Below are 72,089 nucleotides of genomic sequence, written 5' to 3'. Positions count from 1 at the left end.
TCAGACTCTAGACATTATATGCATTCCATCCATTTCAGAATTTTCCATTTTACATGTTAGTATTGTGTTCTCTTCTTCTTTGTTTTCTTTTGTTTATATTTTATTTGTTTTCTGTTTTGTGAGTCCGTCTCTGAAGTAGAAACTAAGCTCACAATTCAGTATGAGGCCAGGCTACCCCTAAACTCTTGATCCTCTTGTTTTGTTTTAGCCTCATGAGTGTTAGGATCACAGACATGACCACCTTGGCAGCCTCATGCAGTGTTCTCCTAATTATGTATGTATGCATGCATGAATATATGTGTACATGTATGTATGTATGCATGCATGCATGTGTATATGTGTTCCTGTGTGTGTGTTTGTGTGTATGTGTGTGTGTGTGTATTTGTATTTGATAGGGTTAGGTTTTCCTAACCATTTCTTAATCAGTTTCTCTTTCTTTTGTTGTTTGTTTATTTTTTAAGCAAATCCTATAATTTTTCAAGGTTTGGAAAAATAACTTACTACTGCTTATACATTAAACTTATGAATTAACTTAGAAATAATTGACATCCTCATGAGATTGGTCTTTTCTGTGAAAATAAAAGAAATCCTCTGACTCCATTATTCTCCCCCTCCTTCTCTTTCTTCAATAGTGTCTTGCGTTTGTTGTTTGTTTGTTGTTGGTTTGTTTGTCATGGCTTGTGTTTCTCGGCTCTCATTTGCTGAGTCTCTCACGCCTCTGCCTTGATTTTTCCAACAGTTTAGAAAACTCTCTCTTCTCTCTCTCTCTCCTGCTCTCTCTCCTGCTCTCTCTCCTGCTCTCTCTCCTGCTCTCTCTCCTGCTCCGCGCTGAAATTCCAACTCCATAAATACCCGATGTTTTTCCATGCTAGGACTCAATGTTAGATCCTTCTGCATGACAACTGCTCTACCACTAGGCTGGGTCTCCAGTTCTATATTTTAAAAATAATGGCCAATATTATAAGCAAGTGTTTTTATTTTCACTCTTTTTCTCTCGCGGTTCAGTTGAGATGTATTTTGTTGACTCTCCATTCTTCTACCATGTATAAGTTGTTAACAAACCCATGCATTGAGTTTACGATGTTAGGTTTTTCATATTTTTTATTTTTTAGTTCAAAAACGTTTCCTTTCAGTGAGACTTGAATTCTCTATGCAATTCTTAATTAGGAAGAAAATCTCTTTCCATCATGCTAAGTTCTTTAAATCATATGAATCATAGCTGTGAAGCACTAATTCTAGTGTCTGGATCAACAGCCCCCAATCGGTTCTCCCGAGTTTTCCATCATGTGGTCTGTCTCATGACTTATTTTATATGGGACACCGCCAGCGAAACCTCCAGATGATTTGCTTTCGCCTCTACTTGGCAGCTCCTGTTTTAGCCCAGCTTTGTGTTGAGATCATTAGGACTTGAGTTGTAGTTTTAGGGAGTCTGTTTATCTCTGGCTTAGTCTCTGCTTCGCAAGTAGGCTTATATTAGCTCTCTATTCCAAACAAATTACCACCAACTTTGAGACTCGAAGCGTCTTGGGTTGACCAACTCGCAGTTTTGTGTGTCAACAGTCTGGACTGGCTTCGTCTGGGCGGAGCTCACAAAGAGGCCTCCTCTTGGGGAGGAGCTACGTCCTTGAACAAGCCTTTGGCGAGAGAGAATTTTCTTGGCTTAGTCTTCGTCCATTTTCAGGACCAGCTGGGTTCTGTCCCCAGTCTCTCTCTGTGTCTGTGATAAAACTGCCCTTTTCAACCTGAGCCTTCCCTGTTCTGCCTATAAATAACTTGTGATGATGCTGGGCTAACACAGATAGTCTATTCTCATCCCTCATTGTATATAACATATATACAGTCTGTGAATAGCTTTGGAAGTCCCTGTTTCGATCATCACATACTCACCCAGTAGGGTGACCAGTTTAACAAATCAGAATACAAAGTTTGAGCTGTGTCTGCTCCCAGAGGATCCTGCTTGGCCTCTCAGAATCCCAGATGCAGGTAAATCTCTTGAAGAAAAACGCACTCATATGCTAAGCTTGGTTCTCCATCTCTGACCCCATTCTCAGCAGGATTTCAGGCCCAACTGTATCTTCTTTTTGGATTTTCAGCCCATGTAACTTCCGTTTTCTTTGGTGGCTCCTCTTTTCTCCCTCTCTGTCAGAGATCCACTCTCAGCTCACTTTTCACTGCCCCTCCTTTTCAGAGGTCAGCGTGCTTCTGAGGCACTTCAATGGAGTTTTACTAAGTTGCTGCCTAGGAGGCCCTTGCGGCTACAAACTGCTTTATCAGTCCTTCCCATGGCTTGGCCCAGGGTTCTCTCTGCAGCAGCAGCAGCTGGCAATCCTCATGGAAAAAGTAGAGGTAATGTCAGGACCTCAAGGTGAAGACAGTGTGGCTGGCATGCCAGGATTTGATTGGACCTTGGCAAGATGATTATTCAGCCTGTGCTTAAGCCAAGCGGGCCCCTTTGAGCACTGGCAAGCTGTAAACAGTCATTTCCTGAACACGCAGCTTGCCTGGGCCAGGTCTCCATCTTGCTCCTGGCCTTCAGTCAGGGTGCTATGGTTTGGATCTTTAAAATTTTTATTTACTTATTATTTACTTGTTTTCTGTGGGGTATTAATAGATGAATATTCAAAAAAGTCATTGGTTTGATATTGTAGCTTAGAGATAAAAGTGTTCATTTACAAGGAAAAGCCCATCAGGCCTCAGCCTTTCACAAAGAGCTACAGAAGACTGAGGAAAGCTGGGAGTGGGAGAGGTGGTCCTTTCTGGGAGAAGAGGTGATCCTCCCTGGGGAGGAGGGGTGGTCCTCCCTGGGGAGGAGCACATCAATTTGTTGCCCAGTGCCAAGCAGTCAGTCCTGAAAACATTGTACAGACTCAACAGGTCATACTTAGGACTATATATGTACATGTAAATACATATAAGTGTGCAATAACAATGAAAACAAGAGGCCAGGAGTTTGAAGGACAGTGGGGAAGGATATATGGAGCAGTTTGGAACATAATTAAATATAATCTCAAAAATATTTTTCATTAAAAAAATTATTTCACACATGATCATCTGCAAAGTTTTTGTTCAGCCTCCACAGAACTACAGAACTGGTCTTGACTTAGGGGTAGTAAGGAAATGAAAAAAAACCAAAAACCAATAGACAGACAGATAGTCAGACAGATACAAAGCTGGGATCAGGTAGACTGCTCTCAGCAGGAGAAAAGTCTCAGAGAGTTGAACAGGGAGGTGGGGTTATTCGTAGATAAGCAAAGACACTGGGTTAATGACGGACAGCTGGAGCAAGGGAACAGGTTCAACTAACCTCAGCAGGAATCGGTGTCTTCAGGGGCACAGTCTTCACTCTGTAGGAAGCAATGGCGGGCATTTTCTGCATACACGATCAATAGCCACAAATGGAGCAGAATTTCCCATTCTGGACATTTCCCATTCTATACATTTCCTTCTGAACATGTCAACAGCTTACGTAAACTCATGCAGAACTTTGCTCACTCAGGGTCCCTCCACTCCTCACAACCAGCAAACAAAATGGGTAGATCTCCGGGCACTGAATCAAAATCAAGAAAGTCTGAATAAAATATAGGCTAAATAGTAATTGTCCATTTAATTAATTAGTCCTATATACTGTTCCAATGTTAAGGTATTAATAACACCAGGCAGTGGTGGAACACACCTTTAATCCCAGCACTGGGGAGCCAGAAAGGCAGAGACAGGCAGATCTCTGAGTTTGAGGTCAGCCTGGTCTACAGAGAAAGTCCCAGGATAACCAAAGCTACAAAGAGAACCCTTGTCTTGAAAAACAAAACAAAACAACAAAAAAAACCCAAACAAATAAAACAAACAAAGGATATTAATAACAAGATACATTAAGTACAAGATGTATGAGACTGCCTTCGCACCTGTGAATAACAAACTATATTAAAGTAAAACGCTTATTTTACAAGTGATTTCTCATGTAAGGAGGGTATAGAGAGCAAGGGGGGTGAGGCTACCTGTGGTTATGCTTCTGGCTCAGCTGATAAAACTGAATAGAAATATTAGTATTCCATGAAGACTTAGAGAAATTGTGTTAGAAAATCATCCTGAATTGTGAGTAGCACAAAAGGGCACAGAACTTTGCAGGAAGAAAGGGCCGGTCACAAAACAGGAACTGGAGCCGGAAGGAGCCATACCAACCTGAGAGCACTGTCATCGGTAGTGAATGGAGCCCCACAGAATCTGAGGCCCGGGAACACTATAGCAAGCTGGGAGCCAAAAATGTTTGTATACGAATTTATCATCTCCTTGTTTTGAATCCAACCTATTAGAATGCAGTCTCCTGCTCAACCATCTGCTGCTGCAGGAGATCTTCCAGTAACAGCAACAATTCCATTAAAGCTTTTTTTTTTTTTTTTTTTTAATAAAATATTGGATTATTTGATGTTATTTAAAGTTCTATTAAAAGTTTCAAACCATCACATAAAAGTAGAGAGGGCATTATAATAAGTGCCCATGTGCGTCACCCAGCCTCACGGACCATCAAGACTCACCACGTCGGTCTTGTCACCCCCTCTCCATTCCTGTGTGCGTTCTTTCCTGGTGTTAAAGCACAGCACAGAGCATCTTTGCGCTTGCTTTCTGTATCTGCGGAGTCCCTGCCAACAGTGCACTGCTTTAGGACTCCAGGACAAGGGCATAGAAATGAGTCGGGTATGTTGTCACGCTAAAGAAGGAACCCCAGTTTATAGCACTAAGTGACAAATGATGTAATGGGCGCACATAAATTGTCATTGGACTCACGGTAGTGGTGAATGTCAGCCAAGAGGGCCATGAGGAAACTGAACTGGCTTGGGCTGCACATATGTCCAGGTTTACACGGGCAACAGGAAGAAAGAGTGACGAAGAGTTAGTTGGTCAGGACCTCTAAGCCAGGGTTCTCAAGCTGTAAGTCACAACCTCTTTGGGATTTCTTTCACAGAAAACAGATATTTACATTATGACTTACAGCAGTATCAAAATGATAGTTATGAAGTAGCAATGAAAATAAATCTGTGGTTGGGGGGGGGGTCACCACAGCACAAGCAACTTCATTAAAGGAATGAAATGAAATGAAAGCAGCATTAGGAAGCCTGCAAACCGTACTCTAGGCTGTTTCCCTCTTCGTTCCTTCAAATGCTCACATGGGCAGCTCAGAGGAAAGCATTTTCTGTCAAAAAGAAATTGACCTACTTAGCAATTTCAGCCTAAAAATTATATATATATATAATTTTCTAACAAAAATATTCTAATATTCTTAACAAAATTAAACCATTATTAGAATTTAGGGGTAAACACAGTCCTTGGCTGTCCAAGCCTGTATTGGCACGACAAATAACTGCTGTGTTTGAAGCTTTTAATGTGGGAATATGTAACTCTAGAATTAAGTTTAATCTCAGAAGTGACAAAATGTTAAATGGCATGCTGATGAAGAGCTGAGCAGCAGGTGACTCTCAGAACAGAAAGCCCCATCTTCAGGGCTCCCATGTTGAGTGTAAGGAACCAGGGGGAGAAAGAAGGCAACAGTGGTCTCTTGTTTTCTCTCCGTGAAACCAGAACGGGATCTGAGTCCAAAATTTGGAATAGGATTTCAGTGGAAGCAGAGGCAACTACAAGCAATGATGGTTCCACTCTCTAGGTCCTTCCCTACATTTTCCAGGGGACCAGCAATTTGCTAAAACCACTTGGTTCGTTTTGACCAATGCCTTGAGGAAATTATTTCTACAACACCTATCACTTCCATGTTGAGGCATTTCAGAGCTGGGGACACCTTCATCTCTCTCTTCTTGTCTCAATAACTCTGGAAACCACATAGTTAGAGGTGGCGGCAGGAGATAAAAGGAGCCTAAACCCACAAGGTACTATGTAAAGGAAAGTCGGGACAATAGCTACAGGTATTCCTTGGCCTTATGTACAGAGTGTGAAATCAGATTTGAAGAAAGCCTTGGAAGTTGACTCTTTGGAAATCTCATGTTTTATATAGAACAAAAGAAAAAACTCAGACACTTTAGATAGAAAAACAAGGCAGTGGTGCACAGAGGCGCCTCTGAGAGGAGCTCTTGAATGTTCAGGGTCATCTTGCTCATTGTGTACCCTAACAATGCAATGGCAGGAAGAGTGAGTTCCCAGTTCTCCTGCCGAGCTTCACTTGAGTCTCAGGACACTAACTTCGATACCAGCCCTATTTCAAAGATATGCTCACTGCTCAGTTGTTCCCCCAAATTATTTTTGATCACATATACAGTTTCAGAGCAGCAGTAGATGTGAGTCCTTGCTACGGAAAATGTTTCAAAAGCAACATAATCATAGCATCAAGTCATTTTAGAAGAGATCTTACGGTATCATAGCCTCTAGTTCTTAGAAAAATAAAGTAACCCCTGCCAAGAGCGTTGTTGTTTGATCAGTGGGTTCTTACAAAACCGGGGGTGGGGGTGGGGGAGCAGAAACACACAAAAGAAATTTAAGTCACAGGGTAAGAAATCATGGTAAAGACTGGAATTTCATAATGTTTTCATAGCTATGCCATTTTAGTACTTAAAGACCAACTTCTAGCAAACCTGTAATTTCTCGCTATAGGAGGTAACACTTCTAACAAGCATTTGCACAGCACTTTACAATGAGAAGCACTTTCCTATACAGCATTCAGTTTATTTCTTACTACTGTCTGGGTTTGTGGTATTACTAGGTTTGTTTGCTGCAGACACTCTACTGACTACCACAGTAACACAGAAACCATGCTGCGTAGTGTCTCCATTGAGCCCTTCAGGGTGTTAGAGCCGAAGACAGGCATAACTGCAGAATAGTAGGTGACCCACTCCTCCTGGGTTAGCCTGTCAGGTGCAGTCCTTGCCACAGAAGCCTAATGGACTAAAAACCAAAGTTACTTCGATTTTGGTCTTTTATAGAAATTTTAAGCAGCTTCGTGCCTCCTGAGAGATGGAATCCTGAAATTACCTCTGAGGCCCATTTCTTTCTTGTTCTGGGCTAAAATGCGTCGGCAGACTCCTCAGGGAGAGAGGTGTGTGATGTGCAGGGAAAGAGTTGGGTGGGTGAACTGAAAGTCGGTGTGTGTGTTTGTGTGTGTGTGTGTGTGTGTGTGTGTTCTGACCTCTCTCAAAAAGAGAGAGAACCTTCCAAATTTAGATCAGGTCTACAGTCATGTGTCATTCAGCATCCCAGACAACTTCTGAGAGACACAGCCTTAGGCACGGTGCTCATGCTGGCCCCCAATGACAGTGCATGCTGCTTTGTGACCAGCAATGACGATGCTAAGGAATGCCTACTTTCAGGAGGCTAAGGCAAGCCTGGGCTATTCTCTTTTCTGCCACCTTCTGCCCAGTAGCCTGTCCTGCTCACCCTGGTTACTAAGCTCTGCACCTGCCTTAGTCCCTTCCCTCACCCTGAGCCCATTTTCTCATCCAAGTCTACTCACAAAGGCATGGCCCAGGACAAATCACTGCTGGGTTGTAGAAAATTAAAATGTGGAAGGCACATTTATGCTTCAAACTCACCTACTGCAGGATTTATCTGCTGTAATGTCTAAGGATGAATCTTATTGCTCCAAATGAAGCACTAACTGAAAACTTTTCAGTTTTTTCTTATTCATTCTTTGAAAAAATTCATACAGAGTGAACTTTTAAAGTAATGTAGGCTATTAATATACAGATGTTCCGGAATATGAGAGTTCACCAGAGAAATACATGCAAAGTGACTTAAAAAGAAAAAACCCGCTTAGAGATTTTTCCTCTCTCTACTTTTCTGGCAGTTCATGAACTGCAGAGTCTTGACACTCAAGGCTCTGAAGAGAAAGGAACCTCCATGATACACAGAGAGGAATGGAGGGATGCCATGATTTGAATGGGGCCAGCACATACTGCGTACAGGCTGCAGAAACAGCGCTGCTGATGTAGTTTAGCAACCATCTGGATCTTAGGATCAGAAACAGGCTGCTGGGACTGACAGGGTGTGGCAAGTGTCGATCTGAAGGCCCTAGAGTTAAGTGTGGGGCTTGTAAGCTGTGGAAAATGAGTATCCAGGTCGAAAAGGAGAGAGAGGTGATGCCCACTCATATTGGGAAGGGGGTCACCTTCACTGATTCAAAGGTTAATCTAATCTCTTCCAGAAAAGCTAACCTCTTTCCCAGATATACATATCCAAAAAAATGAGTCTTCATGGGTGATATGTTAGCCATCACTGCAGGTATTTTGCTGGTATAATTAAGCATGTGAGAATATTAAATAGTTCATGAATGGCCCATCAGTTGTTCTTCCTGGCTCTGCTGATCAGGGTCCAGTGCATCGTCTGTATTGTATCCGTCCTGTTACTATAGCTAGGTCAGATTGCATCTTACGTCATCTGTGTAAAGATAAGGACAGACAGTCTTAGTTTGTAACTCTCATTATTTTGAACAGCTACAGAAATTTTTATTACATTCAAATAGATAACCCACAAGATTAAGGAAATAAAATATGATTGGTTAGATGGCAAACTATATCGTTTATTAAATCTTTAAGGATTTATAGTCATTTCTTTCTGTGCATACCATCCAACATATAAGCCTTCCTTTTTCTTGACTCATGTTAGTGTTAGCTTCCTCTGAAGTGTGTCTGTGACTGGTCCCTGGGTGAATGGCTTTTCCTACAGTGGGAGGGTAATAGAACTCTTTGTGGCTACTCTCACAAATCTAATGGAAATCTCTTAGGTCAGCACCCATACTGGCTAGTCGTATGTCAATTTGACACAAGCTGGAGTCATCTGAAAGGAGCGAACTTCAAATGAGAAGATGCCTCCATAAGATCCAGCTGTATACAAGCCTATAGGGCATTTCCTTAATTAGTGGTTGATGAGAGAGGGCCCAGCCCCTTGTGGGTGGGGCCATCCCTGGGATGGTTGCCCTGGGTTTCATAACAAAGCAGGCTGGGCAAGCCATGGCGAACAAGAGAGCAAGCAGCACCCTCCATGGCCTCTGCATCAGATCCTGCCTCCAGGTTCCTTCCCGTTTAAGTTCCTGATCTGATATCCTTCAATGATGAACAGTTATATATCAAAGTATAAGCTCAATAAACCCTTTTTCCCCCCGACTGGTCATGGTGTTTTGTCGCAGCAATAGAAAACTTGACTAAGATAGCCCTATTAGCTGCCTGGAGAATTTCTTTAACAGGCACAGTGAGATTCCATATAATACCCTCACTTCAAAGGTGATGCAAAATTCCTAAGCAAATGACTGAACATAGCTCACTAACACTGACTTCTTCTCTCTTTGAATTCCCATCTCAGTAGCGCTGAAGTGGTATCTTGGGTTCAGCTGAAAGAAAAAAATCCTAGAAATGTAAAAGAAAAATTTGTTTTTTCACAAAAACTACTCCAATACCTTCAGCCATGAACTAATCCAGTTTCTATACAAAAATGAAAAGACAGATTATATATGAACAAGGCTTTCAGAATATACATAACTAGGTAGGTATGGTACAGAACTTATAAATCAGAAAGAGATCCAAACACTCAAACTGCCTTCTGTTGCTGTATTTTGCTTTTACTGTAGAAAGCAAGGGCTAGGTAAATGGAACAACCCAAAGCTAAGACATTGGTGGCTGGGACAGCAAGTGAAGGTAGGATATGATTGACAGGTAACACACTGAGAAAAGTAACAGGGAAAGCCTCATGATACGGGAGAAGCAGTGAGAGGGGGCAGGAGATGGGTGTCTTCTCCTAATAAGACAATCTTTAAAAGACGCTGAAAATTTGTTACTACCTAACTCTGAAAAATGTGTACACATGAACCAAAATCAACACCTCCTAAAGTGAACAGCAGCTACAGATTTAATAGATTTTGCAATAAAAGTATATTTGGAAGTTGGCAAAAAAAAAAAAAAAAAAAAAAAAAAAAAAAGCAAACCTTTGATGAGAAAACACACTGTACATTGGGCTTCTTTGGCTTAAGGAGGGAATGATGTAATTAAATTTCTTATATAATTTTGTTATCATGTGACTACAATAATGACATTTCAAATACAAATGGAACATAATAAGTATTTGCTGCTAATTGTCATCTAAACCAGAATGTCACACAAATTATGTACGTTTTTCCCCACATGAATGAATTTTAAAAACGTTGTGGGTGTGGTGTGGGGTGAAGGTGGAGGTGGTACCCACGTGTGTGTCCTGGTACAAGCATGGGGTCAATGAATAACCTAGAGTGTCAGTTATCAGTTCTTATCTTGTTTGACTCATCAGCCCTTACCTTCTACCAGGACCCCTGTCTCATTCACCTGGCATTCACCTTGTCAGCTGTACTTCATGTTCCAGTACTCCAGGCTGGTTGGTCTGTAAAGTTCCAGAGATTCTCCCATTTCTAGCTCCCCCATCCCCAAGCCACATTGGGATTACAGAAACATATCCCCATGCCCAGTTTTACATGGGGTCTGGGGATTTGAACTCAGTCCCCTCTGCTTACCCAGGAAGTGCTTTGTCCACTGAGCCATCACCTCAAGCCTTAAAGTGAGTCACTTCTGAAGTGCTCTGGATCGTAGACCTCAGACAACACTTGTGTAGCATTGTTTATGAAATCCTTTATAGCCGGGCAGTGGTGGCGCACGCCTTTAATTCCAGCACTTGGGAGGCAAAGGCAGGCGGATTTCTGAGTTCGAGGCCAGCCTGATCTACAGAGTGAGTTCCAGGACAGCCAGGGCTACACAGAGAAACCCTGTCTCGAAAAAACTCAACCAACCAAACAAACAAAAAAACAAACAAACAAAAAATGAAATTCTTTACAGCTAAAAATCATGGGTGACTTTGTGGGTTGCTTTAAACGTGGTGGGTGAGAATTTAATATGTTTATTAGCTTAGTCATGTAAAGACTATATGTTTCCAATTATAAAACTGGTGCAGATACTGCGTCCTAACTTGAAACAAAAGCAGGCTGTTCACTGCACTACTTGGTCCAAGTAATAGCTTTGTTGTATAACTTTGCTGTGGAGAAATCTTGAGGAGAGAGATGCTTCTTTGGTACAGGCTCTTGTAGACCTTGTCCGAGAGTCCCAGTATGCATTGGCCCTAGCATACTGGTTTTACCAAGTGCAGGAGGGACTTGTCAGGGATCTATGTCAAATAGATAAATGTTGCATCTTAAACCTGCTGTGTAGACATTATTTTAAAGACTCTGAATATGGATGTAGGAATGTGTTGACATGTATGCCCTGGAATGTATATCTAAACCTCTTCTAAATTTCACATGATAGAGACACTGTTTCTCTCTGTATAATCGTTGCAGTCAAATTTTTACTCAACAATGCTGCTTCTTTAAAGAGAAAGCTAAATTTGAGAAACCTGGCACCAAATGGCTCTCAGTGCAGCTCGCTGTAGTCTCTGTGGTTGCCGACATGTTCATTGGTAAGGAAAACGTACGAACTGGGGGGTGGGGGTGGGGGGGTGGATAAAGCTGGTAAGACATATACAGGCTCCCCTGGCAGTCATGCTCCTTCTTTGGTCTGTGGGAGCAGGTGGACTCTGGAAAGGACCCAGTCACTTGTGCCAGTGGGTCAGAGCAAACTGCACATGTATACCAACAGAATCCTGAGACCACTGTTGTGCAATGGCTGATTGGTGATTGGAGACCTACAGTTCTCCATCTTACTTGAAACCAGCCGGCTAAGGTTGTTCTTTTGCTTTGTCACGGATTTTCTGTCTGGAGTCAGTAGACATGCATGTACTACCATCGCAGGAAGTTTTCTCACACATCCCTCATTGCCCTGTGCTGATTCTTTTGCATGTCCTCCTAACAGGAAGTGATCAGTGAAAGCTGTTTAAGTGGGACGCACTCACATGTAGGTTCCTGGTGCCTCCGCTGGTCTAACTAACCCTCTTCTAGGTTACTTTGCTGGTTTCTGCTTCTTCCAAGCAACTGGTCAGAGTCTTCTTTGCAGCGACTCTCAGCTTTTATTGCTTCCTCTTGGAGGGAGGGGCAGTAGTGAGCGTCGTAAGTTTCAGGGACTTCTTGAAGCTATTTTTGGGTTGTTTACCTGCCTGTTTAAGGAGCTTCCTGCAGAAAGAATGTTTCGGTCTCCAAAGAAACTCTTACACAACAGGGGACAAATGAAGTCTGTTCCCTGACGATCTGGGGACACTTCAAACTGTTGGTAGGAAAGAAGTTGTACAATTAACCTTGGATACCAGAGACAGCACTATTTTAAAACCTAAAAGCACTTTAAACAATGAACATGAATCTCCGAAGAATCATACTAGCTTACATAGCTATATACAAGACACTGCAGGCTACATGGTGTGTTTCTATGAAATTTCAGAGAAGGGACCGACTCACCCTTTTAGAGGGTAGAGGTAGGTAGCAACTGCTAAGCTAATTTCTGGAACTTTCCACTCCTCCATTTCTCTACCACTATCTGAACTCTCCCTTCTGTACACTCTCAACCCCCGTCTGTGTTTTCTCCCAGTTTGACCAATCAACCGTTTTTTTTATCGTTTCCTCTTAATGTCACCCTCACAGACCACCTTTGGTCGTCCACTCTGAATACAGCCATGTTTAACGACCTCATCTTTATTTCTGAGGCATTTTCAAAGAATGACCTTTGTAATGGCACAATGCTCACTCACTCTGCTGAGTGAGACGAAGCTGTACCATGAGCACTGGCTTCCAACCTCATGGCTCCCTCAGGACATAATGGGTGTTAAGTATGAACACTGCCAGCCATGCGCACTCAGTCTTGTGACATCTCCTGGAAGGCACCGGGTATCCTTTGAACACATCTGTACATGGGCGGTGCTGTAGATATTTTACAGCTGGATACAAAATTGCTTTCAATTCATTTTTCTTGACAAAACAAAGACCTGGATTTCCTTGGCAAATCACTGTGCATATAAATGAGTACAATCTCTAGGTTCCCTAGAAAATATCACTGTGTAATAAGCTATTTTATGTAGTTACCGTCAGCGTTCCAACCAAGTGCTATGAATCACACGGCAGTGCAGGATCTCCCCAGGTGTTTAAGGGAATCACAGAATTGAACATTACGGATCTGATCTCAGGTTACAGAGTGGCGATAAAAGTAGGTCAGCTCGAGAAAGTTACAAATGCCAAAGAGCCCCAGGTATCTGGTACTTTATATCCAATGTTGCAGCCTGATAGCAGCAAATGCAAGAAGGAAACCAAGATTTACAGGTGGTGACTCCTGTCTGTCTGCTAATCACCACAAGAGGTCTCTCGGTTCAGTTTTTACAAATAAGACAGTTACATGGAACTTAAAGTGTGGGTGATGAGGCTAGAGAGGGGTCTCATTGGAGGAGCAGAGAAACGTTGGGACAGATAGTAATTTTGTTGTTGTTTTGTTTTAGTTTGGTTTGGTTTGGTATTTTTTTAGCATTACCATTGGTCTTATTTTTACAAATTACTCTGAGATATAATTTTTTAAAAACTAAATATAGAGTCTAGGAATGTGTGATTTTAAAGTCGCCTCTACCATTGAATCAAATAAATCATCAGCTGTAGAAATAACAAACCCTGCATTTCCCTGCTCTTGATTGTAACCATGCACTGACACTTACTGTGTGACCTGGAGGTAGATGCTCAGCCTCTCTGAGCCTCAAAGTCCTCATATATAAGGGAGACAGGAATAATAATCCTATGCAGATAATGACAGGACACAGCATGCTTCCTGGAATAGAGTGCACGTGGGATAAACATTTGTCAAGACATCCTAGCCTTGGAAAGACGAGAATACTCACATTGCTCTTTATGAAGAAATTTGCCCTCGTGGTTGGAGGCTGGACTCCATGGTCACAGAGATCTGAATTTCAAATTCAGCTCTTCCATCTAGTGCATATTAGTATATAGAGAAATTATTCAGATTTTTGCCTGCCTAAGTGTTTTTTTCCTTGTGCGTTAGTAAGTGCAGTCACATAGCACATAGTCCATATACAATGGACTAACACCTATTATTATAGATGTTCTACTGTGTCAATATTCAAGTTCCTACCATCCGTGCCCTAACTTTATTGCAACTAAATGACTTTATAAGGTGTCATAAGACCAATATCAATTCATTACAAATAATTTATGAAGCTTTTAAAATTTTATTGTGGTGTAGTGGATACCTCAATGCAGTATACATACCTCTTTTTTTCCATACCATAAAAATCTATAGATCTTAACTCTATAATATCAATGAGTTCTGGTAATGCATACCCCCCCCCCCACAAAATCCATATCCTTGTCAAGAAACAGAACGTTCTTCTCCTTCTTCAGAAGCTCCCATGGTGTCCTTCCCAGTCAGTCCTATCTCCTCACACCTGAAAGAGCAGCCTCTACCCTGGTTCTGTCACCAAGGATTAGTTTGCCTTTTCCTGGGCTTCATAAACTAGAGTCATGGAGTGCATTCTCTTTCATGGGTGAGTTCTTTCAGCCAAAATAATAATGCACTTTAATCTCATCCGCATATTTGCAGTTTATTCGTTGTTTCACTGACATCACGTCATTATTTCACTTCAATACACAATGTACTGAAGAAGTATCCCATTTCATCTCTTTAAAAACGATCAGCCACAAGTGATTGACTATTACCGCCCCAGCGGCCAAGATAGGCCAGTCTTATTTGGACAGGTCTACTCCCTGAAGACAGGCGTCTGAAAATGAACATTGACAGCAATCAGCAATAAATGTTTTCAAAACCGATTATGTTACATTGGAAAGTCTTCCTTGTGGTAAGTACAGGTCTCCTGTAACAGACTTGCACAGTATTATCGCCGATGAGTCTGCGTGTCAGAAGTTACATAAAAGGAGAGGACCACTTCCGCCCAAAGTCAAGGATCCTCTTGACTCGGTGGTTTTCTGCGTGTACAATCCGCAACATTTACAAGTGGCTTTGTAAAAGGACACGAGGATTATATGATACAGTTTTAATTAACCAACCATCACAAAACACTTAGGACTAATCCTGCAAAGAATATGCAGTAAGCCACAATGACACCCACAATGCATTGCCGAAAGCGAGGGCGCACAGGGAGAGGTGGCGCAAAGTGGACCTTCCAGTGGGGACACTTTGACAGCATGCTACCAAACCTAAGACTCAGAGGTCTAATCTCACCTGAGAAGAATTTGACAGAACACTTTGACATCATAAAGAAACATCTTTGATACGGATTCATTGCCATCAAAGGTGACCCTCAACTGATGTTTATGTTACACTGTGAATTTTGGAGCCCTAGCGATTAGCAACGTATTTAAAGGAGTATTTACTTTAACCCTAATTCATCCTTTAAATGTTCCATTGCACACATTTCAATGTATACACTCTTTCAAACAATATGTGATTTACTAATAAGAGTGTGTATATACTCATGTAAATACTCATGAATATATTAATGTATTTACACACTATAATATCTGCTGTAACATATTCATAACAGTGAGCTTATTTTGAGTTTTCTTTCTCCTGTGTATCTGTTTTCACCACTGAACTGCAAAACGGGAAGAAAAAAAAAAGCATCATGGAGCAGTTTCATTGTGGGGTCAAGTTCACTGTGTGCCAGGTCCGATGCGGTTTGGCCTCAGGAAGAGTCTTGTAAAATAGCCATTTCAATGCACATAATGCCTTCTTGGACAGTGAAAAACATACTTGGATATCCTTCCAATATTTGCATATTACTTTACTATCTAAACCTGCTGGACTCTTAATCAGAGGCAGGTTTATGTAGGCACGTCTTTCTATTTTGGAACTTAAATTTATCCCACCTCCGTGAGCTACTTGATTGTTTTATTGGAAGGTTTTAATGAGTGGGAGGAAGAAAAAATAGAAACAAAGGAGGAGGGAGGAGGGAGGAGGGAGGAGGGAGGAGGGAGGAGGGAGGAGGGAGGAGGGAGGAGGGAGGAGGGAGGAGGGAGGAGGGAGGAGGGAGGAGGGAGGGGATGGGGAGGGGAGGCAGCAGCTTCAACAACAGAAGTAAAGTGGGGATTATTTTTAGACAAATAAAGCAGCAGCCGATGCTACCATAATAAGCCTCTGTTTTGTGTGATGCTTTTCTTCCAGAGAACTTGAAGCTCTTGGGACCGAGATCACACAATGAGTCAGCACCAGACTAGGAACACACACACACATACACACACTCATTCCTTCCCAGTTTCTTTGATTGATAACTACCTTGCTGGCTCTCCTCTAAGGACAGGACTTACTTGCCCATCTAAGAAATGTGAGGGAGAGTTTCAAAATGTAAGGGTGGGGGACATAACATTAAAAAGAAAGGGGTAGTGTTGGAGAAAGAGCAAGAGAGCACATCACAGGTTACTTTCCAGTTAACTTCACTTCCTTCCGACTCTTACTACCTCTACAAGATATAGTTGGTTTTCATCAGATGGCACCAGACCCCAGCTCAGAGGTTTGTTCAGAACGTTCTTTCGATGTTTCAATTTGCTCTCCATAGTTTGAGTTGCTGGTGCTGCTACTGAGGCGAATTGTGTTTATTCAGGGAACAAAGCTTTTGCCCAGAAATTTTATTTTATGTGTGGGCCTTGCGGACCATACCTTCTCCATATATATGCAATAAAGGGTTTCCATGTGTGCACATTACATGTATGAGAGCACCCTTAAATATCGGGTAGTGTGCAGGTTCGTATGGATCTGCCTCTGACAGTTTTGCCTGTGCTAAAGCTCCTGACTCATCACTTTTAAACAGCAGCCACGGGAGCTCAATCACTCCCGCTGCTCTAACGCTCTGTGGATCCAGACTATTATTTTCCACACAGTACATGTTTAGTCTCTGCAATTGGATTGTGATCTCTCAAGGGCAGAAGCTCCACTTGCTCGCCTTCTTCGGAAATGTTTCCTCATAGTAAGTACATCTTAACTGCCATGTCTGTACAGCTAGAACCCTTCCACCCTTCAGAAGACATGTCCACCCTGTAGACAGCATCATGCATTTTGATGATATTGTAGAGCTAATCCTCATGCTTTGTTTAGATATTCGATTGATATATCTGGTATTCTCTTACATGTCTGAAGCCATTTTAAACTTTGCAGGACATAAGCAAAACTTCCTGACTTGAAGGGGCTTGCTTTTTTTTTTTTTTTTTTTTTTTTTTGGTAAGGAAAAGGTAGATGATATGTAAAATAAATAGATAGACTCTTAGACAAGTTAGCAAATTTTAAGTATCATGGAGAGCAAAATACCTAAGTAGTGACACCTGAATCAAGAGCACAAAAGAGATGGACTAGGCCCTAGGAGGTCTGGAAGGAAAGCATGCCTCACAGGAAAGGATGAGCATAAAAACTCAGCGCAAAAGGAATGAGGCTAGTATCTTGTGATGGTTTGCATATGCTTGGCCCAGGGAGTGGCACTATTAGGAGGTGTGGCCTTGTGGGAGTAGGTGTGTTAATGTGGGAATAGGCTTTAATAGCCTTCCTAGCTGCCTGGAAGCCAGTCTTCTCCTCTTTGCCTTCAGAACAAGATGTAGAACTCTCAGCTCCTGCACCATACCTGCCTGGATGCTGCCATGTTCCTGCCTTGATGATAATGGACTGAACCTCTGAACCTGTAAGCCAGCCCCAATTAGATGTCCTTGTAAGAGTTGCCTTGGTCATGGTGTCTGTTCACAGCAGTAAAACACTAAGACATGTATTCAAGAAAGAAAAGCCCTCCATGATGGCTGGAGCTGAATGAGTACTGGAAACGCCATAGAGAACATCGTGGGAATGCCAGCAGCTCAAGGGCTTTGGAACCCACAGCACCTTCCTGCTCTTTACCCTAGGGGATGCCTAGACTGAAGCTGCTCAAAGCTCCAAGTTTCCCCATACTCATCTATTTATCTGAAAATGTTTCAAATAGCAGTCTATATTTTTACCCAGGGAATTCTAAATCCCTACTTTAAAATATTTTCATACAACAGAAGTTTAAAGTATCGTGTGTTTAAAAACTGGGTGGCGTGTTAGTGGTCTGAGCAGTGGGGATGTGCATGTAGAAGTCTAGCACACATGTGTGCATGGCACTCCCCAAACCCCAGCCTCACACACAATGAGATAAGTATTCTCTGTGGCTAACTTAGCAAGATGTTTCTTTTTAAGCCCTTAGGTTTAAATAGTTCAAGAAGGCTATTAGATCTCAGATGGAATTGGTGTTTGTTCATAATTCTCATTTTAAACCATTGTTAGCAAACTGTTTAAAAAATCAGAATCTTTGTGTATACATCTCTTCATATAAAGGTTGGTATTGATTGACTCATGTGGTTGATAGACTCTTTAAATATATCTTAACAGAAAAAAATAGAGGAAAATATCAACGTGAATGCAATCTACTAGCTTGGTAAAAGTTTGGACAAAAATCTTCATGATTGAGAAGATATCTGTAGTCTTTATTTACACACACCTTCTATAAAATTCAGTGATGAAAATTCTGTAAGATTCCTAATGTAATAAATGACCCAAAGGATGGTTTTAGAGCTACAGGATGGATTATTGCTATTTTAAGATCAAATGAAACATTTATTCTGCAATTTTATCAGTATCAATTATTACTCTTTTATTTGTTTATTTATTTTATGTATATGGATACACTGTTGCTGTCTTCAGACACACCAAAAGAGGGCATTGGATCCCACTACAGATGGTTGTGAGCCACCATGTGGTTGCTAGGAATTGAACTCAGGACTTCTGGAAGAGCAGTCAGAGCTCTTAACTGCTGAGCCACCTTTCCAGCCCCTCAATCATTACTCTTTAAAAGCTGATTGCCAAGGTGAGCTATATCTCCAAATTTGTTTTGGTTCTGTCCAGGCTCATGAAATACAGCAGATGAGCAAGTCAAGATTTTTCTTCTCTCTTAAATTTTTTCATATTTCTAGAGAATAAGGCAATTGGATAAAATGAAGTTGAAAATCATTCTCAACCTGAAAGTTCATAGTTCCAGGTCCTGACCTTCAGGTTTTCTCATTTGAATCTAAGAATGGGAATATTCACTTGCATCCACACCTTCTGGGACCCACACCTTGGGAAGGCACACCTGGTTTGGCTTAGAGATGGAAAAAGAAAAAAAAAATTCTACCAGGAGAGAGAAGTTCTGCCAATCCTAGGTCTAACAATTACTTGCTGATCCAAGGCTATCACTCTCCTGCTGCCCCTTCAGGCATTTACTGAACCCTGCTGTGGCAGCTGCTCTGTGGTCTCCTGTCAGGAAAGAGTCAGAGCTGAAGTTGAGGATGCTGACCAGTCCCTGCAGAGGAATCCTTAGTTTGCCTCGCATTCTAGTATCCGTGAAATAGAACACCTGAAAAATGTTGTTAATGTCCAAAACTCATTTACTTGACTATAAGGTAGGTTGCTTGGAGTCAGGTGGGGTATACATCTTGCCTGGAAACTATGCTCATGTATACAGGTATCTTCTGGGCCTCTTTTTCATATATCCATATGGGGACTGGAGCTTAGGAAACCAGCAAGAAAAACTGAAATTATTACTTCTGCTGTTGATGGGAATAATACAACCCCTTGCTCTAATTCTGGAGTCTCATGTCTTCCTTTGGTGTGTGTAAAGCTAACTTAACATCTTAGAAGGAGAACTGTGTGAAGGTGAATACAGTACTATCTGCCTCGTACTCGCCAGTCCTAGGAAAACATTCAGAAATCTTATCTGTGACTTTTGTTGGTTCCTTATTATCTATGTCCCAGATAGACCTTTGCCCTCTCAAGTGGCATATTTGTATGGGAATGAGGTTGACTGTGGGGACCTTAGGGGTAACGGGGCAGGGAAAGAAAGCCCAGCTGTGACTAGTAAAGGCTAGAGAAATCTTTGGACTAAGACAGTAACTGTGCCTCTCAAAGTCATGGCTTTATTCCTATGTGTGTCTGGGGAACAGTGATGCTTACAAAGATTAACCATGTCTCAAAGTGTCTTGAATTGGAAAATCATGAAGAACCTGGCTTCTGTCCTCAGAATTCTCGATAGCCCATCCACAGGTTATAGCAGTATTCTCAAAAGAGCACTGTGCTAACTCCATTATAACTAACTTTGCTTTCCCTGAAAGGTGCACTGCAAACTCACAGACTGGATCTAACCTACCATGGTACCAAGCATCACCTACATCAGTATGATGATGCAGGAATCCACCAGTGGGACCTTCAGCCATGCAATAAGCAAAACTCTTTCAGCAGGAAAGAAATGAGGCCCATGAAAGGAATCCTCAATTTGTTAGCCCTGGGTATAAACAAATTAGGTCCCAGGGTGTTGTTCAGCACAAAACACCTCCCTTTAAAAGTATTCGTAATTTGTGACATGCAGTGCATAAGCGTGCTTGCGTCTGTGCATGCAGTAGGCATAGGGATGCAATCTATATGTGCGTGTGCCTACGTGTAGAAGACCGTAAGGAGAACACAGAAAAGCAAAACCAATATGGGCAGCATTACCAAAGCTTCATGTTGAAAGAAATACTGATTCAATGTTATTCTAGGCAGCACATACAAACTCCAACCAGAAACTGGCAAGATGGTTGTATTTTTCAGATGAGCAAAGTGCATACTTTCAGGATGATGGAAGAATATTTCAACATTAATTTTTAAAAGTCCTTTTTATTGGTGAAAAAATTGCCAGGCTCACCCAGACTGAGTTGAGCCACCACTATTTGATCTGGACCAAAAAGTCCTCAAGGGACCAAGCCCCACCCTGGCAGACCTGTCTGCACTTTGGAGGAGAAATGGTGTCTTGTGAGACGGTATGAAGTGAACCACAAATCAACTAGATTTTCTGCCTGGTTTCACCGTAGATCATCTGGCAATTTTTGTTGCCCCTTTCTGAAGATCATAGAGCCTGAGTTGGGAGCCAGCAACTCTGGTTTCAAGTGGCCTCAGTCAACTTATTGACAACTCTTTGCCTTCATTTTCCCATCTGTGAAATACTTTTGCTCTTTTGGCAAAATCTAAAATGTGGAGAGAAAAAAGTCTACAGTACCCATGTATCGATGTAAACTCTTTCATATCCGGACAGTTGTTGCAGGCTTCTTCAGATGTGCCTATCTTGCATAGAGTACCTTGCAGGAAACTGCCTCTGGTGCTCTCAACCCTCAGGACTGGCCCCCAGCAAACTGGTCAGTCAATATGATGTTAGTTAGCTTAACTGAGGTAGACAAGGGGGGACAATCTCAAACTAAGCTGAATTTATTAGTACTTTTCTCTTTCAGAGGAAACCACTTGAGAGCTTGAGACTCAAGTGGCATAGAATTAAATTTAGACAACTTGCAAAGATGACAAAATCCAGGAGTGCAGGATGTGTCTCTTGGTGCTGGCCCATATGTGAATTCTTCATTTCGAGTCTGTCCACACCCTGACACCTTTTCTGGCCCTTAAATTCCAAGAGATAATCTCAAATTCTTTCAACATATTTCTCTCTCTCTCTCTCTCTCTCTCTCTCTCTCTCTCTCTCTCTCTCTGTGTGTGTGTGTGTGTGTGCTAGTTGGAATGAGTCTCTGTTCTTTAGAAGCAAACAAAACTCCAAGCTTGAAATCATACCCTCTGAGTCACCTGTTTGGAAAAAGCTGTCACTATTGGAAATATGAAAGGATTTGTAAAGGTGTGAGGGGGATAGGTGTGGATGTGTGTAAGTGTGTGGTGTGTTGCAGGGTGAGTGTGTTCCTGTGAAGGCCAGAGGTTGAGATTAGGGACCATCTTCAGTGGCTCGCCATCTTATTTTTGAGACAGGCCTCTCACTGAACCTGGAACTCCCCCATGTGGTTAGAGTGTCTGACCAAGTTCTGGGGATCCACCATCTCCATCTCCCCAGGGATGGGGTTGCAGACCAGCCCAACTTTTACATAAATTCTGGGATTTGAACTCAGCTGCATATGTTTGCAGGGACATATCAAAATGTCAGCTTCTTTACTCTTGGGAGTTCTTATATATTGACGTCTAGTCAATTTGGAAATTTTACCCTAATATGTAATTGAGCAAAAATTCTGAACTAGAATTTAAGACTCAGCTTTTACTACATTTAAATTTTTTCTTTTACCAGAACCCTAGATGATGACCCATTTTGTACCACTCAGAGGCTAAACTGAGCATTGAGTCCTTGACTCAAAATTTGTGTGTACACAGGTGTGACTCTGGCTTTGGCCATGGTGACTCTATGTTCATGTATAAAATGCCATTTGTATTACCAATGGCCCATCCAGACTGTGATGTCAAATGGGCGAGAAGAGTCAGAAACCGAGACATGAACATTACAATCCAGCCTTCCCTGGAGTGTGAGAAGCCACGTTATTGCTGTTCACAGGAAATTTGAGTGAATCATGACTATTTCTGTCAGCCTGAGGTTGAAAGTGAAACCCTATCCAGCCATCAAGGTTTGCTCAACTGGAGGCTGCTGATGGTGGAAAACCGAGTACAGCCTTTACTCATAGGTAGTCCTAGACCTGTAGGTGGTACCCGGCTCATCACATCATCAAAAGCCTCCAACCTATCTCTGTCATCTATGTGTGTGGTCTTTCTCTCTCTCTCTCTCTCTCTCTCTCTCTCTCTCTCTCTCTCTCTCTCTCTCTCTCACTCTCTCTGTCGCTCTCCCTCTCTCTCCCTCTCTCCCTCTCTCTCTCCCTCTCCCTCTCCCTCTCCCTTTCCCTCTCCCTCCCCCTCTCCCTCCCCCTCTCCCTCTTCCTCCCCTCCCCCCTCTGTGTATGTATGAATCCAAGTCAAGTACAAGGTTCCAAAAAGAATTGACCTTGTGGCCTTTATACAAGTTACATGTCCTTGAACATATTATTAGTGTCTCTGCTCTTCAGTTTCCCCAACTTTAAAACGTGGATATTAGCCATCACAGTGACCCACAAGTTGAAAGACAAAAACCCACGTGATCACCTCATTAGATGCAGAGAGACATTTGACAAAATCCAAACCCCATCATGATTTTGAGACAGGCCTCTCACTGAACCTGGAACTCCACAATTTGGTTAGAGTATCTGGCCAGCAAGTTCCAGGGATCCACCATTTCCATTGTCCCAGGGATGTCTTGAAAGGATTAGGGATACAAGGGATATATAAACAAAATAAACTGTTCACCAGAAGCTCACAGTCAACATCTGCTTAAATGGAGAGAAACTCAAAGTAACTCCACTAACATCAGGAAGAGAATAAGGTTGTTCACGCTCCCGACATCATTCAATATAGTGCTCCAAGTCTTAGCTAGACACTAAGACAACTGAAGGAGAACGAATGATACAAATCGGAATGGAAGAAGTCACAGTGTCTTTATTTGCCAAAGATTCATTAATATACATAAGTAACCCTAACATTTCCACCAGGAAACCCCCACACCTGATGAGCAAAAGTAGCCGGATTCAAAATGGACTCCCCCACATCAGTAGCCCTCCTGTTGTTGTTTTGGTTTGGTTTTTTTTTTTTTTTTTGAGACAGGGTTTCTCTGTGTAGTCCTGGCTGTCCTGGAACTCATTCTGTAGACCAGGCTGGCCTCAAATTCAGAAATCCTCCTGCCTCTGCCTCCCAAGTGCTGGGATTAAAGGCATGTGCCACCACTTCGCAGCCTTTTTAATTTTTTAAGATTTATTTATTTTTTTATTTATATGAGCACACACTGCAGCTCTCTTCAGACACACATTAGAAGAGTGCATCAAATCACATTACTGATAACTGTAAGCCACTATATGGTTGCTGGGAATTGAACTCAGAACCTCTGGTAGAACAGTCAGTGCTCTTAACCACTGAGCCATCTCTCCATTGAGTAACCCTCCTAAATACAAATGACAAGTGGTCTAAGAAAAACTCAGGGAAACAACACCTTTCATGATATCATCAAATAATATAAAATTTCTTGAGGTAACTCTAACCAAGCAAGTGATGAACTTGTATAAAAAAAAAAAACAAAAAGCAAAAAAAACCTCAAGACACTGAAGAGGATCTCAGAAGATGGAAGGATCTCCCACGCTCGTGGATCAGTAGGTTTAATACAGTAAAAATGGCCATCCAACAAAAGCTATCTACAGATTCAGTGCAAGCCTGATCAAAATTCCAACACAATTCTTCACAGATCATGAAAGGACAATTTTTCAGCTTCATCTGAAAACAAAACAAATACAATAGATAAAACAATCCTGAATAATAAAAGACTATAGGAGTCATCACTGTCTCCGATTTCAAGTTGTACTACAGACCTATAGTAACAAAAAGAGCATGGTAACGGCACAAAAACAGACATATTGATTAGTGGAATTGAGTTGAAGATCGAGACATAAATCCACACCTACTGACACCTGGGTTTTGTTGTTGTTGTTTATTTTTTATAAAGAAGCCAGAAATACACCCTGGAGAAAGGGCAGCTTCTTCAACAAATGGTGTTGGTCAAACTGAATGGCTGCCTGTAGAACTAAGAGTCCCATATTTATCATCCTGCACAAATCTCAGTTCCAAATGGATCAAAGACCTCCACATAAAACCAGATACACTGAACCTGATAGAAAAAAAAAAGTGGAGAATAGCTTTGAACACAGGAAAAGACTTTCTGAACAGAACCTCAATAACCTAGGCACTAAGATCAAGAGTAAGTGGGATCTCAAGTGACAGAGAGGCTTCTACATGGCAAAGGACACCACCATTCAGACAAAGCTGCAGCCTAGAGAATGGGAAAAGATTTTGACCAACTCCACACTCAGCAGAGGGCTAATATCCATTCACAGGCCCGCTTGGGTCTGCACCAGGTTCTCTGCGTATAAATTATAGCTTCCAGCTTAGTGTTTTATGGGATTCTTGAGTGTGCAAACAAGTGGGTCTCTGGTTCTTCTGGCTTCTTTGGAGTCTTTTCCTTCTGTTGTTGGTTTGTTTGTTTGTTTTGTCCAATTCTCATGTATTAGTTTTTGTTTTAACATCTAGTATATTATTATATTATAATCCTTTAGAGGCTAACTAAGACGTTATAATCCATTAGATGCTAAACCTGCAAACATCTAACGAGAGACAGCAAAGGAGTGGGCCTAGATGGGAAGCGAAGAGGGAAGGAGCTGGGAGGCGTAGAGAGAAAAGAAACTGTAATCATGATAAAATATATCATGAAGAAAAAAAAAAATCTATTTTCAATAAAAGGAGTGGAGGAAAGCCATGCATCACGGAGGTAAGAGCATGTTATTGGCTACCTGACAGTCTCTTGAGTTTTCACACATTGAGATCTTACAGGAAGAACTTAATTTGTATTCAGAGTAGCTCAGGTGGTCTTGGGGGGGGGGGAGGACTTCCAACATCAAATGAGACCGTTCCTATGAGAAAAATCCCTGTGTCTCAGAATATATTGCCATGCTATTTTTGAAAACCGTAAGGAGTAGATCCAGGGAAACAGAACATGCAGCTTTCCCCTGGATGAGACATCCTGTTTTAATACAGCTTGTCTATTTTTTCCATCTTGACTTTATTGTGGTTTTTCTCTCTGTGCCACATGTCTCCTCCATAACCTGTGCTGAATTTTGATGGAGTCAGTTGACCAAGGTTGGGGCCAGAGGAAACATAAGTATGTCGTTTTCACTTCAAGGCCAGTGGGGTGGCATTTTGGTCCACACCAAGGAGACAGCTGACAAGCATGGTGCTCAGTTACAATACATGGTGTGGTACCAGGGTAGCACTGAGAAGATGAGCCTACCAGAGCTCTTCCTGGGACTCCTATAAGAATTGAAAATTCTATTTTCCTCTCTTTTAGCAACCAGACTTTCCTAGAAGCTTCTTAACTAACTTATTTTCCTTTCCTTCTCCGAGGGTCACTTGTGACTAGCATTGTAGAAGTCTACCATTTGAGCTGTAAGCAGCATTTCTTTTTCAGTAATTTATCTATTCACTTCATATCCCATTTGCAACCCCCTTCCTCCCAGTCCTGCCCTTACAAATCCCTCTCCCCATTACCCCCTCCCCTTCTCCTTGGAGAAGGGAAAGCCCATTTGGGTACTATCCCACCCTGGAACATCACAGCAGGACTATGCCTATGAGTCTTATTTTCATATATATATATATATATATATATATATATATATATATATAATATTTTATATATTTTATAACATATATAAATATATATTTTATATATTTTATATATTTTAATATTATATATTAAATAATATTATATATGCTTATATAATATATATAATATATATAATATATATCCCATAAATAAATAATATTATATATGCTCTGTTTTCATCCACACCAGAAGAGGGACTTAGATTCTATTATAGATGGTTGTGCACTACCATGTGGGTGCTGGGAATTGAACACAGGACCTCTGGAAGAGCAGCCAGTGTTACTGACTACTGAGCCATCTCCCTAGAAGGACTGTTTCTTAAGTCATAGTTCTAAGAAGCTGTCCTGCTTTAACTTTGAAACCCCAATGGCATATAGGAGGTCTGCTTCCTTTAGGTAGCTCAGTATCTGAATGATGTCATGACTGCGGTTACTGTCTGGTGAGACAAGCCAGCATCTTTTCTAAAAGACAGGTACACGCCACGGCCAGGGCTGTGGAGCATGTACTTCTCAGCACCGGTGCATGCTCTATCAAAGTTTGCTGAGAATTTGAAAGCAAAGAGAAAGGGGGCTGGAAACCTGTTTCTTCTTTCCCATAGTCATGTGCTGGCAGTACAAAACACTCCTGTCTGAAACAAGTATTTTTTTTTTTTTTTTGTCTATGCTCTAATAAAGTAATTGCTGAATTTATAAATACAAGTTGATTTTACATGTAAAATACCTACAAAAGCTTCAAATTAGCATGTGTTGATTACAGATTATTTAATGAGCGTGGTAATTTATGTGGCAGTCATGGAGGAAAACAGCGCATTCCTAGGCAGGCCACACCATGCCGATTAGCTGGCCATGGTCTTTCCCAGCTCTCGGCTTCCAGGTTGGAATAGCCAAACTCACCCTCCTTAGCACTGTGTTTCCTAATCCTGCAGTCCTGTGCATCTCTGTGCTTAAATGATGCCTTAAAAATAAGTGATTAAGTGGGAGAGGATTTTCTGTCATAACAAAAGAACACACACTGAGAATCTTAAGCAGCTGAGTGTGTTCTCTCACTGTTCTCCGGGCTCTGTAAGATCAAGATTAAAGTGTCAGCAGTTTGGTTTCTAACAGGGTCTCTCTCTTCAGCATGTGGTTAGCATCCTTCTTTCTATAGACGTGATCTTTCTCTGTGTGTATAGAGACCAGGAGCACAAGCTCTGGTCCTAGTACAAAGATTCACACCTACTTCATCATCTAATTCAACCTTTGCAATCTTACTTACAAAGGCCCATCTCCAAATACCGCCAAATGTGGTCCAGTCATTATGGGCATGGGGACACAAGAAAGTCCAAAGCAAGTCACCAATGTAAAGGATAAAAAACAAAAATCTCAGTTAAATCAGCAATGTTATTTGTTGTGATTATGCAGTGTTTGTATTTTGTTTGACATTTAAAATTGACTAATAAAGTACAAAGTGCAAAGCATGATATTTCTGTTGGACAAATGAAGTTTTAGTTCACACATAAAGCAAAATATTGTCTTTGGAGAAATTCTTTTAAACTTATGTCTTCATTATGAATTGATACTCATAATTGTTGTTGAACTGAAAGATAGCATCCATTATTTATTTGATTGCTTTCTTGTATTGTTATTTTTAAGTGTGTTACACATACGCACTGTGGTGGTTTGAATATGCTTGGCCCAGGGAATGGCACTATTACAAGGTGTGGCCTTGTTGGAGAAAGTGTGTCATCGTGGGTGTGATCTTTAACACCTTCATCCAACTATCTAGAAGCCAGTCATCTCCTAAAGGACTTCAGACAAAGATGTAGAACTCTCAGCTCCTCCTGCACCATACCCGTCTGGATGCTGCGATGTTTCTGCCTTGATGATAATGGACTGAACCTCTGAACCTGTAAGCCAGCCCCAATTAAATGTTGTCTTTATAAGAGTTGCCTTGATTATGCTGTCTGTTCACAACAGTAAAACCCTAACTAAGACACACACACACACACACACACCAAAAGAGAAAATCTTCCCTATAGTTCTCCAGCAGATTTTAAAATATTATATTATATTTATTTAATGGTTATAACTGCATTTACCTGGCCCTGGATGCCAAACCCCATTGGAATGGTTTCATCTGTAGAAAGGAAAATGAAAAGAAAAATCTATGCAAGATACTCTATTGAAACCCTGAGGTCTCAGGTTTATTTGAGCCAAGCTTGTCTGCAGAAAGCTGGCTGGTTTCTGCTCGGATAGATGTAGAACTTGGAGAATGTAAATAAGTTCATTTCTATCCACCCATGGCTTATCCCCACCCCCTAGTTTTGGCCTCTTCTGCCCCATCAAAAGCATTGAGCACATAACTCTGTCCTACTGGGACTTTGGCCTATAGGTTCCACCTATAGTCACCTCAACAGGCAACCCCTGGCCTCCTCTTAGACCTAGCATATGTACCTAAGCAACAACATCTATTCTCAGGAAATGAACTCAAGGAAGAGACAGCAAGGAAAAGGCAAGTTCAAAGGATGTTAGCTGGGGATCTTTGAAATCCCACATCTAGATCTTGATGAGCAAGAAGGTGAATAAGGTGTTTTTCCTTGTGTCTGCAGCCTGTTCCCAGAGACTGGCTGAGCAGTCATCGAGAGATAGAGAGAAACTGATATGGTCAGGTTAGGTCCACAAGTAGATATACCTTACCTGTGAAACTGATTTACACAAGATGTATTTTTCCCAGTTTTCTCTTTACTGGCTCCCTGGATGATCTAAGCATCATGGAATTTAAGGGCCAAACCCTGGAACTGCTGCAAGAAAGCGTATTAAAGATCTTCTAGCCTTTATCTTTGCTATCTGTCTAATGCCTCCTTGAAGGCTTATGTCTGTTCTACAATAGCAGTTGGAACCATGTTAACTAAAGTCAAAATTAAGTGTTTATATGACTACACTCGATGATAACAAATGTGTGTGTGTGTGCGTGTGTGTGTGTGTGCATGTGTGTGTGTGTGCATGTGTGTGTGTTTGTGTGTGCATGCGTGCTTGCATTCATGTCTGCTCTGGTGCACACACAGATATGTTTGTGTCCTTGGCTACCTGAAGTCATATTGAAGGTGCTTTGTTTTGAATACTGATGCCTAATCTGGGTGATACTTTTTTTCTCTCTCTCTCTCTTAAAGGTGTCAGCAGAAGCTGCAAAGAGGTTCATATCAGAGACTATAACATCCCCTAAGGGAGTTTTCTGATGTTCACACCTGAGGCGCCAGACTCCAATATTTCAGAGTAAGTACTCGACACGCTTTGTTTCCTGATTAAACCTGCATGTGTTTTGTTCTGGCTTATTACTGTCTGAGGCACTGCGTTGTGAAATGAAGATTACTGGCATTTGCCTGCCAAATTCAGTGATTCAGAGCATTATGAGTTAGGATTCTTTAATTACAGAGATCAGCACCTGATAGGCTCATTTCAAAAGCAAAGTTAACCACATATGCTCAATTTGTCTTTAACTAATTCTATCGAATTACATCCCGTTTAAAGGGTCTTATTGTCTCATATTAATAAACAGCTTCATAACAAGGAGACGAGGAACAATAAACCAAGTGCTTTGTGGAGATTCACCTGAGCCAGACAATGGAAAAGCGAGGTTCTCAATGCAATAACCGTCACACTGTGATGCTTCCTGCAGGCTGTTCCGTTAGTAAATTGCCGGTTGGTATTATTATTCTATACAATACTTCAAAATATTTAGATGCAGAAAATTAGATGGTTTCATATGAGAGCAAATATTTTAAAAAGTGATTTGTGAAAAAAAAAATGTAGAAGACTGTTTTAAGGCCATACTATTTCCTGTTACTTTCATTCATACTTAAATCTTTAAAGAAATTGCTCTGTGGGGTCTGGTATTTATTGTGACTGTTTCCCTGTTAATAGATGCTAAATAGCTACATTAATAACTCGGGACTATACACAGTCTACAAGGCCAGATTCCTTGACAGGTCCAGATGCTGAAACAGAGCCCAGGGCTGAGGCCAAAAGCTATTTAGTTGTAAAGATTATATCATCACACTTACACACATTTTTCATTATTTAAAGTGAAGTCTGCAAATAATAGTAATTTAAAAAATATGCAGAAGATAAAGTCAAAATAAAAGCATTTGTCTCCCTCTGCATCCATCACCTACAAAGTATGAACATGTCCAAATCTAGTTCCTTTTGTGGTACTCTTATATTTTGTATAAGATGCCTCTAAACTTTTTAAGAAAGGTTATTTTTTTAAGGTATAAACACTATCCTACAGTTTTCTAGGATCCTCTTCAGAAGCAACATGTCTTGGTGCTTCTCAACTGTGCTTCCAAGGGAGTATGTTATCTGAATTCCAATCTACACAGTTTTCAAATGGAAGAGAATTCTACAACACCAACCATGTCTGTATTTAGTCATCCTGAATACAAGCATGGAAACATTGTAAGCCAACTGCAGCCTTCTCTAGAAATATCTTATGTGTGGCTCAGCAATGACTTTCCCTTGGGAACCCTTTGAAACACAGGTCCCCTTCTTCTTCCCCTTCCCCTTCCCCTTCCCCTTCCTTCCCCTTCCTTCCTTCCCCTTCCTTCCTTCCCCTTCCCCTTCCCCTTCCCCTTCCCCTTCCCCTTCCCCTTCCCCTTCCCCTTCCCCTTCCCCTTCCCCTTCCCCTTCCCCTTCCCCTTCCCCTTCCCCTTCCCCTTCCCCTTTTCCCCTTCTGGGAAACTCACTGTATTTAGCACTATGCATGGATGCCTTGGCCATAGATCTCATAGGTCTAGTCCCCAGTAAGCAGGGAATGCTCTCCTTGGTGTTTGGATGCCCTATAGCTCAGTGCTTTGATTCTATGCTGTCGTGTGAATTCATTCCAGGTCAGTTCTTCTTACACAGTTCTGTGCACTAAACTGACATCACTCTCTAAGGTGGCATCCGAGCGAAAATCTTTACAGAGTAAAGAGAAAGCCTGCAAAATAAGATCAAGTACTTGGAAACCTTATCAGGAACTAATATGCAAACTGTATATAAGAGCTCAAATAACTCACTACAAGACAGTAATAACACAATTCTTATACCATGCAGCCATCATAAATGATAAGACAAAGAATGTGAGATAAAAATGGAATGGCCATCTTTGTTTCTAAATGCTAGCTTATTTGTTTTAAAAATCCCCTAAGTTTCCTATAATGTATGGACATGTTTATATGCAAAAGGAGTGCTATGTTTTAAAACCTTCGTTTTTGTTCATCTACTTAAAGGCACAAACATTCTTGGACTCAGGACCACTTAAAGCAAATATAAATTTAGAGAAAGTCTTAAGCACATATTTATGCATCCTCTGCCAAAGGACTGGTATGCACTGCTGAACACTTCAAAGCTGTGATTTTAGCTGTGCCTGATACAGGAATAAAATGTAAGATGCTCTGTGATCCATTCAAATCCTTTGACAAGGTTTCTTCCATTCCATAGGCTTCCCTCACTTTGCTAATGGTTTTCTTTGCTATACAGAAGTGTTTTATTTTCATGTAATTCAATTTTTTTTCATTCTTGGGATATTTCCTATGACACTAGAATCTTTTTCAGAAAAATTCTGCCCAGGTCAATGCCTTGACATGCATTCCTATAGGTAGATTCTTTTCTTTTTTGGTTTGTTTGTTTCTTTGTTTGTTTTTTGATGGGCATTTTGTTTGAGACAAGGTCTCATTATTTGTCTCTGGCTGTCTACTCACTTTGTAGACCAGGCTAGCCTCCAACTCACAGTGATCTGCCTGCCTCTGCCTCCGGAGTGCTGGGATTATAGGCATGTGCCACCACACCTAGCCGCCTTCTGGGCAGTTTCAAAGTTTCAGAGCTTATATGTGTTCATATGTGCGTGGTGGGGGATAGATCACAAAAACCATGGGAGAGGGAAGGAAATCTTAGGGTGGGGATGAAAATCAAGAGGTTGCTAGAAAACATGGGACAGGAAAGAAAAATGGAGGGCTATCCAAGGAGAATAAGGAAAAGAGTGGGAAGGACCAAGGGGCGGGGGGAGGATCAATGTGCAATCAAAGTATGCACAGTAATGCCATTGTGAAACCCATTACTTTGTATAATAACATTTAAAAACAACTAATTAAAAGATGGGCTTTTAGTCTTGGAACTTGGGAGGTGCCTTTGAGTGTAACAAAGCCTTTCTCAGTTCTTGGTGAACTCAGCTTAAGAGCCTAGGGTCTTGAAAAACTTGACAGTTGCCAAAGCCACACAAGCCATTGTTTTTCAGGTTCATGTCTCATAAATTAAAGAATGAAATTCGAGGACCACAAAGGATGAGTCTAGAGAATATGTCTACTGTAGATTAAGCCTTAAAGCATGAGAAGAGGGAGCTTTTCTGTATACAGCAGGAGCAGGTCCCCAGGGACGGGATGTCATTGTGTTGCTTATGGCAGAAGCTAGGTGAGGCATGGGGACAAGGGGTGGGCTGGTCAGTACAGCTGGCCCAGACATCAGACGTCTCCTCTCAGCTTCAGTCATGTAATCACATACAGCTTCCAAGTAAGGACGAGTGACACCAGGAACCAGGGACAGAACTCACTCACTTCTGCTTTTGTTTGGGCTTGGAGGTGATGGAACTGTTGGGTTATTTCTTTTTCCTCTTTTCTTTTTTCTCTTTGATTTTTTTCCCTTCCTTTGGACAGGGTCTAGCTATGTATCCCAGGATGACCTCAAACTCAAGTTGTTCCAGCCTCAGTTGCTCAAGTGCCAACATTAAAGACATGAGCCACCATACCCAGGCAAAATCATGGCCTTTATAGGTATAAAATAGAAGGATATAGAAAGCAGAACTTTTACCTCTCATACAATCAGTATGTATTTTTCAGTGCTTAATGATAATTTCAAATCAGCCATTTAAACTACTTTATTATGTTCATTTCAAGGATGTTAAAATAAGTTTTCTTTTGTTGTTCTTGTTGGGAGGGGACAGTCTTATAAAATGGGAATCGTGGGTGGTCTGGCTGAATATGCCTTATGAAAAAGATAAATCAAATATCAAAATGATGAACAGCGCCTACCTTCCAAGTGCCTTAGTTAATACTTGGAAATGGGAAAGTGTTTTAAGGATGCTGCATCAACACTTAAAAGCCACCTGGGTACCCTGTGATACAGGGAAGCTTGATTCAAAAGAGCTAATGGTCCTTTTGCAGAATGCTTTATTTATTTATTCCTGGGGGAGGTGGGTAAGTCATAAGGAAATTCCAGCTCAGATACTTGTGGGTTTACCACTGCCAAACCCAGGAGAGTCAAAGCAAAGCTAATCCTTATAAAAAGAATCTTGCCAAAGCGTTTTATTTAGTCCTAATTGTGGGTTGGGAAACTGAGATCCTTGAGAACAGACTTATACTTGCTCTAAGACCCCCATCATTAAAACCAATCAAATCCAGCATGGAAAACTGCATTTCACATAAATGTTGTATATTCCTAAAAAAATAAATTATAAGTGTTTTCAATTTTGTTCACATGTTCCGAATACTACTGGCTAACATACTAGCTCCAGATATTTGGACAGCTTGGCTTGATTTGTAAAGTGTTTTGAAGTTTAGCTCATCACATGCCTCTAAAGGCGTGCAGCCTTGGGGGTCTATCATCACGTTTATTTTTTCACTAAGCATATCCATTTCTCTAGTTCCTGGCCCAGATTCAGGATGTAAAATCCATGGCTTTCCAAACATCTGTGGATGTGAGCAAGATCCAAATCTGTTCAAGAGTTCTATGATTCTGTCTGAAGCATCATGTTTTCTCCACGAAGCACGGGTCCTAGGTTTGCTTCAGGTAGCGTTCTTTCTGAAAGTGTTCTTTCCACATCCTTTTCTAGAATTGTTGGGGGAAAGCTTGTGTGGTGAAACTCAACTGCTAGGTTGTTGGTGCTTAAACGAAAGATGAGATTGATTAGTGAGGATGTCTCAAGTTGTGTCCAGCTTAAGGCCAAGAAAGAGAGACGGAGTCCAGATACCAAGCTCATCGGTGTAACATCTAACTCTTATCTACTATGGACAACTGATGGTTCATTGCTGTAGCAATTCTTGTTTACATGCTCTCTACAGGGGGTCACTGAGAGGAGAAGAGAAAGGCAGGTAACTGGGTACTACTGATAGTCATGAAGTCCTCTAGCTCATCTGGGTACCAATGACCAGGGATACTCTTCCATGAGGAAGATAAAAGACCAAGAGACCTGTATTGGACACAGATTTTGGTGAATATTCCAAGACCCACTTGGAGTTTCATGAATACTGTGTGCTCAGCTTTACGTCACTGTAATACAATATCGAAATAACCAGTTTATAAGGAGAAAAGATTCATTGTGATTTGAAGAGTCTTTCCCCCAGATTTATTTACTTTTATTTTATGTGTGCCTGAGTGCACGTATGTGTGCCAGTTGCATTCAATGCCTGAGGAGTCCAGAAGAAAGCGTAGGATCTTCTAGGACTGGAGTTATAGGTGGTAGTGAGCTGCCATGTGGGTGCTGAGACCTGAACTCAGGTCCTCTGCATGATCAATGAGTGCTCTTAACCACCAAGCCATGTCTCCAGCATCGGTGACTCAGTTTATAAGTTCCACTCGATGATCAGTCAGCCTGCTAGTTTGGACAATACATCATGGCCTTACCTCTGCAAGGATCTACTAACTCCCAAGAGCACCTCTTGGAAACTCAATCCTTTAGAACACAGAGCTTTGAAGAATATTCAAGACCCAACTGATAGCATACACATAATATAGCTTTGACTTTGATGTTTGTTAAATGGGGCCTTTTTACACATCAAAACAAATTTGTTATTTGCTCAGGCTTTGCTCTCAGTAGGTGATAGGAAGACTTGCACTCTCAATTGCTTCTCTAGTAAGAGTGACAAATTTAGCATGAAATTTAACTCCCTTTCACTTCCCTGTTCATTGCCAATAATTAATATGTACAACAGAGAGCTACGCATTGTAGCATGAAGACATCCTTATAAAGTGTGGGACTTTCCCAAGTTTCAGTTCAGGTGACATCAATTATGGTGTCTATTTCAGATGTCTCCCAACTGTTATACCACATAATATGATCTAAAGCTTTTAGCTCAGTTCTGAATTGCGCCTAAGATTTAAGTTTTAAAATTTGGATGTTGATTACGCGTTTATTATTTGCCAGGCAAAGTTTATGACATCTTATGACTCTTAATTCAGTTAATACTATACTTCCCCAGTCTTACGGATGAGGAAGTAAAGCTACTCTTTTGCTGCAAGTCCATAGAATACGCCACAGGATAAATTAATTCCAAGTTGGTAACGAATTTTAGACACATAAGCGAGGCAATAGAAGCTACAAATAATATCATTATTATTAGTAAAGGCGATAAGAAAAAAAGATGCCCAGTACTGCAACCTTGCTGATATTCATCCCAGGACACAATGTGTTCTTCTGCAGACATCACCAGCCCATCACAGTTTTCTCAGAGAGAAAGCAGGCTGTTTATCACTGGCAGCAAGCATCTGCCTTGCAGGAAGCTCAAGCTGAAAGCAGGGCCAAGAGTAACGACTGAGCATGTGCAGTTCTTCTCAAGGCTCCACTGCTGCACAGCTGCCCCTCCCCCTCATGTGGGGAGAAAAAAAAATAATGAGGATGGGAGAAGGTGGTCATTCGGTGAATAAAAATTTAATAATATGAGAAGCCGTATCCAGAGCCTGAGATGGTCTCCGAATGCCATTGTCATTGCTGTCAGCACGGTTATCATCATCTCAAGATCAGACATGTAGAAATAAATCTATAGATGTAATAATTAGTACCGTGAGGATTGCAGTCCTTAGTTACTAGTGCCTATATTAATTTTCAGTACTTTATTATAAAAATTTTCCAACACATAACCAAGTTAAAAGAAGTTGACAGGTGATGTGTAATACGAAGCACATGGATCAATTTAGTCCATGGTGCCTGTGGGAAGTCACAGAGAAAGAAAAGGGAAGTGTGCCTGAGGTGGGGTTGCAGAGCCTGGCCATAAATGTAGTTCCTCACTGCACGCCACAGACTGGAGTCTCAGGGGTACACATGCAGAAGAATCAAGGAAGACCGATAAAAACGTAATTACAAAGAGTTTGAATTTGTAGTAATTCTTGGAAAAAAAACTGTAGTCACAAGCCAAAGGGCTTTGGAAGTGTTTTATGTTTGTTATTTGTGCTGTTCCAGGCATGGTACTCTCTTAAAGTAACAGTCCTGATTTCGTAACCATGCTTTGTGCTGGAGCCATTAGTAGCAATCACAGGAATAATATAACTCTAATTTTGAACATCTGCCTTACAAAGAAGATGGCAAATGTCACCATATGATACACATGGTTGTTATTTCCCAAATCCCACAATTAATGCAAACATGTGGACTCTGCATGGAATCATGTTCACAACATTGAAGATCAGAGTGTTGAAAAGCACAAACACCTAAATATGTGTAATGGTTTCATATTGTAGGAAGAGAAATCACAGAGGCAGCAGAACAGTCTCCGCCGGGCATATTCAGTGATACTGGTTTGTGGCAAGAGGATCAGACAGAATTTGGTGAAGTCAGTGGTGCTTAATTATAGCACCAGTTATCACCACCTCTGTGTTCCGATTGTACTAGATCTGTCTATGTATTATCTCAGGTCTTTAGAACAACCCCCAAAGAAACCATCAGTCTAGTGTTTTGGCTGAAGATACTATATAGGCAGTTGTCTATGGCCATACAGTTTGAAAGACCACAAACCAGAACCCAAAATTCTCTGGCCCCAGGAGTTCATGCTCTTCTCCTTTAGGCTTCACACTGTGTAAGGTGGACTGTGGTCCTTTTAGTTCCTCACTATTTCCAGAGCTTTGATCTGAACTCAATAAAGAAATGAACTACCAGGATGATGGATCTTGTCCTTGTCTTTTCCCCTCCAACAAATTCTTAAACCCACATTTCATGATGGCACCATAAGGCACACCACAAAACCCAGTAATAATGATAGTAGGTGTCTCAGTCACTGTCCTATTGCTGTGGAGAGAGACCATAACCAAGGCAACTATTATGAAAGGAAGCATCTAATTGGGGCTGGCTCACAGTTTCAGAGACTCCGTCCATTCTCATCATGGAGAGCAGCAGGGCAGCATGCATGCAGGCAGAAGAGGCCAGGCACTTCGCTGAAAACAGGTATTGGAGGGGGAAAGGAGGGAAAAGTCTAGAAGGATACTTCAGAGTGTGATGGAGGGTCAGGCAGCATTTTAGAAAGTCTCTCAGAAGATGTAGGAGCAGAACTTAGGAAAGTAAAACAGGTTTATTCTTTATCACTACATTTGGGGAGAAAGATGCAGGCTGCGGGTTTCAGCCCAGTCTGCTCGTTACTTGAGTCACCATTTGCATAAGACTCTATAAAACTTTGATAAAAGATCATTTTTTTAAAACCCTTAAATTCTTTCAGGTAACAGATTGCTTTCTCTGAATCATTCCAATTTTTTTTTCTTTGTCGTTGTTGTTGTTCTAAAACGGAGAGGAAAAATAGTTAAAATTAGCCACCTTTTTATAATGCATTTGCTGAAACCAATTAGTAATTATTTTTTAACATAGCAGTTGGTGTGAGAGGGGTGATAATGTATTTACAATATAAACTTAGCATCATTAATGAGATTGTTCTCTCTATATAAGAGCAAGGCTGTTCGAAGCTGTCCCCTTGACGGCAGAGCAGCGGACTCTTTAAAAGACTCTTAAGAAATGGCCCTGCAATGGTAGTGGGTGGCATGTCATCTCTTTGAAGAGAAATGATGTGTGCAGTTTTTCAAGACCTTCCGTATTAAGAGGATAGTACTTTTTTATCTTAATAGTTAATGTTTTGAGCCTTTAAACGCCCACAAGAGTATGGCTCTTGTACAGTAAAATACGGAGATAGATCAAAACTCCTGGTTCCTGGCAGTGAACATACCTTTTTGTTCTAATTCTTGTGCAGTCTAATATTAGCCCTTTCCCTTCTAAATTCCCATATTTGGATTCAGAGCGAGACTTTCTTTTTAACTCCTCATTTAGCCGATGCTGGCACTAGCTTAGCTCCCCCTCTGTCAGCTTGATATTCAGCTTCGGTCTGACCTAATTCTACTTAGACAACGAACACTTTTTGGTCAAAAATAGTTAAGAGCAAGGAGAAAAGAGGAGTGGGTAAAATGCCACACCTTTCTTGCGCTAGCATGTGTGTTAAGGTATCTGCAGCATAAATCAAGACATAGGTGTCTTGGCATCTGTAGGAGAGGTCCTGTAGCCTCTGATACCAAGCTCTGAAGATACACAAGTTTTTTAATAGAAAGTAGCATCGTGTTTGCATTTAGCCTGTGCATCTGCATATCCTCCTGAATACTTCAAACCATCTCTAGACATATCCTCATACCTTAAACAACATAGACGCTTTATAAATATCACATTGCTTAAGGTTGAAGGATGGGGGAGAGCCTACGCAGATTCAATACAAATGCAATATATCCAGGAATATTTCCCACTTGGAGTTGGTGGGATCCACAGAAGCAGAACACACAGAAACAAATCACTGATGGTATTTTTTGCAATTTTCCATGTACAGTGAGCACCCAGTTGCCCTATTTCTCAGACCTGTGGTTAAGATCAATTCACCGCATCACCCAGACACACAGAGGAATCTTCTGAGTTTAAAAGGCAGAAGTACCAAAAGTTGGTGGTTCCTACCCTTGGTGTGAAGTTCCCAGTGCCCTTCCAAGAACCAAGATGACTGTCCGTGCTTATGACTAGGGTGTCTCTAGGTGCCCTGTTTCCATTTGTGTGGCATGCCACGGGGACTCTCTCATGTTCCGTAAACAGAGGACTGGCCTGGGCTCTGCCTGCGCTGTGTTCTGCTAACTAATTGCACCACCATAGCACCCGGCAGGCAGCCTAGCAGTCAGAACGTCCATAATTCAGCTTAGATTGCAGGAGACAGAATTTATCATTATTTTTCCATTTCATAATTTTTATTTTGCTTTAGAACTCCATTCCCAAGAATAACCCCAGATGTATCACTCTGTTTTGCAAAAGACTATGAGTTGCCTGCCTGAAGTCCTCAAAACCCCTTTCCTTACAAAAAGATCTATTTCACCAAGCACTGAACCAGTCACAGCTCTGGTTTCCCAGACTCCATCATAGCTAATTACAAACCTGTGAAGAGATTCTGGCACGCACGATGTGAGCTAAAATACATCATGGAACTTCCAGAACCCTCCCTCACTCCAACTTGCTGCCTAGAACACTGGCACCCTCACCATTTACCTAAGTATAGCTTTTTTTGCACCTCTACCTCGAATTCTTTAGTGAAATATATCAAGAAGACTTAAAGTCAAGGACTACTTTTTAAAATGGCAACGGGTGTGTGTGTGTGTGTGTGTGTGTGTGTGTGTGTGTGTTTGTGTGTGTGTCTGTGTGTGTGTGTACATTCATAGGTATATGTGTACACTCTTTGGGAGCATCTGTAAGGTTATAGAAGCAATGAAAGAAACATTGTTCAACACAAAATGAGTCAGAGTGTGAATAAAACTAAGTTGGCAGGAATAAGACAGAAAATGCACAGCACATACGTAGCCACAAGGCACACACACAATGCATATCTATTAATACATGGCTTGATTGGATTTCTAGACAGGGGTTTGTAACTGGACTCTGGTTGCCATTTTCTTTTCTTGTCCATGCACAAGAGTCTTAATACACACTCATCCTTGACAGTGTGCAGGAAGAGTGAGACAGAGAAAGGCTGGTTTCCCCCTTTAGAGACAGAGAGCCACGGATGCTCTGCTGCCTGCTGTCTCTGAGAGAGAGTCCCTCAGGAGCAAGTTGCTCCCTCTTCCCGCCACCTGGCACCTCCATCTCCAGCTTAACTGGAAAGCTACTGAGATGACGCCTTAAGTTATGAAAGAAATCATTAAATGATTTTCCAACAGATTCTTTCTAAACATCGAGCTTCTTAAAAACACAGGTGTGGGTGTAACTGTCTTTGCAGTCTTCCTATAATACATATAAACGGAAGAGAATCTCTTACCCATTGTAAAGGATACTGACGCAATTCAGTTTCCCATAATAATGCTAATTCCAATGGTAGTCAATACAATAGTATTCCCAGGGACACGGGATTTAGTAGAAAATGTTTCAAAATTATGGCAGATAAAGAATGGCATTGATCCAGCATACCTTTATCTCCCTGTGATAATATCGCAACTTGCTTCTCAGTCCTGTGATAGCTGACTAAGCCTGGGCCCCACCATAAGTTGAACAGCATGTCAGTAGTTTAAGAAAGAGCGATTTGGAAGGATTTTCAGTGTTTTGTAATCAGTGCAAATGTACCCAAGATAGGAACATCCTACAGAGTTGTAGCACCGCCCACCCCGCCTCCAAGCTGGGGAGTTGTGACTGAGAAGTCCTAAGTGTGGGGGGGGTGGGGAGGAGGTCTCCTCTGATTACTCCTTTGTAGAGAGATTCAGGTAGCTATGACGTGTGCCGCAGAGGCCTGGCCACATGGGAACTTTGCTGTGGTCCTCCACGCTCAGGAATGGAGGAATGAAGAAGGCAGGAGGTGGAGAAAGCACAACAGACATTGAGCATGGTTCTCTGACGCACTGTGGAGTGCTGGACAAGTCTGAGACTGATCGTTGGGGGGAGAAAACAAATTTTGTGCTACATCACTAGAAGTTAGGGTTCCACTGTCCTTGCAGTTATCTTGTACCTAACTAACATGGAGGGCTGTGGGCCACTATGCAGCCTCCCCCTCCCCGACTCCCGTCTCTCTGCTGAGGCCAATATCTCTCACATACAAGGACTAACAAGAAGGCTCTTTAAAAATACGTCTTCACTTCTTTGCTCTTTATGCCTTTTCTTTTGACATTTTCCTGATAATGTCTCCTTTGTATCATCTGTTAATCCATCAGAGATGAAGAGGATGTTCCTACAGAGGCGAGTACTGCAAAGGGCTGAGCTGAGCCTGAAGGGGCTCTTCCCATGCTGTCCTCATTCCTGTGAAACTTGCTCTCTTGTCTCAGAACTACTGGGGTCACACTCCCTGGCTGGCTTGCCAGTGTTCCTTAAGGTTGGGGGGAGGTGACTTTTCACAAATGGCTCTGGGATCTTTTGGGACAGGACAGCACCAGGGGCTTGCTGCATAAAGGGACCTGAGAACATGTAGAAAAACCAACTTGACTGTGTTTGATGCCAAAGGGTTTCAAGAGGTCTAAATTTCCTCCCTGCCCCCCACCCCCCAGCCACCTTGATGTTTTCTGAGCTTCTGCCACAGAATGACTACCATTTCTGTTCTTCTAAGGAAAGTCAAACATTGTACAAATGGCAGCAGGGCCCTTTGTGTAACATCCCTGCAATTTAGGTCACTATAACTTCCTAGTTCCATTTTGTTGATAGGAAACTTGCTTGAGAAACCATCTGTCTTAGGGTTTTACAGCTGTGAACAGATGCCATGACCAAGGCAAGTCTTATAAAAGACAACATTTAATTGGGGCTGGCTTACAGGTTCAGAGGTTCAGTCCATTATCATCAAGGTGGGAGCATGGCAGTGTCCAGGTAGGCATAATGCAGGAGAAACTGGGAGTTCTACATCTTCATCTGAAGGCTGCTAGCAGAATACTGACTTCTAGGCAGCTAGGATGAGGTTCTTATAACCCACACTCACAATGACACACCTACTCCAACAGGGCTACACCTTCTAGTCGTGCCACTCCCCAGGCCAAGCATATTCAAACCATCACACCATCTATGCTGGTGCTTTTTGCTTGCACCCTTGAGGTCATGATCCAGAATGAAGGAAGTCTATTTCAAAGAATTCAGATGAAGTGAGCACTCACATGGATCCAGATGTTGCTGTGTTTCTGGTCACTTTCATGCCAGGTCATCTAGATCAGCCCCTGAAAACTGCTTATGAGGGACCAAAACCAGGTTGGCTATTAATCCGTCTCAGTTGAAGACCAGCCCCAAAGTGCTATAGCATCAAAGAAAGAAGCAGCCAGATCTAGAATAACACACAGTGCAATATACTGGGCACTTCCTGGTGGAGGTTTAGTCCCTGGCAACACCAAGGACCTGGGGCTCAGAAAGAGGAGCCAACTGCCTTCATCTGATAACAGAATTAGTCACATCAGTCACATCCCTGGAGCTTCTACTCTGTTGAAAAGGTGCATATACCACTTCAATGGCTTTGAGAGTTTACTGAGGGAAAACTAGCAAGGGTTATTCTGGACAACTGTGGTTGACACACAATTACTGCAGTCATGTCAAGCTGAGCTCATACAGCTACAGGTTTGTTGAAGGATTTGATGTGAAGGGTGAAGAGTGAAGAGTCCTTGCTCTTGTGGCTGCTGTTTCAGGATGATAGCGATACTTCACTTAACTGCCCTGAAGTGGGTCCTGCTTCCAACTCTTACCTGCTATACAACTTTGGAAAGAGAATGTCCCTCTCTATGCTTCAGTTTCTTCTTCTCATCCATGGGGGCTGTGATGGCACCTTCCCCCATAAGGTTTTCTGAGGACAACATGAGATGAATATATACTCCTTGACAGAGTACTATAATAGTAACCATTGATTTATATTCATTAATACAACTAATAATGTTACTAGTAAAAAGAAGATTGTATTATCTACTGAATTTAATGACTTTATAGTAGTCTAGGATGACTGTATTCATTGCAAAATGAAAAAGTCTCTAATGAAACTGAGTAGTCTGGAGATCTCTGAAAGAGCATGAACTGATATAACAGATATGTGGCATTTACTTACCTGTCTCTGAGTTCTTGTCCAGGTCAAACCAACAATATCTGTAGGTGTTCCCATTTGCAACTCAGCTCTCCTGACCCATGCTGAAAAGAGATGGTATTTTCACAGTGGCATGTCCATGAATGGCTCCTTTTTTCTGATACGACAAGAAGATGCTAATATTGTCTGGGTGGACTAGGCTGTCGGCCTAGCCTCATATGCCAAAGGACCCATTTTGGCCCATGCTCAAACTACTGAAAACGGTGTAAGACCTGAAGTCTGGTTTTCTGTTCATTCTGTCCTTGGGTTGAATACTGACCCTAGTTCCCACTCATACCTATAATGCCCTCCCCACCTTCAAGGATGCTTCAATGTTAGGTTTCCTTTCCTGGATTCATGTACATGTGTGCTTACATACAAGTGTGCATTCTAGCACAGGTATGTATAGGTTCACTTATGCATGGTGGATAATTTGTATGGGTGCCAAAGACAACCTCATGTGTGGGTCCTCAGAAGCTATACAACTTGCTTATTGAGACAGGTGCTCACTGGGGCTCATTAGGTAGGTAGGCTACCTGGCCAATAATCTCAGGAACCTGCTTGTCTTTGCCTCTCCACTGCTGGGATTACAAGTATGCATCCCCATGTCTGGCTTGTTATGTGAGTGCTGTGGATCACATTCAGATATTCTTGTATCTGAATGCAAGCACATCCCTGACTGCACGATCTCTCCAGACAGACCTCACAAATTCATTCATTCAAGAATTGACTTGCACCAGCCTACCCTCATTGAGGGACTGGTTTCCCATTCTTCTGGAGCCCCCACATACCTGCCATGGTACCCATAACCCGTTGTGACAGTTTATTTGCTTACCTAATGCCTATCAGAGTACCAGGGATGCTTCTGATTAAAACACATGAGTCTTCTGTTTTACTAGAAATGTATGATTTTACACAGTGTGACCTAGAGTAGGTACTTGGCAAAAACCTACTGAACCCCAGCTAAATATTTCAAAACAGTGTAAGGCTTAGTAACTTATCTGATAGGTTATAATCAATCACAGCATTACTTGAAAGCCAAACACTTTTCTGCGTTCAAGTCTCAGTCCTTAAAGTTATGAATCAGTTTTCTAAGAGACAAGCACAGAACAATGGTGGGGACCGTTAGGCCACTGTGTCTCAATTGGCAGAGACTCTCCTAAATCACATTTTCATGATTATTCCTTTGATCTTCTGTATTCAAAGAGGCAAAGCCATTGGGGCTCCAACACCTCAGGTATAGATTGCCATACTGTGATCAACTTCGCACTGAGATGGGACCTGATGTGGCAAGAGTCAAGTGTCTACCCCTGTTCTAATGATGATCGCCAAAGGGCCTTGTGGATTCTGTGACTGGAACAAGAATAAAGTCCAATGGTTAGAGAGGCTGGACAGATACCCATACAGATGAGGGAGGTAAAACATGGAAGACAGAAAATAACGGAGGGGCACAGTGCAGGATCGTGAGAAAGCTGCCATTGTCCAGCCCCAGCAGTATGTAAGCTTCTCTACCGGGTGATTCTAGACCTCACAATTCTTTGTTTTGGTTTTTAACTTTCTATTGGTTCTTCGTAAATTTCAAACATGCACCCTAATCACACTTATCTCCACGTTCTCTCAGACCTGCCCTTCAACCCTTGGAACCTCCCTTTCAACAGACAAAAAAAGAGTATCTCATTGTGGAAGCCGCTGAGTGTCACAGTGTGTCCCACAGTATACCCTTTGTCCACACTTCTTTGTTTACAAATGTTCATTGCAATGACGTGTTGGTCTGTTACAAGGCTTCTGGCTTCTGCTACACTATCAATACTAGAACTTCACTGAGATTCCTCTCGGATATCCCCTTGTTGCCCCGTGTCTTGAAAATCTTTGCAGATGTATTTTGTATCTGTAGGTCTGTCCCCTTCATGCGCTCCAACAGTTCATTGATAGGGTAGACATTGAGGTGGGCCAACTCAAAGTCCTGGATCTGGCCTGAGAGGTATTTGAGCTGGTCAGCCACTAGCTCACCCTAGGGTCCTGGTTCACCTACACCCTTACCACCAGGGTTAGTTCTACTGCACTGCCCAGGTGAAGTGCAAGGCCTGCTTTCTCACCTGCTGCAGGTGGTGAGGGGGGAGGGTGAAGGAGGGTACCTTTTCCTCCCCCACATCACCATGTGGTAGGCCAGCTCTCCCACACTCACCCACAACTTCTGAAATGTGCAGGCATGCTCTCCAAAGTATTGCAGCTGGCTAGGGGCAGGTTCAGTTCTTCTGCTCTAGTGACTGCAGGGCCAGCTCTCCCACGATGCCCAGGTGAGGGGTAAGGCAAGTTCTGTACAGTCTTCAGACATCAACATGTCCCCTGGTGGCAGCATAGATTAAGGGCATCTGCCTAGCCTTTGGTAGTAACAGACTCCTGCTACTGCAGGGCTATGGACCCAGACATGGCCCCTAATAACAGCATAAGCTAAGCCCCCACCATGGTCCCAGGGGGACATCACCAGCTTCTCATATCTGACTGTTGTTCACTACACTCGAGTTTCCAGTTCTTCCTTCCTTCATTGTGCTCGCATCCTTCTGTTTCTAGATCTCAGCCATTTACGTGCTCCTTTTAGCAGCACCAAGGCTCTCTGAATGACAGTGCCTGGCAGGGGTGATCTTCAGCATGTTCTTCGTAACCCTCCCCAACCCTCCCAATCCTCACCCCCACCATGCTGTGCCGGACTGGTGGACATCTCAAGGTAGCTTCCTGACCATGCCCCATGATAATAATCTGGTGGTCATCTCAGGCTCACTTCTATCCGGGGCCCATGATCCCAGCCTGGTGCCAGACTGGTAGAGACCTCACAGATTTCCAAGAGAAGTTGTAAGTGTAGATCTTTATATAAAAAGTCCTAGTTTTTAAAACACAGTCTAGTGTAACACATAATCTAACCTTGGGCAACCAGGCAACACAAGAACTCAGAAAATGAAAGGGAGTCCTAGAGTCAAAATACTCAAAGAAAAATCTAATTTTAAATACTTTCACTTATCATTCCTGAAAATATTCTGGTGCCTGTTGAACACATGTCCCAATTTTTAATTTAGAAAATACAGCTTGATACTTCTAATTTAATTGCCACTTTAGATTGCCTCAGATATTAATAGTAGTCCCCAAAGTCCTAGACTCAAAGAAGAAACAGGCTTTCTCATGTTAAAGGGAGAGAAGCAGGCTGAGCTACATGGTATTTATTTTAAAGAACCAAGAATGTTATAAACTTCCTCAGTGTTTTCTAAATCTCAGTGCATTTTTCCTTTGCTTTCACTTGCTCATGTCTCTAACTATGTAAGTGTTTGGCTGGATTATTAGGAAATTATACTTAAGTCATTCCCAGAGATCTGGTTCATGATGAGAGCACACATTATTAGGGAATTACTACTCCCTTCTAAAATTTCTGATCCAACAGCACGGAAAGCTGACAGAAAGCTTCCCAATCCACTATGCAACAATCTGTTATCCAACATCCTGCTACCCAATAAAACACTACCCAGCAACCTGCTACCCAACAGCCCACTCCCCAGCAACCTGCTACCCAACAGCCCACTACCCAGCGACCTGCTACCCAACAGCCCACTACCCAGCAACCTGCTACCCAACAGCCCACTACCCAGCGACCTGCTACCCAACAGCCCACTACCCAGCAACCTGCTACCCAACAGCCCCACTACCCAGCGACCTGCTACCCAACAGCCCACTACCCAGTGACCTGCTACCCAACAGCCCACTCCCCAGCGACCTGCTACCCAACAGCCCACTCCCCAGCGACCTGCTACCCAACAGCCCACTACCCAGTGACCTGCTACCCAACAGCCCACTACCCAGTGACCTGCTACCCAACAGCCCACTACCCAGTGACCTGCTACCCAACAGCCCACTACCCAGTGACCTGCTACCCAACAGCCCACTCCCCAGCAACCTGCTACCCAACAGCCCACTACCCAGCGACCTGCTACCCAACAGCCCACTACCCAGCAACCTGCTACCTAACAGCCCACTACCCAGCAATCTGCTACCCAACAACCTGCTACCCAACAGCCCACTACCCAAAAGATGGTAGCACTAACTTCCCTGAAACATGCAGCATATTGGTCCACACCATCTCTGGGACAGAGCATGCAGCTTGCTGTGGTGTTGCCGAGAGCAGAGCAGACCACATAGTGAGTAGCAAGCAGAAGTTAACCTGAAGAAACCCTTATACCCTCTTAGCCTTTCACCCCAACTAGGAAGCCCAGGGCATTTAAGGTCTGCCACATTTCTCTGAGGAGCCAGAAACAATATCTGATGAAGCAAAGTCTTTGAACAGGAAACGGGCAGGTCCTCAACTCCAGAGCTGGAGCTGCTCACAGGATAGTAATGCCACTGCTTTTCCTGGTGTCAAATGCAAACATGTTCAGCAGCCCATTGTTTGTAGACACAGGGATGTCAGATGCCCATTATGGAATATGGGAAACAACAAAAACTACATCCTGTACTCATCCAAGTCAGATAATCACACTGACTGCAAAACATGCAGGCACAGAGCACTAGAAAATTTACAGGGGGTCCTTTGTGCGTGCTCCGCCTTTTCCAGAACGAGACTAATTTGCTCTTATTTCAGCCAGCTCCAGCAAAGCAAGTGGATGAAGGAGAGAAAGGAGAGTGAATTGTCGGTGTTATTGAAAAGACTCATGGTTAGTCACACTCTCTCACAGGTACCACACCACTCATTAGCAGACCTGAGAACTGGCGTGCCTCCCACAGCTGAGCTCAGGGCCTGGCAGGCCCCCGGGAACCCACGAAACCCTGTGTTCTCCCACACCCTGCAACAAGAAAGGCCAGTTTGGGCAAGCCTGAACACAACTGAGTACCTGGATGCTCGGTGAATTTGTTTTATGTCCTGTGTTGCTTAAAATATAATTATTTAGGCATTCAGCTGATGTGAGAATCGAGATGTCATATCTGGATTAGGATGACACTTACCTGCCTAGAACGGCCATTTTTCTCCCCAGGTTTCCCACAGAGGACCCAAGAAATGGCTAACTTGTCTGCCTTGCCTCCTCCAGTCAAAGCTATTCTTCCTGGAGCTGGAAGTATTCGTCTTGCTTGTCCGCCACCAGTAATCATGACTTAAACTATAGGGATGGCCACTGAAGAACCCAAGCATCAAGGACACACCCAGGAGACTGACTAGCTGTGGGAAAGCCGAGGGACTTACTGCATAGTGTGAAGAAAAGAAGCGAGGTCTTGTTTTTTGTTTGGTTTCATTCCACTTGTTGGAGCTGTATCCTTGTATGAAGATCCCATTTCTAGTTAGGACAACAAACCATCTCTGGTATTATAGAAAGTAAACACTGCTCTAGAGTCATAACTTCATAAAGTTAAAACAAGACTAAGCAAAGAGATCTGGCTTCTGTTAGGATGGCCTGCACTCTCCATAGAGAATCTCAAGTAAAGTACACAAGGCCAGGATTTTGTAAGTGAATACAACAAGGTGTTAGCCACAGGGGATCATGGGTAACACTGAACCATGATGGGTTTGATGAAAAAAAGAAGCATAGGCAATTGCATGCTTAGTTCTGCGGTCTCTCCTGTTAAAAGTCATTGCAACCCTGTCAAATCCATGTTACATGGCAAATATTATTATATGCATGTTTACTTTGAGTATATTATAGTACCTAAAAACAATGATTCTGGCCCTAAAAAAAAATCCATCATGATGATGGGGACAGATATGATAAGGCCTTGGAAACATTCTTGTGGGCTTCTAGAGTTTTCTAAACTCTCTACAAAACTGCTAAGCACTCCTTCTTAAAAAAAAAAAAAAACCTGATACAAATGTGAAAGGCATATGTCAATGGACACTCAACTTATGCCAAACATAACAGTTGCCCTGCAAACAAGTGCTAGCACCAGTCTGCCTCCTGGAAGGAGAGGAAGGCCTGAGCGGTTAGTAATACAAGATGGCTTGCGGTACCATCTCTCCTAGTTAGCTTCACCTGTCAACAAAGCACAAGCCAGAGTTATTTGAGGGGGTCTCAGCTGAGGAATTGCTTTGATCAGATTGTTCTGTCAGCATGTCTACTGGGCATCTTCTTGATTTCTAGTTGGTGTAAGAAGACCCCGCCTTTCTGTGGGCGGCAGCATCCTTAAGCAGATTAGCCTTGACTGTATATGAAAGGTAGCTGACCAGGAGCCTTGGAGAAAACTAGTACACACTGTTCCTTCATGTTTTTTTCCTCCAGTTCCTGCTTGAGCTCTTGATCTGATTTTCTTCAACAATAGATTGTGACCTAGAAGAGTCTAAGATGGAATGAAATAAACCCTTTCTTCCTCAGTTTGCTTTTGATCATGGTGCTTATCGCGGCAACAGAAAGCAAACTTGGACACCCTCCCATTATCTGAGTCCTCCAACCTCCCCCACCCCCCATTGTTTGTGCTCCTGAGAAAAGAGGCAAAGATTAATTAAAGAAACAGTCCACTTGACCCCTGAAGGAATTTATGAGTTGCTAGGGTTCCCTAGAGCCTCCTACCCCAAGGAAGCTTGACAGCTGTTTGTGACCACGATGCTCGTCTTCAGCCTGGCTATTACATGTATCATAAACACGCACCAACCGACTTCTAAAGGTGTCTCAGATGCACAGAAATGGGTGTAACAAGAAAGTGTCCGTCAGCTTCAACACTTCCATCCCAGTCAGCCGTAGCTGTCGTGTGCAGATTTGCCTGTGCTTTGACTGTCTCTAGGGAAAACGCATCTGTATTGAACAAATATAATTTTTCTCCTTTTCTTTTTTCACCATACAATATACACACACATGTCAGCTAATATTCCTACAGTATTTACACTTTATGGTGCACCATAAGTAATACAAACATTATTTAAAGTGTAGGGAGAGTGTGTGGGGGTTATATGGAAATGCTGTGCCATTTTATATAAATAACTTAAGACTACCTTAGATCTAGTTCAGTGACGGAGCAAGATCCTGGAGCACATCTCTCATCACTCCAGTGGACGGTGTGGCTTTCAGAAGAAAACGATATTGTTTTCATACGTTTCTCACATAGCGTCTAAAGTGCTGTAAGTGTACTGACAACATTGAAACTCACCTCTATGAGAACCATCTCTATCACATCTTAGGATATGCCAGAGTTGGGACACGAACCCATCTATGGCTTAACTATTACGCTGTTTAAGCCACAAGGGCATGATTTCCTGTGGACACAGGCTCTTGTGCACCCAGTGGACTTCTGAGAGTTTGGGAGGGTAACTCTCCAGTGACATGAGGACCTCCCTATAACAGGACAAATAATTTGAGAAAAATAAGGCAGTGGGAGGCATGATATTGTGAGCAGCCAGCTTGGCTTCCACTGACAGTCACTCCACAGCCCACCCGGCCTCTCTAGCTTCATGTCCACCATCTTTATCATGACACAATGGAGTCCGTGTCTCCTGGGGTTCAGGAGCTGATTCACAAAAACAGAGCTGACCACTGCCTGGCCAATAGAAATGCCGAACATCCCTGAAGGAGGCCACTCGCAGTTAAAAAGGCATAAATGGAAAGAGAAGATTTAACATTATCTTCTTATTTGTCCAGGAGACTTGTAAACCACGGGAAGAAATTCCTCTTAACGTTTTCTTGAAAACAGTTGCTTTTCCTCTCTTGGCTGCGGTTGTTGTCTCTGCTTAGTCTTTTTCTCCCCAGCATTTGGTAAATAACTCGTATCTTTTTTCATCAAGTCACAGTGGAACCTCGCTGTGCCATACTTCAGCGCGGAACCTTCCAGCTGCATTCTCTGCAAGCTTCTGTGGAGGGGGTGCCAGCACAAGTTTGTGGCCAAAATTTCTATGGCTGCACATTGAGCAGCTCAGCCCTGCCTTGCCTTTCGCAGTCACTGTCGCTTGCACTGACACTGCTCCTCACAGCTTGGACATGTGTTGACAGGGCTCTGGCTGTGTGCCTGCTTTCCTCATTGAGGTCCAGTCCCTGCAATAACTGGATTTTCTCTTGTGGTGAAGAGTAATTGGGTTAAACTGAGCAACATTTGATTCTGACTTACAAATGGCCTGATCTAGTTTGGGCCTCTGTGAGTTCCAGGCAAGAATGAGCAGAGCAGTTAGACAGATGTCCCCCGGCTGTCCTGCGACAATTTTAATGCACGCTCAGGAGACATCACATGGAAATTTCTGGAGAGAGAGGCAGGGTCATGAGCTTAGGAGGGTAGGAGAGCATCTGGGAGACTCAAAAGATGGGGAAGCAAAGCTGGATCATATCACAACTCAAACCTATGGCCATGCAAATGTTTTGATAGGAATGGATGAAAACACAGACATTCAGTGACATCTGCAAATCCAGGTACTGTGTGGGAGGGGATGTCGGGTAATATTGGCAAGCAGGAAAAAAAAAAAAGAGGATTGCTCTGGTCATACTACAAAGTGTTCATGGTCAAAAAGTCACATGCTTTGGTGAATAGGCACCCCAGGTCAGTCTTTATCAAGAGTAAACTATATGGGTGTCTTGATTATCTAAAAGCACATTTAAAAACCACAAATGTGTGCCTTTAACTATCCAAGTAAATGCATTTCTTCTTTTTTCCTAGATAACATTAATATAGGCACTGGCATCTAATGTATCACCAGGATGTGTAAAGGGGAAACGGTAAAGATCATAATGGGTTAGTCCCCCAAACGTTTTCCTTCCCTTTGACATCACTGTTGTTCCACTGAGATCTCTACTCATATTTCAGACATCAAACCAAGTATCCTTTGCAGACTCTTGACCTTCCTCTCTCAGTACCTCTGTATTATAATCCCACAAGGTCAGTATGGAAACAAAAAGATATTTGAGAGCTAAGGGCATCTGGAAATTCAACCTGCTGAAGAGATTCCTCCTCTTGCCAGCAAAGATCTCTGTCCCTCCGCTCTGGAGGACTCCCTATTGGTTGGTGGCTGGAAAGCCATTGAGACGCCCGGTTGTGAGGAACACTTCACTTCAACTAGTCACCCCACTGCCTGCCAGAAGTAGAATAATATCTTGAGATGTTTAAGACCATATACGGCAGCCAGACACCAGAGGTTAGTAGGGTAAAGTTATTGTCCTGTCAAAAAGCTTGGACTAGGTGTGCCTGTCCACATGCTAACAGAGCAGGGGAGAAAATGTGTGCCCCTCACATTCTCCTCAGGAGCTTCAGCTTGAATAAGAGCAAGTACATCTCAGGGTTGTGAGAGAGAGGAAGTCCTCAACACCCAATCATTTTTAAATTATGAGTTAAAACAAATTAATGACTCCCAGATGGGGAAAGTTTCCATTGGGACATAGGAGTCATCAACTTAAGAAGAGGTCCCAGTGCCCTCAGCAAGTGCCAAATTGGTTCCCAACTCAATAATCCTTTAGAGTCAACTATTTCTTGCAGGGAGAGGCTGTCCCAGGAGGTGGCATGAATCACTAACAGGATAGACACAGCAGAGACCAAGTCATGTCTGAACCATGAGGAACAAGCCAATGTCTGATTCAAACCTAAGTGAAGATGAGGAAGGAACAGAGAAACAGACCAAAGATGCCCTCAATTAAGCATCTACCCACAGTTGTACATCACCACGGAGCCTCTGGATGCATGCAGTAACCCTCTTCAAGAGATGTTCCTTCATGTAACCCTGCTTACGTTACACCTGTGTATGTTGTCAAACTAAGTGGGGGTTGGGGGGGGGGGAATCCAGTGCTATCTCAAGTAGTTCTGACGGTGAGTGACCTGGGCAGGAATTCTCCCATACAAGGATGCATCATGGTATTGCATCATGAGGCCTCTAGATCTGGCTGAAAACTTGAGTTGAGGGGAAGAGCTGTGTGTTCTTTGTCTATGATGATATACCACAGACCCCCTCATTCTGTACACACTCCCTACAGAGGCATATTCACAGCTGTAAAAGCCTTAGTTACCACACACACACACACACACACACACACACGGTCAGCAAATGCCCAATTCCAGATCCTTGGGTCAACAGGGTCTCCTACATTTTACTTCACTCCACAAACACTGATATCGATATCGAGCCTGCTAGGTGACAGGTCCCAGTGAAGCCAACTGAGAACTAGACATGGGGAAATCAGTAAAATGAGGTATTGGCTGGTAAGTGGTTTTTGTTTTTTTGGTTTTTTTCTCACTAAAACTTGTAGTAATAAAAACAGTAATAATGACTTTTTAAAAATCTGCTATTTGTTGGGAATTTAGCAAATTACTTCATTCCATCTGCTCAGTACTCAGTATAAAATACTTTTTGCCCCCCCCCCCCCAGAACACGCATCACATTCTACTTGAGTCTGAGTGAATTAGTTTGGCTCTTCAACTCCATCGTGACGTTATTAAGGGTGAGGTGGTATTTAAAAGATGATTAAGGGACCTATACTCATAACTGGGATCAGGAACCTTTTGAAAGGGTTTGGGAAAACCACTGTCTCCTTGCTTGTCTTTCCCTTCTTTTATCACACGAGGACATGATGTTTTTCCCATCCAGAAGACACCGGAAGGAAAGTGCCATCCCGGAAGCAGAGACTGAACCCTCACCAGACACATATGCAAACCCCTTGATCACAAACTTCTCAGCCTATAGAATCGCAAGATATCCCTACCACAGCTTAATCCACAGAGAATGACAGGCCAACTCACACCTCAGGAATAACATGTTATGGATCATTTTCGCGATGATACTAAGATCATAGTGCTTTGTGATTCAGTTTTCATATACATGATAACAAAAATACGGTGCTGATGGATAGCAATTTAAAATTGAAATAAAACAAGCTCACTACTTTTATTTATACTTCCATATCAAATAAGCATACTTAGAGATTACAAAGTGAGTTCCTTTTTTTTTTTTTAAAAAAAAAAAAAGGTACATTTTTCAGTTCAGAATGAATCAGAGAATGTTCAATATCATCTAATTAGAAATATATACATATGTATATACATATATATGTCTGAGTTTATCATTTACAACTACAAATTGTATATTAATTAATACCTGTTTGTTGTTCTCAGTGATTGACTTTGTGTTACTAACTTGAAATTTGAAGTAAATGTCCCCTGATAAAATTATATTTTTATCTGTTTCATATGCTGGGATTACCTGTTGTATTTTATTTGGGGGGAAATATTTTGTGCTAAAAGAAAATTAAGACCATAAAACACATTTAACAACTCAGTGACCCCCTCCATTGCCCTCTGTGTCTCTTCGGCCTCCTCAGCCCCTCCCCCAAACTCACATGCCTTCCTTCCTCTACTGTGTGCTGCACATGAGGACCCTTTTTACTCTTCACCATCCATGTCTGCTGTCTATCACATTCCATCTTCTCCAGGCATGAGACATGTATCGCCATGGAAATGCTCACCTGTGTACTTCCTGTGTTGCTGTAATAGTTTTTGTTGGCATGTCTGCGTTCCTGCATGGGAAGGCCTGAGCTTGACACACTTAGGTACACGCTGGCTGCTCACTGCTAGGCTTATACTATCTGCTAAATAAATGTGTGTCAGATGAAAAAATGAGCAAATGAGCAGTATGAAAAAAACAATCAGGATTCGGTCCTTAGTGAATTTAAGCATTAAGCTTTCAAAACATTTGTGCCCCGTTATTTACTACCTCCTAAGCTGCTCTATTCCTAGGAATTGCCTCATTTAGCCTCAAATAAACTAACTCCCTGAAGTAGGTAATATAATTGTCATGATAATTTGTCTCAAACAAGAAAAACGGAACACAATGAATGATGTAACTTGATCAACCTTTCACGGCTAGTAGAAGGCAAAGTGACACTTGGATCCCACGCTCTTTTATGTTTCGTACCCTTCCCAGAGTGCGCATTGCTGCCTGCACAGCGAAGCCTACATACAGGGATATTGGATATTTCCCAAAGTTTCCCAAAGGCTTGAGAACTGTCTGCCAGAATAGATATGTTAGTCATCTACATTTAGTAGTCCCAAAGTATACTGAATTTTTAGATACTGATTCCAGTGCTGTCTCTTGTTACTGCCAAGGCAGTGTAGCTTGTTTCTCCACTGGCCTGTCTTTGGAAAAGCCAGAAAAAGAAGTTGAAGGACCATGTGTCTTAAAACACCAGTGCAAATGCTGCTATCTACTGGCTGGCCGAGAGCCTCCGAAGCTACTCGGTAATATTTAAAGTGCATCCATCACCCCAGTACGCCACTGCCTGCTGTTGAGATAAAGCACACATGAAATGCCTTGCCTGCTACATTTCCTTTCTTCCTTACATTCTAATTACTTAATTATAATGTGTTGTGGAACTTGAAAGCAATGCTTGCTCAAATTAGACCACAGGTTGGTGAAAATGAGATTCAGCTGTGGCATTCTGGTGTGATTTCCTTGCTGGTGCTGAGGTGTGAACACAGTCTTGAGCATGTTAGGTACATGTTCTGCCACGGACCTGCATCCCTATGGAGATGTGACATCTGAACTTCCAGGTGTCTCCTTCTATCAGTTGCTTTGGCAACACTGAAGGGTTTTTTTTTTTTTTTTTTTTTTTTGCTTTTCTTCTTGGTGTGTGTCCATCTTCCAGATAAGTGAGGCTAGGTCCCAGATAAGTGAGGCCATGTAGCCTTACTCTTTATCTGGCTCTCCACGTGGTGGCAGTACAGAACACTTCCTTAGGGAGGAGCTAGACTCAGCGTCCAATCTTTTTTGATTCTCAATCTCCTTCTTTTCTTCTGAGGCAAATTATCACAAACTTTTAAGTAACAGCAAATATTGTTGGTGTCTGTTTTGAAGCAGTCATTCAGAGTGACATGGAGCTTTGCCAAAGTCAAACTAAACACATTTCATCATGCCATTTTTCATAGGGAGGTTTTTCCTTTCACAAAATTATCTACAATTAAAACTAGAGAGAAATTTTTTTCCAACTGTCACAGCCTTTTAGAAGATAAACTTTTTTTCAAAAACAGCAATTTATAATGCCAGTAATTTTCTCTTTCCATCCTGCTATTATTAAGGCTACTGATTTGGGGGTTTATTTATTTATTTGTTCTTCTTTTTTTTTTAAACTCAGCCCCAGTCTCTCTGTAATGCTCACATAATGGCCTGTTTCTAACTTCACCCATTGCCATGGAAGTAATTATTCTACTCAGTCAGACAGTCAATTTGCTACAGAATCAAAGAGGAAGCAATAGGGTTCAAAACAAAAAACAGTCACTCCATGGAGCATGACAAAATGGGGAGGATAGAAAGACCACAGATTTCTGTGGAAGGGTGCTGCAAGCCCAGGTTTTGAAATGAAATATCATCTGAATAAGACAATGATATTGAAGTGAATAAATAACTATTAGAATCCATAATTAGAAGATTCTGAATGAATAGCTCTCTATAGAACTCATACTTCATACAGCAATATTCTGAATGAATCCTTTCTTTTACAAAATCTAGAAAAGAAATCCCAAAATCCATGCTTTGGACACAATTTAAGTCAGATTATCCTTGATAGGGTATTTTGAAATGAGCCAGTCCAAGGCAGATTAGATTATAGTAAAGGCAGGTTTATTGGGAAGCTACCCTCAGGAGAGTTTACAGGCCCCAAGGATTAAGGCCAGGTGAGTGGCCATGGGAAGGAGGAAGAAAAAGAGAGAAAGAGCTGAGGCAGAGAGAGAAGAAGGACTATGATGAGGAAGATGACTGAGAAGAGGAGGAAGAAGAGAAGAGGAGGAGGAAGAAGGAGAAGAGGAGAAGCAGCAGAAGAAGAAGGAGAAGGAGAAGGAGAAGAAGGAGAAGGAGTAGGAGGAGAAAAGAACAAGAAGAACTACAACAAGAAGAAGAACAAAAACAAGAACAACAAGAAGAACAAGAACAAAGAAAGAAGAAGAGGAGGAGGAGAAAGAAGAAGAACAAAAACAACAGGAAGAACAAGAACAGGAAGAACAAGAAGAGAAACAAGAAGAAGAAAAAGAAGAACAAAAACAAGAAGAAGAGAAAAAGAAGAACAAGAAGAAGAAGGAGGAGGAGGAGGAGGACGAGGACGAGTAGGACAAGGAAGACAAGGATGAGGAGGAGAACAAGAAGAACAAGAATGACATTGACAATGATGACAAGGACAAGGACAGGAACAGGAACAGGAGGGGTAGGAAGAAGAACAAGAACAAGAAGAGGAACAAGAATAACAACAACAACAAGAACAAGAACAACATCAACAATGACAATAAGGACAAGGACAGGAACAAGAGGAGGAGGAGGAACAAGAAGAAGAAGAAGAAGAAGAAGAAGAAGAAGAAGAAGAAGAAGAAGAAGAAGAAGAAGAAGAAGAAGAAGAAGAAGAAGAAGAAGAAGAAGAAGAAGAAGGGGAAGAAGAAGAAGGGGAAGGGGAAGGGGAAGGGGAAGAAGAAGAGGAACAACAAGAAAAAGAACAAGAAGAAAAAAGAAGGAGGAGGAGAAGGAGAAGCAGGAGAAGGAGGAGGACAAGAAGAATGAGAAGAATGAGAAAATAAGAGCAAGAAGAAGAAAAAGGAGGAGGAAGAGGAGGACAAGAAGGAGAAAGAGAAGGAGAAGAACAAAAAGAAGAGCAAGAACAAGAAGAACAAGAACAAAGAAAGAGGCCAAAGTGTCTGGATTATATAGGGAGGAGCCTATAGGAGAATGGTAGCCCAGTCCATGGGCTGGAAAGTTCAAGTTGGGAGCAGGGTATGCCAGGTATGGACTGAGGGATGCTGGGAGAACCTGGAGGCCAGGTCTGCTTTGATATGTTATATATGTACCTTAGTCCCTTATCCCAAGGTCCACAGTCTGGAACCATCCAGTCCTGTCTCTATGTTTTGGGGAAGGTTTAAACCAAACTTCCCCAAGCATATCAAAATCTACACTAGAAACATCATGAAATAATCCTGAGGTCAAGGATCAAGTAGGCTCCAAATACAGCATCAAAGATTTTGTCTCACAAAGTACATGAAATCCATAGTCAGGAGACCCCCCCCCCATACAAACTGGAGTTCTGTTCCTCTGCACCCAGAGAATACAAGTAACTTAAAACCATAAAGTTATTCCAATAATCAAAAGAGATGAAGGATGAGACTGTGCTTTGTAAACCAACACTACCTTCCAAAAGCTACTTATTGCTGTTTAGGTGTTTGAGGCAGGGTTTCTCTAAGTAGACACCTTTGGCTGCCCTGGAATTTAAACCAGGTCGGCCTTAGAGTCAGAGGCCCTAGACTTGCCTCACAACTGGCTCTGACCAAATTGTAAAAGGGCATCAGAAGTTTCACAGCAGGGAAGAAGGTGTGGTCTGAAGAGATAGGAAGAGGTGGGAACCACTTGCAGGGAACACTTCCGCTTCCTTCTATAGAGGTGCAGAGTTGGACATGGAGGGTGTCTATGACTTAGGAAAGTGGCCCATGGTGCGTGCTGTTGGGAGGTAGTGGGACTTTTAAAAGGCAGGGACCACTTCTGACTACTGGCGATTGCCCTTCTTGTGCTTTTTCAGTCCAGGCACGGGGTAAATATTTTATTCTACCACACCCTCTTTACCACAGCTCCAGACTATCAGAGCCAACTGGTCACAGTCTAAAATCTCCATAACTGTGAGAGAAAATGAAAACAAACTTTCCTTCACTATAAGTTCATTAATTGGGGGATTTTGTCAGAGTACTGGACAGCTAATGCACACAGGAAATTCAGCCTGGACAGTGAAACTAGTTTGTAGCTTGAGTGACGGGAAACCTGCCCCTGTATAGCCACATGCCTCTTGGCTAATTTCTTCACTTATTTAATGACACATTCGAATCGTGCGCACAGAGACACAGGATCTTAAGTCAGGCAGTCTGAGTTCCAATCTTGATTCCTCAAATGACCTGAGAGGTTATCTTAAGATAAATGCACATACTAGCCAGTGTTTATTGGGCATTTATGAATGCTGGCACTGTTCCAAATGCCACCCAGGTATTAACCCAGGCAGTCTTTGCAATTACTGTATGCCTTAACCCAGTTATTATAGCTACCGCCCAGCTTCTAAAACAGAGGACAAAGCTGGACCTGAAGTGCTTCAGTGGCTGGGATGAGCGCATTTGACTTGTGAGTGCTTGACTTGTAAGTGCTTCTCATCATACATACTCATACATCACAGGCATGTTGGGTTCTACTGAAGAAATGCGAGCAGCTAGCTGACTGTCCCATGGTGAACTCTCAAATCACTGTTAATCATAGTTTATTGGTCACTACAGGCCTATTATGCCAGTGGTCTTGTTAGATACAACCAATACTCTCAGCCTCCTCTTCTTCACAGTTCAGGGATCAAGCACAAAGGGTAAAGAGCATTAAAGGCGGGTAAATAAGTTTGCTTTTGAATGTGCACAGTAAAGGCAGAATAACCATTGCTTTATTTTAGCAGAATTTGACATAATTCCCTTGTAAAGGGAAAAATTCAATCCGAATGATACATCTAACTACATTTTTGTACAGATCAATGTTGGCTGATACTGTAGTAAGTGTCTAGAATCTGCTCCATCTGCCAAAATAACCAACTTGGGTGTAATCCTTGGCTCAGTGAGTTAGCTCCAGCCCTGTTGTCATGACACTGGACACTCACTGGAACATGAAATGCCTATTGCTCCAGGGCTTGCTGACCCCTCTGCCTAAAGAGTGCAGTCTTCAGGGTCTTGCAAACAGCACCTGTCCCTTTGCTCTGTATTGATTGGTTGAATGTTTATAGAGACTGTTCTCGTGAATGTATTTTCCATCACCCTGGTTTAAACTGTGCTATCAGGTTTGAATTGTAAAGCTCCAAGGGCAGATGAACAGTGGTCTACACTCCTTTACATGCCCAAGAACAAACTATAGACATACCATGAACCTGACAGAGAATCTGACAGTGCTAAGAAGCACCTTGGTCGTTTTATCCCTGATGTCTGAGAGAGACAAGCCCACAGCAGTGTGCCGCTAATCTGATTTAGTGGGTATTTCCTGACTGATTCTGACCCAGAGTCTCAGATGGACACCTGCCAGCTGTATTACTTTCCACAGGACTTAAACTCTTGTTCTTCTGCTTCTTCATGTGTAAAATGGAGAACAGACTACTTGCAAAGCATGTAAAGACGTTGTTACTTCATTTAACTCTCACAAGCCCCATGTAGGCACTGCCCCCCCCCCCCACCCCATACCTGCAGAAGCACTCGGCTTCATGACTAGCACACCTAAGTCCTCGCAGTTGGTAAACAGCAGCGTGGAGACTCAAATACAACTTCGCTAATTCCAAATGTCTCAAAACGTTGGGCTCTTTCCCCTTCTCCAAAGGCTGGGGACAAGGGAGGGCCACTCTGAATAGGAGAGATCTGCCCAGCGCACATCAGATCTCATTACCATTCACCTCACTTGTCCTTACACTTTTGTTTGAACTCTGGGCCCAGGATTCCTTGGTGTCTGTGTTTGCAGAACTGTGCTCACAGAGCTTCTCGATTACGCTTTCAAAGAGAAGCCGAGCCAAATGGACTTCAAAAGTCAGAGTCCCACCCTCCTCCCTGTGTGCTGGAGGTCAAGTCTTTCCAGTGAGGCAGCCCTCAGTAGGACATGCAGAGCATGAAAGCTGGTCCTGAAAGCCTTGCAGGTCATCGAGGGCAGGTGGCCTCCAGAGGGCCTTTATCTAAGGGGACTTGTCACTGGAATTCAGGCATAAGTAAATACATCTTATTTGTGCCAAAGGTTATCCACCCAGCGGTGCTGCTGACACAAGCAGGGCCACTTGGGGTTATGGCACACTCTGTGGAGGAGGAATAGCACCACGGGCTGGGGAGTGAGTGACACTGGAATTCCTCCCTTTGGAAATGTGGGGTTTGGAGCTTTAACAGGGCAGAATGGTGCCTCGTGCCATCGGACTCTGTTCCTCCTCCATCCTCTTCCTTATGTTCCTCCTCTTTGTCCTCCTCCTCCTCCCTCTCTCCTTTTTAATCATCATTTGCTTATAAAACAGTGATCAATTAATTCAACATTGATTCTGCCTTGTGCAGTTAGAATTATTTTTCTCATCTAATCAGATGCTGCCTCCACCAAGCCCCACCCCACTTTTACTAAAGGTAATCTGCTTCTATTTTTCTACCTGCTTTATACACTCACTCTTAGAAAACATATTTTCTTAGCATCGCCCCAGCAAGATGCTAACCATGAACACTACCTTCCTGTGATCTGGGTAGTTCAGTGGATTAAACAAATGATCAAGCAATGCATTTGGTGTAAATACCCTGTCAGAATAAAAGTCTATATCAAAGATAGTAGGCACTTAGTTTGGTTCCCAAAGCATGAGTACAGTGGCCCTTTATAATCAGAGGCATCTGCTGTGGGGTGGGATTTAACACACACACACCCTTAGTGCTAACAAAGTAGTTTGTTCACAAAGTTTGATGGAACTTCTCCAGGACCAGCACCTCAGGTCATACTCTTCTCTGAGGCACGGGTGTGGAGATTAGAGAAAAACTTTCAAGCAGTCATTTCTCTCGACCATTTGGGCTTTGGGCATTGAACAAACTCAGGATCTCAGGCTCGCTGGCAAGTGCCTTTCCCTGCTGAGCTATCTCGCCTGTCCCAAATACTTTTATTTTTAGTGTTATGAAAAGAATTCACTGGGGCTGGAGAGATGATCCAGCAGTTAGAGCACTGACTGCTCTTCCAAAGGTCCTGAGTTCAATTCCCAGCAACACATGGTGGCTTCCAACCATCTGTAATGGATCCAATGCTCTCTTCTGGTGTGTCTGAAGACAGCTACTGTATACTCATGTTAAATAAATAGGTAAATAAATAAATAAATCTTTTTAAAAAAAAAATTTAAAAGATTCCACAGTGAGTGGAATATAATAAAATGGGACATATCAACATTTCAGGCTCTCATCACTACCTGACCTTTACTAAAGAGAAGAGGAGTTACTTGGTTGCTGATGATATAAAAGGAGGGGCAGCCAGCCTTGGGTGCCTGAGCCTGAGCCTGCTCGGGGCTCTCTGCCCTCAGTGGGGTATGCGTGCATCTCCTGTTTTTTCTGGACTTCCTTCAAGGGATGTTCCCAATGTCTCTGGAGAGTGATTGCCACCTGTTTACCCCAGTGGAAGCCACATGACCATCAAGTTTCCAGAAGGGCCCCTGGAAGCTGATTGCAGAGCTGGCTATGAGTGGTGGTTTTCTACCCCTTTGGAGGTGAAGTTCAGAGACCAGAAGCTTTATCCCTAGGTTATGATGATAGGTGGAGTTGACCACAGTCAGGTCCACTTGGTGGAGGACTGATGCCCTGAGGGTGTTTCCTAAGAATTCTGCACAGAATACTTCCAGGGGAACCCTCTAAGAACATCATCTCTTCTTTGGAAATTCAAGTCAGACTTGCAGGACCCAAATTCAGTGAGAGCTTCAGTGGTTCCCACCTTGACTGACCAGTGTCAGCTAGACGGTACTTCATCTGGCTTTTCTCTGATGCAGAGATTTACTCTAAAAGTCCTGATATCTGTCAGAGTCCCCAGGGCCAGGCCACCTAATCGCAGCCCTCCCTCCAGCTTTAATAGGCTTACTCATATCTATAAAATAGATAAGGGAACCCCTTGGGTAACAAACTTTTCCTGTGTCTTCTATCCTTCCCCAAAAAGAACACCCAGATTGTTCAATAACCCTGCGTTAGGAGAGAAGCCATCCATCAAGTCTTATTTTTAATGTACAGAATACTAATTGCCCCATAAAGCCTTGAGAGCCAAATCAAAAGTGTTGGGAGGTTTAATCAAAAGACGGTGCTGTTTCTACAAGTCCTCAGCTTTCAGAAACGCTAAAATTATCCCCAGCCCTCAGAGCGTTATTTGCAGTTCCATATGGTTCTTGAGCTAGCAATCCAGCAATTCATCAATCTGTTTACATACTGATGGTATACTTAGATTGATAGTTGACTTCCTTCAGAGACGTTGCCTTGCAAAAGATTTATAAATGACTACTTTGCAGTAATAGAATAGATGTTTCACTAAATGGAAAATAGTAATCATTCGACCACAGATCAGGACCCCTTTCTTTATATTTACACACACAACATTACATATTTATATACAAGCACAAGGCCTGGCTGTGTCAGAGTCCCCAACATTTGCAACTACGTCAAAGGCTATGTGTTGATTTCTGAAATAGCAACTGAAGTTCTTGATACAAACAGCCTCATGTTGAAATGTATATAAGGTAAATATATAGCTATCAATATACACAGAAATTTGTTCAGGTATTCTCTTTTTCTGCTTGTTTTTATCCTTGGTATATGTCACAGTGGTATTTAAAATCTCTGAGAGACATTAATAATGACTGAACTAAGCAGCCCTCTTTTTTTCTATTATAGTGTCACAGAACCTTAAAGTCTAATGAGATTTTAAAGGTTATTTACTCTAGCTTCTAAGCAAACACAAGAGTCCCTCCCTCTTTTACAAACTAACATAGTAGTATATATGTTTGAATACCCTGCATGATGGGAAACTCACTTCTCCACACAGCTAAATGTTGATGAAATCTTTCTTATATCAAGCCAGAATATGTTCCCAGTAATTTCCATATCTGATAGAATGAAACTTGTCTTCCCTGTCGATCTAGCTCCTTTATATCTTCCATTTAGTAGTGTGTCAAGCTCAGTGGCTGTGGCATTGCTGGGTCTTGTCGCAAGAAAGAAGGACAGAGAAAGGTGTGGTGGAGAGAGGAGATCATGAAGAAAGGGGAAGGGGCAGGAGGGAAGAATGAAGGAAGTGGTAACATCCTCCCACCAGGTCGCCATTACAATTCACAAAGAGCTGCTATTCGCAGCTAATCACTCTTCAGTTATCATGAGATATTTGCTGCAGTTATGGTGATCTCCTGGATGAAATATCCCCTACATGTCTAACCATGGTGTACAGCCACAGTCAGAAAGTTCCTGAAGTTACATCTTTGTTTTTGTAGGTATGTATCGCCAAACCTGCACCCACCCGACTCTCACTCTAGCCTAGGTCACCAGAGCATCTCCTTTTAGACACTGAACCATTGTTGTTGTCAATCTGTGGTTTTATTTGTGATTTAGACAAACAATATAACTTATCAATATTTTGTTTATAATTGTTATTTATTTATAATTAGAAGAATGTTATTTTTTCCGATAAAGACTAACCACTTGTATGTTATGGCTACAAAACATGGTACACAACTAGGAGATGTTAGAGCAGAGACAGCCTACGCTACAGTTAAGGCTATCCTGTGTTATTTAGCAAGGTGCTGTCTCACAATAGAAAGGGAAAAAAAGACTAGGGCTGTAGCTTAGTGACAGAGCATTTGCCCGATACATATAAAATCCTGAGCTCAAGCCTCAGCATTTCAAAGGAGGGGGAAGAAGAAGAGGAAGAAGAGAAGGAAGAGGAGGAAGAAGAGGGAGAGAAGGAAGAGGAGGAGGAAAGAAGGAGGTTATATCTTGATATAACCATGTTAACCAAGAAACATGAATACCTCCCTATCACCAAAGTTAGTGAGAAAAGTTTATTGGAACTTAGTGACAATGAAGTTTATTAAACACTACTCAGAGGCTCTCCACTAATCTGGATTTAAAGTGTAAGTGCCGTCTAGTTTTATGTCAACTTGACACAAGCTAAGGAGGGAACCTCATTTGAGAAAATGCCTCCATAAGATCAGCTTGTCGTGGGGCATTTTCTTAATTAATGACCGGTGGGGAAGGGTCCAGCACATCATGGGTGGGGCCACCCCTGGGCTGGTGGTCCTGGCTTCTATAAAAAAGCCGGCTAAACAAGCCATGAGGAGCAAGCCAGTAAGCAGCACCCCTCCATGACCTCTGCATCAACTCCCTCCTTCAGGTTCCTGCCCTGCTTGAGATCCTGTCCTGACTTCCTTAAGTGATGAACTACAAAGTGGAAGTTTAACACCCCCCCCCCAAAATGGTGTTATATCACAGCAATAGAACAGAACATTTATCCATGACTTGAAGAGGAATTCTTTCAACACACAGAAGTGACCTGCCCTGGGAATTGGCTCAATCCATAAAAGTATTACTGTACCACCAGGATAACCTTAGGCCCACTAAATTGATGGTTGCTATCATCTACGTATGTCCTTCCCCAGGGTCTCAGAGAAAGAGAGCTAATTTTAATTTCTACTCCTCGAATGTCCTCAGTGGAAATAACAGCCTCTTGCTGCAACTAGCCCATGTTTAACTGACAGGTCTGGGCCTGAGTGGGGACTGATTGAGGAAGCATTCTCTCTCTCCTCTTCCCAGGGGTCCCTAAGTTTTTCAGGCTCCCAGCACACATCAGGAGCTAAACGTCAACATACTTCTTAGACTAAATGCCTTAAAGCCAATCCGCACACAAAATTCTTTACACTAACTTTTCTAGCTTTGTTAATTAATATTCACTCTAAATGGGAAAGATGTCCATCTCCTTCAGTTGGTGGATGGAAGCCCATCAAACCGTTACACACTCATGCAGTGGAAATACTGAGCAACACAAGAGGGACCAATGATCGGTATTTATTTCATGTGTGCTATGCTAAATGGAAAGAGACAGATACAAGAGCCTCCACACTGAGTGACTACACATTAATGGGACGCAGAAAAGGCAGAAGTCCAGCAAGGAGTTACCAGTGGTTAGAGTAAAGTTGCCACAAATAGTGACCTAAAAAGGCATAGGGGATTGGGGAATGAAATGGGACTGTTCTGTTATTTGATTATGGCAAATGCTCACACAATAATATATCTGCTAAAATTTAAGTATCTGTATACCAAGAAGAATAAATTTTAGTATATATTAACTGCTTGGTAAATATAACTGAAGAATTTTAAAAAATTTTTTAAGTGAAGGAAAAAGTCCGAATGACTGAGATTATATAATTATTCTTAACCCCTTGTGATGGTTTGAATATGCTTGGTCCAGAAAGTGGCACTAACAGGAGGTGTGGCCTTGTTGGAGGAAGCGTGTCACTATGCAAGTGGGCTTTGAGATCCTCCTCCTAGCTGCCTGGGAGACAATCTGTTCCTGGCTTCCTTTGGATGAAGATGTAGAACTCTCAGCTCCTCCAGCGCCATGCCTGCCTGGATGCTGTCATGCTTCCCACCATGATGATAACAGACTGAACCTCTGAACCTATAAGTCAGCCCCACTTAAATGTTGTCCTTTATAAGAGTTGTCTTGGGGCTGGAGAGATGGCTCAGCTACTAAAGGCTAGACTCTCAACCAAAAATATAAGAGTTGCCATGGTCATGGTGTCCAAATGCCTTAAAGCCAATCCACACACAAAATTCGTTACACTAACTTTTCTAGCTTTGTTAATTAATATTCACCCTAAATGGGAAAGATGTCCATCTCCTTCAGTAATGGAAACCCTAACTAAGATACCCCTATAAATATTCAGGTAGCTGTTTTCAAGTGGGAATGATTATATTGGTAACTGAATAGGAAGTCAGGGCTGGGCCATATGACCTAGTAAGGCAAGCTGACAGATGTTGTAGGAACACAGACAGCAGTCCAAACTGGATCTCTAGAAGTCATGAATAGTGCACATTGGGATGGTAAAGAGATAGGTAGGGTGGAAGGTAACCAATGTCATGGGTGGAGATCCTCTTGGGCAAAGGGCAGGTATCTGAATGTTCTGTAAGGATGCTGCAACATCTAGTTTCTCAGTGTTCCATGTGATTGGCATTTTAAAGAACTTTCTAAACAGGATTACATCCCTGTAGTTAGGGATATGACTTGACCAGTTCATCAAAGACTGAACTGGATGTAAGGCTTCTGAGGTTGCCCGTGTTTATCTGGTGTTTAGATGACACTGCAACTCACCTCCCTCCCATTGAGTCTGTCACTAGAACAAAATAACTAGTACAGAGAGAGTGTGTGCTTTTTATCTCCCTATAAAGATGAACATTGGGGTAAATGATATTTTTTTAAAAAACAGAGAGAAAATATAGTGGTTTTTTGGTTTGGTTTGGTTTGGTTTGGTTTGGTTTGGTTTGGTTTGGTTTGGTTTGGTTAAGCTAGAAGGGTCAGGCTGGGTGACATAAAAGCAAACATTTGATTAACAATGGGTTGCTCCAGGGAGGCACTGGGGTGCTTAGACCAAACAGTGAAAGTATTTAGATATTTGGAACTTTTAGGTGAGTTGCCCAATATCCCCCAAATGTGTTGAAGTGTTTGAAACATGGAATGCAGAGTTAGTGAAAGTGGAGGAAACACAAGAATGGGGATGGCCATGTGCTTGCAGCCCACGCCCAGTTCCTCTTCTTAGGTAGACAACTATGTGTCAGAGAGACAGAATAAAAGGACAGACATGGCTTACATTTCCCCTGTTATCCAATACTACACACACACACACACACACACACACACACACACATACACACACACACACAACACACACACATGTAAGCCAGACCTTGAAGATATGCAGAAGTTGGACATCCACACAAGCACTTCAAGGTCTCACAGAGTTCTGTTGGTGGCTATAAAAGCCACTAGCTTTTTCCCATAGGAAAGAATGAACAATCAATCAAATGTCACACACATCCTCCTGGTGTGACAGACCCCACTGCTATATTGCACAAGAAGCACAGGTCATGTCATGTTTTGGGTTGCCATAGGAACAGTCTTGGAAATTTTCCGAGCAGCAGGGTCAGAGTGTCAGGACTTTTACAGTGGAGGAAACGCTTGCAGTGTCTGCCGATAAGTCAGTCAGACCCTCTCTCCTCTCTTTCTGTCTCTGGCACACTGCCTAAAAGTGGTTCTGGGACACTGGTACAAAACATGTCATCTTCTCAACACACCTCAGTTTGAATACTTTCCAATGTTCTGTAGTGCTTCCAGGAAAAACTGTGGCCCAGAAACATGGAATGGGGGGCTAGTAAAGATGGAACAAACAGGAATGGCATGGTCATGTGCTGTGTATACTCACATTGTAACTCATGTTCAATCCCGCTTCTTAAGTAGATAGCCATGTGTCAGAGAGACAGAATGAAGGACAGAAGTGACTTAAATCTGTCCACATTGTTCCTGTTATTCAATTACTGCACCTCTCCTAGCCCCTACACTTGCTTTCTCCAAAAACCTCAACTTTGCCTATCACCCACCTGATGAGTGCAAGAGAGAGAGGCAATGGGATTTCTGGGGCCCAAGAGCCTTAGGGGATGCCAGCCAACTCTTAGGTGTGTGGCTCAGTGCTCTCTGTGCTAATCTTCACCAGTTTTTATACAGCTCCATTGAACAAACCCAATGTCACTGGCCATTGGGATATTTTGAAAGTCCTCAGATACCTCCAATAAGTGGCTGGCTTTTTCAAGTACATTTTAAATTAGACTACATTTATTTTACTTTTTGTTGTTTTTGTTTGGTTGGGTTGGATTTCAGGAAGCTGGATTGCTTGGTTTACTGTGCTTCTTCTTCTTCTTCTTCTTCTTCTTCTTCTTCTTCTTCTTCTTCTTCTTCTTCTTCTTCTTCTTCTTCCTCCTCCTCCTCCTCCTCTTCCCCCTCTTCCTCTTCTTCCTCCTCCTCCTCCTCATCCTTCCTTCTCCTTCCTCCTCTTCCTTCCTCTTCCTCTTCCTCCCCCTCTTCCTCTTCTTCTTCCTCCTCCTCCTCATCCTTCCTTCCCCTTCCTCCTCTTCCTTCCTCTTCCTCTTCCTCCCCCTCTTCCTCTTCTTCCTCCTCCTCCTCCTCATCCTTCTTTCTCCTTCCTCCTCTTCCTTTCTCTTCCTCCTCCTCCCCCTCTTCCTCTTCTTCCTCCTTCTTCTCCTCATCCTTCCTTCTCCTTCCTCCTCTTCCTTCCTCTTCCTCCTCCTTCCCCCTCTTTCTCCTCTTCCTCCTCCTCCTCATCCTTAGTCCTCCTTCCTCCTCTTCCTCCTCCTTTCTCCTCCTCCTTCCTCTTCATCCTCCTCCTCTTCCTCCTTCCTCTTCCTCCTTTTCCTCTTCCTCCTCCTTTTCTTCCTCAAGGTAACAACCCTTCTTTCCCAGCATCCTGGGTGTAAGGACTACAGGCATATAGCACCACAGATGACTGTGACTAGATTTCTTAAAGTATAACTTTTTTGTCATTCTTTCAGGCTACCCTTGTGATGAACTTGAGCCTTTCTGAGAACATTTTCTATTGACACCATTATTGTCCTTTGCATTTCAGAGAGATGAGTGCAAAAATGGTGAGTCCCAGGGCTAGGCCTCATTGAGCAGAGACCTCTCCCTAAGTCCCAGGGGGAACCTGCCAGCATGACCTCTCCTGGAAAGACTTCCAGGGTGAAAACAAAGGCTTCTCTGGACCAGAATGTCCTTCCACATCAGAGGCAATTGTCCAACTCATATGAGCACAGAAGCAAGTAAGACCAGGTGAGAGATGCGCTTCCTGGTGTTTTAATCTTTCCTAGCACCGGGTTCTATGGGAGCAACAGGAGGAAAGCACACGAACTCTGTAAGAAACACAGCAGTCCACCTGCCCTCGTGACCCACTTTTTATCCTGTTGGTCAAGAAGCAGCAATTTAGCAAGATAACGTGTGGGCATGCCTATGCCTTGACTGCATGTTATAAGGGCAGAGCAGTAAGAATCTTGTGACTTGACCCAAATCTGATTGACGGTATTAAAAACAAAACAGATTCTGCAGAAAAGGTGGGCCAGTACTGTACATGGGATCTTCAAAACTGCTCTCAGTGTAGCCATCAGAACGGTATCTGTGGCCAGAGTCTCTTCAGGGCATTTTTACTCCTGGGGGCATTGAAGAATATGGACTTTTTCACTGGAAGGCTACCAGTGACTCTTTTCATGAAAATGCATAACACCTCCATACATGCTTGCTATTTTGGAGCTTATCAGATTGACAGTAGTTATTCTTTTGTTCTATTTTCCCGGGACAGAGAAAAAAATATAGACCTAAATTCCAAAGGTGATTAACAAATGAATGTCCCTTATTTCTGTGATTCTAAGCCCTCTGGGGAAAGATTTCGAGACCTAAGTGAATAACAAGTAATAGTATCTTTCCATCTCATTGGCAGATCAAATGGTGTTTGCTTTTTAGAAATTAGTTTAGCTTTCCAGTAAGGTTATCATACACACTTTCCAGGGCCTCTGATTAGACAGCCAAGGCAGCCACGGGGAAACCAAAGCAAATGTGCGTTTGTCTGGGATATGGCGACAGCTATGTAGAGCAGAGGAAGACAAATAAATACAGGGAAACAACATGTAGCAGAAAGGACATAGCCAGTCACTACAACTCCATCATGGTTGGTCCTGAACTATCTTCATGCTGGAGATCTGGGTCAAAGGCTACCCAGAATCAGTAGGTTAAGGAACAGGGTAGAAATATTTGTTGTTTCTAACCTACTTTGCAAATCATGTTACATTTTAGAAATATTGTTCATGGACGAGGAAAAGGAAGAAAAAGAAAAAGAGGTCCAGTTCTATAGCTGTCTCAACCAAACACTTACCATGGGATCCTGGGGAGGGCAAGTGCAGGCAGCCTACACCACTCACTCCTTTGCTTTGCTGTCCATTTGTTTTGATTTTCTTTCTTTCTTTCTTTCTTTCTTTTTTTTTTTTTTTTTGTTTTTGTTTTTGTTTTTGTTTGTGTTTTTGTTTTTGTCAAGGGCATGGAAAACATATGAGAATATTCACCAGTATTTTTATTTGTAAATCTGAATTAACAGTCTGCTCTTTACAATGCAGAAGGAAAGGCAGGCAGACAGCAAGCCTGTTGGACTAGGATCCTGCTGGGTTTATAGAAGTGAGGGTCCTGGGATAGCCCTGGCATGGTCACCATGGAGAAGAACAAATTCCCAAATAAGTCCCAAAGAAGTTCTGTGGCAGAACACTCCTCCTGCCCAGCCATTGGCTCCATTGGCATCATTCCCTTTAGTTACATATGACTTTTAGCCCATGTAGGGAGGGGATGAAGGGAAAGATCTCTTCTCCTGCTTCAGTTCTCAGGGCCAGAGACTCTTCCTTGGCCAACTCAGGCAGACAGAGTTGGTCAAGTTCTCACTATTCATCACCTCATTCCCCTGCTAGGGCCGGGCCGGGCTCACAAAGCAGAGGCTTTTAGATCATCATCCACTCCTGCCCCGCCATAGGATCAACAGAGTTTGTTTGACTAGCATATCGTTGGACTGAACCTTAAGCCAACTACACCAGGACCCTTGGGGCTGGAGCCTACGAGTGTGTTTAATTGGCCTGTGTGCTCATATTTGGAACAATCATCCTAGAACTAAGCCGGAAAAGTCAGATTGAACTGGCAGCCCTGATGTACCTATAACTGATAAAGAGGGCAAGGTTAGAATTCAGTGTATGGGTTTAAAGTATTGTAAAGCAACTGAAACAGTAGATAACCACCACTTTCTTACCCCACTGATGCAAGCTCTGCAAGGCAGCTGGTTTATAAGTCATTGGATTAAATCCAGGCCCCAGTTAAGGTCATTCTCCCCAATCTCCAAAAGGAGCCTAGAAGGTCTTTCCACCCTGAACTAGAGAAAGACAATAAAGCAGATACCATATTCATCAGAAGGCATCTCATCCCTCACTGACCCATATCAGAATAATTCGTCCTTCAAGAATAAAGGCAGCCATAGACTCTGAAGAATGCATTCCAGTGCCACCTCTCCCTCTCCTCCTGGCCTCAGTCACCCTCACACACTTTTCATTTTCCCCTAGAAAAGCAGGAGTCAGATCCTGAAGAGAGCAGGTGTCTTCCCCAAGGCCAACCCCATGAGGTAAGTGACAACCCCCCACCCCATCCTCTCCCTGCTCCCCTCATGCCTCAGGCAGGCCCCTTGGTCTCTGCCCTCCTGGATAAACCTGGTTCAAGGTTGCCCAGCAGCCTGGTGTTCCAGCCTTTCGAAACAGTGATGGATTCATTTAGAATCAGGGTCTACTGAACTCGGAGCTCAGGTGCTGCAGAAATGGCAGGTGGTTGGAGCTGACTTGACAGCAATTAAATGTACAAATCTTTGATTAGGCTCCCAGGCATGGAGTCATTAGCAGCCCTGAAGGGACCAGCTTGCTTTCCTCTGCCTCATTAGCTGTTTCACCGATGTTACTTTAAAAAGCACTGGGGTGGGGTTGGAGAAACCCCTCCAGTACAGATGAGGCAAGTTGAGTGACAAACAGGTCACTGCTTTTTCCTCAGTGTGGTCCCTGACCTGAGAGTGCCTATCTGCTGGGCTGTGAAATAGGCCTGTACCTGCCTCAGCTGACTCAGTAAAGTCTGTTTAGGGGGAGCACTCCTCAGGGGTTCAGAGTCCCAGACTACAGAGAAGCTAGTGTAGGTCTCTGCAATTTTCTGGTTGACAACTAGGTTTGGGGTTCAAAGTCCACACTGGGCTTGGTGACATCTGCA

General features: G+C 42.5%; 1 long non-coding RNA gene across 1 annotated transcript; it reads right to left on the bottom strand.

Moving 5' to 3' along the window:
• Nucleotides 1–23,235: 23,235 nt before the first annotated feature.
• On the bottom strand, nt 23,236–60,128 carry LOC143441876 (uncharacterized). The gene is made up of 3 exons (XR_013109618.1): nt 59,918–60,128; nt 42,764–42,843; nt 23,236–24,056 (listed from the first exon to the last, which is right to left on the bottom strand). It is a non-coding gene; the product is annotated as an uncharacterized LOC143441876 (long non-coding RNA).
• Nucleotides 60,129–72,089: the final 11,961 nt, after the last annotated feature.

Source organism: Arvicanthis niloticus, chromosome 4 (genome assembly GCF_011762505.2).
Source record: "Arvicanthis niloticus isolate mArvNil1 chromosome 4, mArvNil1.pat.X, whole genome shotgun sequence".
NCBI lineage: Eukaryota > Metazoa > Chordata > Mammalia > Rodentia > Muridae > Arvicanthis > Arvicanthis niloticus.
The sequence above is the reverse complement of the archived record's forward strand: the minus strand, read 5'-3'. Positions and strand labels throughout refer to the sequence as shown.